At 39.3% G+C, this 60,948-nt stretch overlaps 6 protein-coding genes across 6 annotated transcripts; 1 reads left to right on the top strand and 5 right to left on the bottom strand.

Annotated features, from left to right (window-relative positions):
• Nucleotides 1-868: 868 nt before the first annotated feature.
• LOC140038613 (putative F-box/FBD/LRR-repeat protein At5g44950) lies at nucleotides 869-2,979 on the bottom strand. Its single transcript, XM_072083991.1, has one exon. It carries the CDS (start codon nucleotides 2,701-2,703, stop codon nucleotides 982-984), a length of 1,722 nt encoding a protein of 573 aa, XP_071940092.1. The 5' UTR covers nucleotides 2,704-2,979; the 3' UTR covers nucleotides 869-981.
• A 9,796-nt stretch (nucleotides 2,980-12,775) lies between these two features.
• On the bottom strand, nucleotides 12,776-14,096 carry LOC140038791 (uncharacterized). The gene is made up of 4 exons (XM_072084065.1): nucleotides 13,951-14,096; nucleotides 13,761-13,863; nucleotides 13,235-13,648; nucleotides 12,776-13,174 (listed from the first exon to the last, which is right to left on the bottom strand). The coding sequence occupies exons 1-4, from the start codon at nucleotides 14,094-14,096 to the stop codon at nucleotides 12,776-12,778; spliced, it is 1,062 nt and encodes a 353-aa protein (XP_071940166.1).
• A 2,135-nt stretch (nucleotides 14,097-16,231) lies between these two features.
• Nucleotides 16,232-17,923, bottom strand: LOC140038790 (F-box protein At4g22280-like). Its single transcript, XM_072084064.1, has one exon. It carries the CDS (start codon nucleotides 17,921-17,923, stop codon nucleotides 16,232-16,234), a length of 1,692 nt encoding a protein of 563 aa, XP_071940165.1.
• Nucleotides 17,924-21,755: 3,832 nt separating this feature from the next.
• On the bottom strand, nucleotides 21,756-23,398 carry LOC140038928 (cytochrome b561 and DOMON domain-containing protein At2g04850-like). Its single transcript, XM_072084580.1, has one exon. The coding sequence runs from the start codon at nucleotides 23,355-23,357 to the stop codon at nucleotides 22,143-22,145; it is 1,215 nt and encodes a 404-aa protein (XP_071940681.1). The 5' UTR covers nucleotides 23,358-23,398; the 3' UTR covers nucleotides 21,756-22,142.
• A 25,575-nt stretch (nucleotides 23,399-48,973) lies between these two features.
• Nucleotides 48,974-51,141, top strand: LOC113737962 (F-box/kelch-repeat protein KIB1-like). Its single transcript, XM_027265094.1, has 3 exons — nucleotides 48,974-49,997; nucleotides 50,846-50,979; nucleotides 51,094-51,141. Exons 1-3 carry the CDS (start codon nucleotides 48,974-48,976, stop codon nucleotides 51,139-51,141), a joined length of 1,206 nt encoding a protein of 401 aa, XP_027120895.1.
• Nucleotides 51,142-51,997: 856 nt separating this feature from the next.
• On the bottom strand, nucleotides 51,998-52,457 carry LOC113737046 (small acidic protein 1). The gene has a single exon (XM_027264298.2). It carries the CDS (start codon nucleotides 52,390-52,392, stop codon nucleotides 52,192-52,194), a length of 201 nt encoding a protein of 66 aa, XP_027120099.1. The 5' UTR covers nucleotides 52,393-52,457; the 3' UTR covers nucleotides 51,998-52,191.
• Between the last annotated feature and the right edge of the window lie 8,491 nt (nucleotides 52,458-60,948).

The raw sequence follows: 60,948 nt of genomic DNA, 5'->3' as shown, positions 1-60,948 counted from the left end.
ATGTTTCCTGAACCAAAAGAGACGAGGTCTAATTATCAAGTGTTACTAACTCGTAAAAAAAAGAAAACATACTAATTTTTTTTAGTCCAAACCAGGATGGACTAAAATTCAAGTACGTAGGATGGAAATTCCACCTGAATCAGGTTCAGGAGGATTTTCTAGCCCTTAGAATGATTTGAGACAAGTACAAGATCAACCCACAGAAAAAGACAATTTGTACAAGGTTTGACAATATGTAATCTGAACTGACGGAAGAGAAAAAGTGCTGCAGCTTTGATTGTTTGCCCTCTACCTGGTTATGCTAATAAATATTCACACAGGATTTGGGCAAAGGCTTATAACTACAACTGCCCAAAACTATAATACATCCGTTCTACTTATGATCTTCTAAAATCAGATAAGCTTTTCCAAGAATCAAGCAACAACAAATTTTATGAACCATACTCATTTGTTCTTCAAGGTATGCTGCTACTGAAAGATTCTCATCAGGAGGTCCACTTGCGAAAAATCTAAAATATGCTTATTTTACAATCTGCAGACATTCGAATTTAACGTTATAACTGAGCCAGGTGATGATTGGAAGACATTCTGCATTTTGGCCGATGGTCTGAAGAAAGGACCTGATTCACAATGACCCTCCTAGTCTGCGTTATAATATCTGCTGTTTAAGTTTTGATTTTAAAGTTCAGACTATACAAAAATTTCTTGTCAATCATCAATGAAGCATACCAAACAACTGATGCCGGTTAGTACCTCAGGATGTGTTTATAGAACAGAGAAAGCTAAGAAATGATGCATTACAGCAAGACTATCATTTCTTCCCTTATTTGTGGTGTCTCAATCAAGCAAAAGAAAATAAAAGCAGAAATAACAAAATCCAACATGTTCAATTCAATCACAATAATGACCATATAGTACATATGATGAGTCGACTAACCGAAACAGAACTACCTGAATGAATAATATTACCAAAAGAACCCGCTACACTATTTTGTTATTGCCAAGTTCCAATGATCGAGTTCTTTTGCGCTTCCTATTCATGCCAAATGGTTGCCATTCCAATTCAAAGACAAGATAATAACTGCGTTTTTCAGTTTCTATTACCTTCAGGAAAGTTTCCCAGTCTGAAAGTTGAGGCTGCTGAACTTTTTTGCCCTTTTGAAACATCTCAAGCTTTACATCCTTAAGATCCTTCTGCCAAAACTTTGGCTTCTGCCAACTGCTATGCTTCTGATTTTTTCTGAACATTAGCATCTGAAAGAGTACCTTCGCCCGGTTAGTGCAATTTACATTGAAGTGCAAATCATGGTAGCAATATTGAACCATGGTTTTAGGACGACAAGTCCAAAAGATACCATCCAGTATCGAATGTGCAACATTTAGAGAATCTGTCGCGTTGAAGCTGATAGACAATTCTTGAACTTGAGGCAGGGGATGTATGGCACTGTTCCTCGTCTCAGCCTCAATGAAGCCCTCAAAACTTGGGGGAAAGATGAGTTTGAGTGAAATTTCAGATCGATTGAGCTCTTTCAACAACTCCTTCAACTTGGAGAAAAAGGAAGTCTCCAAAATGTTCCTATCATGCCACGATAATTCAATGTCAGAAACCCAAGGACCAGAGGGAGCTGTAAAACAAAACAAGGGAATGAAGTTTCCTTTATACTCGAATCGAACGATGCTTGGTACATCAATGCAGGCCTCTTTGAATCCCCTGTCCACTGCGAATCCTAAATTTATGATTTTAATCGAGTGGCTTGAAATCTTGATGGTTTGCAAATGGTAGCAGTCCTGGATCGCCAACTCTTCAAGGTGTGGGAAATTTCCCGCAATGCCTAAGAAAAACTCATCCTTAATGCCAATGTCATTCAAGGACAACCTCTTCAGATTATTACATGTATACATACGAATAGGAGGCAATGGCCGTAAATAGCTTCTGACAATACTATTCCAACAATAAAAGTCTTTAAGACCAGGTGCTTCAATTTCAACACAACCAATATTCCTCAAGACAATACGACATTCTTTAAGTTCTTGAAGCTTGCTCAACTTAACATTCGCAAGGCCTACACAAAGTGAAATTTCTAAGACTTCGATCAACGGGCAGCTTGACAGTATTTTTTCAAGCATCATTTCATCTAACCTAACATCTACAAGACACAATTTTCGGAGGCTATGACACCTTATCATCTTAATTACTTCGGGCTCCAACTCAGATTGGCCACTAAGACATAATTCCACGAGTGATGTCGCTTCAAAAATTGCCTTAGGCAAAATAGGGTAACAATAATAATAATCGTTTATACAAATGTTGAGACTTTTGACACCAGTTTCTGCAGCAATTTGGAGCCATGCATTGACGTGATCAGGGGCAAGAGAGGGAAACTTGAAAGCATTAATCTCTAGCTTCAAAGAATCAATGCCATACTCATTCTCATGGTACCTCTGCAAGGCGGTGTTGATGCAATTAATGAAATCAGTACGTCGTTTCTTGAGATCTTGCGTATTAGCATGACGCAACATAGGACTGACTTCGTCATAATCGAAGTGCAAATTGGGGCGGGTGCGCCATGAGCTCGACCATGCCTTAGATAATACACTTGTTCTTGCTGCTTCTTTGGGTTGGAGGAAAGAAACAATGTGATGCCTGATGGGTTCCGGCAGTTTGGATGTGCTATCATCTCCCACAACTCCAGTGTCCTCCATGGAGACAAAACCCTCGATGCTTGGATTTTGAAAGCTCAAAAGTTGATAATACCCACGCCTTTACAATCTTGAAATTTCTTCAATTTGGTGCCCTATTAATTTTTTTTTTCGAGGAAGGGTTAATTTTTTTTTTTTTTTGGGTGTGATTAAGTAGAGTTGTAAACGAGTTGAGTTAAGCCGAACTTTTGGGTCATTAAGTTATCAAGCCGCAGCTCGGTTCTTTAATATATGAGCCTAAAATTGTGTTTGTGCTCAACTTATCAAAGCTATCTCGAATTGGAATTTGAGTTCATCTTGACTCGTATGACATAAACGAGCTAAACTTGAATGAGCTTGAGTTAAAATAAAATAAAATAAAATAAAATGTGTTTGAATATCTTATATAACTTTACAATTTAAGAAATCCAACCAATTTAATTTCTATTTTGAACGGGAAAACTTTCACCAAATATAAGAATATTACCAATATTTAAGCAAAACAAAATCCTAAACAATCAAGACAAAATAAATCTACATAATTACTAAGAAAAATTAACAATATTAGCTTGAATAAATGTACAAACGCGTTTAGATGAGTTTAAATGAGCTATTTGCAAGTCGAGCCATGTTCGACTTTTTTAGAAACAAGCCTCATTTAATGTTTGAGCTAGATTCGTTTAATTAAATAAACGAATTGAACTCGAGCCTATACAATTTGAGTTCAGCTAAGTTCATGGCCTGCTCATTCATTTAAAAGCTCTATAGTTGACTCTATAGTTGATGCAGTTCATTGTAATTAATATCTAAATGTTGTAATCTTAGATAACTGGTTGATTGGCAAGTTTGACCAGTAGGATTTAGTGTCCTTTTACGTGTTTTTTCTAATATTCTTTGTAATTCTATAAATAGACGTTCTCTATATTACTTGTAAATATACACTTGATACACACTATTAGTTATCCTTTGTCATTACGACTTAGTAGAGGTCTCATGGGCTAAGAATATTTTTTTTTTGAAAATTAACTTCAAATAGGAAAGGTGATTAAACCCAAGCAATCATCAAGTACACTAACCAGTGTGTAAAATAACATCGACATTTCATTTCCATCAACTAGCAATGCCTCCAATGCTTTGCACTGATTATATTATCTCAAAATATATTACGATATTAAATATTACAAGTTTTTGTGAAATTCTAATTGTGATCTCGTATGTGTGTTTCTATATAAATAAATATATATATATATATATATATATATATATATATCGTAATTCTTAGAATTTCAACTACTAAGTCAAGGCTTGCTCGGCTAATGGCCATATGTTTATCATTTTCTTTAACCAATTATTTTCCAAAACTTATTTGAATTTGAAGTTATGAATGTAAATTCATCAATTTATTCAGGTTTTCAGTTTGTCATTTTTTATCAAAGTTATTTTATACTCTAATGTCACTACACTTAAATCATTATATTACGATCTTCTTTACATCCAAAAACCAATTGTTAAGCAAGATAAAGGTTGAATATAAATGTCAAAGCATGAAAAAAAAAAAGCAAAAGAATGTATAAACATAAAGGGATTAATATGTAACACCAATTTATGGATAGTCATTAGTGTTAAGGAATTGAATTACTGATTTTTGTTATCCCTGACCACTTTTTTTTTTTTTGGGTAAATGTCATTTCAGACGTCTAAGTACCTTCCTAGCAGACTTCTTTACCAACGATCTCATAAGTTTCCTGAATAAATTCTTAATGTTTATGACCAAGGAAAGATCAGGCGAGAAAAAATCAGTTTCCAAGGAGCGCAATCAATATGAGTAATCCCTACTAAAACCCAGGAGGACTCAAACGGCAACTCTCTGTCAAGCAAGAAAACTCAAACGGCAACTCTCTGTCAAGTGTCAGCAATGGATGATTTCTTTCAGATTGGAAATTGGTCTTGATAACTTTGTCAATTTTCATTATGAATGCAAAGCGACATTCAGGTGTGTGGGCTGGCTGTTTCTTCAGGTTGGCTTCTGACGAGGTGAATTCTGGATGACTGGACTTAATCGAAGGGATTCACCTATCAAATTTGCACAAAGAGCACGGGGCTTTGTCCCCCGGTCCTACTCTGACGATCAAGTCAGTTCGGGTACTCAATTGCAAAACTAAAAAGCAACGGTTTTAGTATCTCTAGTACTTATACGAGTGAGAGTGAGAGTGAGTGTGTCTGTACCTTTTCCACGGATAGAAGGGTATTTATAAAAGACAATATAGTGGGAAAAATGATAGGCTCCAGTTCCCATAGGCCTTAGGCTGAAAGTCTGTCAGCCTAAGGCCTGATGGAAGGGACATAACATTGGCCATGTCACTATAACGTCATTCCGTCATGCACAAGTCAGCTTTCCTAGTGGTACATCAGATGTCAGATAAGAGGACAAGCTGAGGTGAAATCACCTCGGAAGAGACTGAGGCCGACCCCGGGAGGCGAGGCAATGAGCCGAGGTGGCACGGGACTCGTGGAGGTCACCTCGCCCAATCGCGAAACTTAGAAGGGCCGAGGTGGACGCCCTCAGCTTCCATTCTCAATTGTATTTTACCACTGAAGAGGTGAATTCTGACAGGTTGGAGTGAATCGAGAGTTGGAAGTGCTACAGCTGAAAAGGTCACAGCGGTCTTGGTCACCTGCTTAGGTTACAAGAGGGGTTGGATCCCCCGGTATAACTCCGAAACTTAAGTTAGTTCGGTACTAGAGAAGTAATGTAGTAGAGAAAATCAGTATGGATTGCTTTACCAGAAATTGGTCATCCCCTTTCTTAGTAGAAGTGTTGAGTATTTATAGAGGATGGACAGGAAAGAGAGATTGCTGGCACGGGTCCCTAAAGATTTGGCATGGGCAGTGCATCAAGTTGATTTGATGGGTTCCTGCGAAAAGGTGCGTCGGAACAGTTGTCAGAGTCAGGCGGCGCATATGTCAGAGCAGCTTTGTCAGGTGTCAGAAGTGTCAGATGTCATATCTCACCTCTCCGGCGGTCAGACATTTAGACGTCACTTCGGCTTCATGACAGAAGGTCTTAGCCGAGGTGGTAACGGGGCCGAAGTCACGACCCGAGGGGGATTGCCAAGGCGGTGGTTCCAGAAGTGCCACAGGGTGGGGTCCCGGTCTATTCGAGCCGGAACGACCATCCTCACTAAGCCCCCCAAGCTTCGGGAAGGGCGGGGTCGTTGCCTCCCGAGATCGTTACTTCCCGAGGCTGACAAGCGTGTAGGACACGGAACAAAAGAACGTCATGACCGCGTGGATGGGACTGGGAGAGAAGTGAAAGGATGACTGTCAGTTTTAATGGCAGGTTCATGAATAGACCCGACTTTAGCGGGCAGGCAAACAGTCTTCTCATTAATGAGGAGAGAGAACGTGCCTTCGAGAATTCCAAAGGTATCGCCTCTTCATCTTTCCCCTGTTGGCCTATAAATAGGAGTCCCTTTTTACCGTTTCACACTTTACCAGAAATCCAAAATCACCCCAGAGCTTCGCTTCTATTTCTCTTCACTTTGGCAATCTCTTAAACCGCATCTTCTGAGTAAATCAACTTCTTTCTTTTTATTAATGGCTAGGACAGCTCGTACCCACAAAGAGACAGTAAGGCCCGACTTCATCAAAACAGAGAGGCCCGACCCTTTCGAGGAGAGAACCGCTTCTGAGGCCGGGGAAGGGGGGCCGAAGCGTCTCATCAGGTCGGGACACCCCAAGGACAAAGTGAGGAAACCGAAGTCGAAGCAGAGGTCCTCTACAACGATGACCTCGGCAACGAAGTTCCCAGGGATGAGGGGGTGCAAGAACCAGCCACCCCTCCGAACTTGGCGGCGATTGACTATGGCCAGGTCCCTATGTTCAGCAGCATAATGAGTCGCGCCCTAATTGCCGAGCTGATCCGTCAATACCCCTGGAGAAGGGATTACAACATATATCCCCCTCGGCCGGACCAGTCAGCTGAGCTCCCTCCCCGGGGTAGAGTGGCCATATACCTCGACCAGTTGGAGGTCGGGCTCAGAGTGCCGACCACGAGATTTCTCTGGGACTGCCTGAGATATTGGGGAGTGAGAATCACTCAGCTCACCCCTAATGCAATCCGAGTCCTGGTCGGCTTCCAGATGTTGTGCCGACATCAGGAGATAACTCCCACAGTCAACCTCTTCCGTCGCTGCTACTCACTCAAGAACAGTGGGAGCGAGAAGGGATGGTTCTATTTCGGGAACAAGGTTTCGAAGTTGGTGGTAGACGCCCCCTCTTCTATAAAGGAGTGGAAGAGGAACTTCATATTTGTCCCGGCAGATGACTTCCCCAGAGGATTTTGGTGGAGGCCTCCCACCTCGGTCAAGGAAAACTCTCCGGGCCACCTGGAAGAAGAAAACTTCTAGAAACTGACGAGATCGGGGCTCAGGATCAACTGTTGGGATTTTCCCGAGGCAGTCCTCGTCGACGAGGGAATTAGCCAAGTTTTCATCAGCTCGGATCACCCGCCTTTCTTTTCTCATAGGCTTGAAAAATATTGTATTTCTCTCTTTCCTTCTTTGCCTATTCTTGCTTGATTCTAAATAACTCTTCTTCATACTTTGCAGTGGTGAGGGTTTCTGACCTGATAACCTCGAAAAATGCTCCCAAGGTGGCGAAGAGACCACCCAAGAAGCGCAAGAATACCGCCGGGCCCTCCACTAGGCCGGCTAAAAAAATCACCGAGGCAACGGGCGACCGCGAGCCTCCCGTGGTGATTGTAGGCGAAGGCTCGCGCACCTCAGCCACTCCAGGGGGCTCCGGAGCCTCTGCCATTCCGGTAGGGGTCCCCTTTCGTGGAGTTACGATAGCCACTCCACCTCGGGGTCAAGGCGTGACCATTTTTCCAGATAACCCCATCACGGGTTCTTCACTGTTCAACCTCCATCACGTGCCTTCCCAAGAAGTCGGGGAGGACAAGAGGCACTCCGGGGCACATTGGTGTCCGGAGTGGGAGATCAACGTCAACGACCGCTGCAAAAACCCTCTGGTTGCGCACGAGCTCATGGTGCACTTAGTGTTGCCGCGGGACAATATGTACGCCCAGAAGCTCACTCCCGCCGAGCTAATGCAAAGCGCCTCGGTCTCCTGGGCTTCCACCACGGCTTTCTTTGCGGAGATGCTCCAGCGTTATGGGCATTTTATGCAGACCTATGAACCACCCGCCGAGCTCCAAAAGAAGATTACCGATCTGGAAGAAAAGCTGAGGACGGCCAAGCTGGAAAGAGACGAAGCTGAGGCGGCAAGGAAGCAGGCCGAAGTCACGAAAAACTCCCTGATAACAGCCCTCGGCGAGGAAAAAGAAAGAAGGGTCCAAGAAGAACAGTCGGCCAAAGAAGCAATAGAGAAGGCCAGGGTCACGGCCTTGGAGGCCTTCCGAAAGTTGGAGTCTTTCACCCATGACCTCGGCGAGCTCAGGCGACCGAGCTTCATGTTCGGCTATACGTCGGCTGTTAATGACGCGGCGTCCTTTCTTTCCTCTGAGCAGTTGGAGTCCCTTCAAAGCGCTCCACACTATAACGAAGATGCCAAAGAACTGAGCGACCGCATGGCTGAGGATATCCAAGCTGGAAGAGATCTAGCCAAGGTCCGGGCCGAGTTCAACAAATGGCTTCAGAAGTTCGAGTTAGATGGTGATGGCCTTGAAGGGGACCAGACCGGCGGAGGAGCTGACGGACAGCAAGACGCCGAGGCGGGGGGAGAGACCATGGGAGGTCAGGACCCCGGGATAGAAAATGCTTAGAAGCATTCCTTTTTTGTAATCGACCGATGTCATCTATTTTTTGACTACAATACAACTGACCGTATTTTTGAATTCCTTTTAATTGAGCTCGGTTTTCTTCTCTTTACTGCTGCTTTGTCCCCTTATTTTTCACTTGTACTAAAATGAGAATAAGTGAGAAATAACTCTAGAACTTAAAATTAAAAGCACGTATCCCTCAAGGGTAATACAATTTGAGATTTTCAGCATGCCAAATTCGAGGCACACGAGAGCCATCTCGGTACGCTAATTTACAATATCCATTTTGGCTGGATTCGACCACACGGTACGGTCCTTCCCATTTGGGGTTCAGTTTACCCTGAGTTTCAGCTCGGCTGACCGAGTTCTTCCGGAGCACAAGGTCTCCCGAATTGAACCGCAAGTGTCTGACTCGAGTATTATAGTAGCCAACTAGGATATTTTTATAAAGAACGACTTTGGCTGCTGCCATCTCACGCTTCTCTTCGGCGAGGTCGAGGTCAACTCGCCGTTCTTCTTCATTAACCTCAGCAGCATATGCTGCCATCCATGGGTTGGGAGTGATGAACTTGGTTGGGACGACCGTTTCGGACCCATAAGTTAGAGAAAACGGGGTCTCTTGGGTTGCTGACCTCGGGGTGATTCGGTAGGACCACAACACGCTGGGGAGTTCTTCCATCCAGGATGACCCAACTCGATGTAGCCTGGTCTTGAGGCCATGAAGGAGAGTGCAGTTGAAGTTTTCGACCTGTCCATTGGCCTGGGGGTGTCCAACCGAAGTGAAATGCTGTTTGATTCCAAGGTTTTCGCACCACGCCTTGAAAGGATTATCAGCGAACTGCCAGCCGTTATCCGAGATGACCACCCGGGGTAGGCCGAAGCGACAAACCACGCTCTTCCAGAAAAATTTTTGAACGGCTGTCCCAGTGATGCTTCTCAGGGGCTCGGTTTCGACCCATTTGGTGAAATAATCTACCGCCACCACCACGTAGGCATAATTGCTTGGGGTTCTGGAGAATGGGCCGATTATGTCAGTACCCCATTGTTCGAATGGCCATGGCGAGGTGATGGGGATCATGAGATTGGTCGGCTGGTGGTACTCAGGAGCGTGGTGCTGGCAAGAAGGATAACTAAGTACCATGATCTGGGCATCTACCCTCATGGTGAGCCAGAAATACCCAAGCAACAGAGCCTTTTTTACGAGCATCCTGTAGCCGACGTGAGCCCCGCAAAGTCCCTCATGTATGTCCTGGAGGATCCGTTCGCTTTCTTCTGGTGTGATACACCGTAGCCACGGGCCGAGGTAGGACCTCTTGTACAAGAGATTTTGTCGAAGGGCATACCGAGCTGCTTTACGCTGAAGCTTTCTCGATTCAGCTCGGTCATCAGGGAACTCCCCCCGACTGAGAAATCGAATTAAGGGACCCATCCAGGTGTCCCCGGGGTAAACGGGGCACACGACTTCTTCTAAATATCCCGGCTCGGCTAAAACTTTCACGAGAACCGTCTTGTTCAAGTCAGAGAACGAGGTGGAAGCGAGTCGGGAAAGGGCGTCAGCTCGCTTGTTCTGCGACCGCGGTATCCTTTGGATTTCAAAAGACTCGAAATGTGCCACTAACTGGTGGACCTTGGAGAGGTAGCGATGCATAACCTCTTCTCTAGCCTCGTACTCGCCAAGTATTTGGCACACGACAAGTTGGGAGTCGCTGTAGACCAAGATGTGAACCGCCCCAAGCCTACGAGCTAGCCGTAGGCCGACGATGACCGCCTCATATTCGGCTTCGTTGTTAGAAGCAGCGAAATCAAATCTTAAGGCATATGAACACACGTCTCCCTGGGGGTCTTCGAAAAGCAAGCCCGCTCCACTACCCTCACTGTTAGACGAGCCATCCATATTCAGAATCCACCGCTGAGAGTCAGCGGTGTCCGGGGTAGACTTATTCACCTCATCGAAAGTGAGTTCAGCCAAAAAATCTGCCAAGGCTTGAGCTTTGATAGCCGTCCGAGGTTCGTAAGACAGGTCGTATTCCCCCAACTCAATGACCCATTTAGTCAGGCGTCCAGAAGCCTCCGAGCGTGATAAGACTTGTCTGAGGGGCTGGTCAGTTCGAAGGCAGATGTGATGAGCTAAGAAGTAGGGCTTAAGCCTACGGGCTGCATCGATTAAGGCCAGCACGAGTTTCTCCGCCTGTGTATACCTGATCTCCGTATCTCGGAGGACTCGGCTGACGTAATAAATTGGAATTTGTACACCTTTTTCCCTTATCAGTACGGCGCTCACAGCTTCAACCGCGGCGGATAGGTATAGGAACAACCTGTCCCCTGGACGAGGTGAGGTGAGCGTCGGGAAGCGGTGAAGGTACTCCTTCAGCTGCTCAAACGCCTGCTGACATTCTTTAGTCCAGGAGAAGTTGTCTGCCTTCTTCAGAACCTTGAAAAAAGGCAACGCCTTGGAAGCTGATTGCGATAAGAACCGGTTCAGGGCTGCCAACCGCCCTGTGAGTCTCTGCACGTCGCGGATACACCGAGGTGGAGACATTCCTGGATCGCTCTCACCTTATCCGGATTCGCTTCTATGCCTCGCTTTGAGACGAGGTAACCCAAAAATTTTCCCGAAATGACCCCAAAGACACATTTCTTGGGGTTTAGCATCATTCGCGTCTCCCGGAGGACCTCAAAGACTTCTCTCAGGTCTGAGAGGAAAGTGGAGGTCGTCTGGCACTTGAGAAGGATGTCATCCACGTATGCTTCGACATTTCGGCCTATCTGGGACTTGAAAGCTTGGTTGACCAAGCGTTGATATGTGGCCCCAGCGTTCTTTAGTCCAAAAGGCATGGTGGTGTAGCAATAAACGCCTTGATCTGTATAGAAGGCCGTCTTCTCCTGGTTCTCGGGACTCATTCTGATCTGGTGGTACCCCTTGAAGACATCAAGAAAATAGAGGACCTCATAACCCATTGCCGAGTCCACTAAGGTGTCGATCTTGGGCAATGGGTAGCAGTCTTTGAGGCAGGCCTTATTAAGGTCGGTGAAGTCGACGCACATTCTCCTAACTCCCGTGTCCTTCTTAACCATGACCGGGTTGGATAACCAGGTCGAATACTGGACCTTCCGGATTATCTTTGCGGGCAGGAGCTTGTCCACTTCTTCACCTACAGTTCGGCTGCGCTCAGAGCCGAAGTGCCTCCTTTTTTGTTTGATCGGGCGTGCCTGAGGATCAACGTTCAACTCATGTATCATGAGGTGATGTGGGACTCCTTGGACCTCGTCTGCAGCCCAGGCGAATACGTCTCGGTATTCTCTGAGAAGATCCACCATGTCTTTCTTAATTGGGTCAGGCAGATAGATGCCGATGCGGACCGTCTGATCTGGATTCGTGGGATCCAGGGAGATCTCCTCCACCTCATCTCCGGTCTCCAGCCTCGGGGGCTTCTCAGCTTGCTGAGGATCAATGCAATCAATTGAGATGATGTTGGACCTCTTTTCTGACCTCGTGCCGAAGGCCGATATGGAGGCCGCTTGCAAAGTGGCGAGGTAACACTCTCGGCCAGCGCATACATCGCTGCTCACCTAGGCAACACCAGCGGGAGTGGAAAACTTAAAACTCAAATGGTATGTGGAATATACCGCTCGCAGAGCATTAAGCGAGGTCAGCCCAGGAGCAGGTTGTACGGGGAGTCAGCTTTAACCACCACGAAGTTGACTGGATTGGTTCGACAATGGGGGTGATGCTCCACGGTCACTGTCAGAGTCACCATCTTTTCGGGATGCACAACGTGTCCCCCGAACCCTACCAAGGGGGTTCTTACTGGGGTCATGCGTTCCCTGGCCAGTTTAAGACTATCAAACGTGCGGAGGTACATGACGTCCACCGAAACTTTTCGGGTCAATGTAGACCTTCTTCACAATGTAATTGTTGGTGAGCACTTCAATCACCAAAGTCTCATGGCTACTAGAGGCAGTTGGGACAGGATCACTGGGTCCGTAAGAGATCACCTCGAATAGGCGAGAGTTTGACTCGGCCTGATCCGGATTGGCTTGCCTGTAGGTCCTCTTCCGGGAGTTCTGACTATCCCCTCCCGTCGGACCTCCGACGATGGTGTTGATGACCCCAACTATATTTGGCCCATATCCCAACCCATGACCTGAAGATCCGTCTCGGGGAGGCCTTCTTGTCTCCCTAGGATCCTCAGGGGGCCTACAGCTACTTCTTGATACCCGCATCTCGTCTCGGCATTGGTCACTCCGGCCTTCGCGTCGGGGTTCATTACGTTGGTGACCGCCACCTCGGCGGATGAACTGCTTCAGGTGCCATTACTTGATAAGGTTCTCGATCTCCCTCTTAAGGTCGTTGCAGTCCTCGGTCTCGTGCCCGATGTCTCGGTGATACAGGCAGTAGAGGTTAGAGTTCCTCTTGTCTCTGTTACCGAACATCTTCGGAGGTGCTTTCCCGAGGTTATTCTGTTCCATCACGGACAACACCTGGAACCGAGTTGTGTTCAAAGGGGTCAACTCGGACTCGGGGATGGATGCTTTCCCCTTGGAGATCCGGTCGAACACGCTGCGGCGATCTCGCTTAGGGCTTTGGAAGTTCCCCGTCCCTATTTCACTTCGGCCAGCCTCTTTTCCCCTTCGGGGATCGGTTCTTGAGTGGGCGGTTTGGACCTCTTTCTTCATGCGGTTGAGGTTTTCGGCCTGTATGCCCTTCTCGACCTTCAATCACAGTTCATGGAGGGTGCGGGGATACTTCTTGTGGATCCCCGTATTGAATACCCCGGCAACGAGCCCATGGGTAAAAGCAGCAATGGTAACCTGCTCATTGGGGTTAGGTATCTGCACATTTTCCTCATGGAACCTCTGGACGTATGACCGAAGTGATTCTCCCGAGTTCTGTTGCATATTCAACAGGTAAGCCGAGATCCTAGTCGTGGGTCGGGAGGATACAAACCGGTGAAGAAATCTCTCCACTAATTCCTCCAGGGTTAAAATGCTCCTAGGTTCTAATCCCCAGAACCATTTTCGAGCTGTCCCCTGGAGGAACACTGGAAATGCCCGGCATATGACGGGGTCAGGGATGCAATATAGGCGGAAGGCCGAGATGAAGGCATGGAGGTGATCCTCGGCCGTCATAAGATTGTATTGAGGGGAGTTTGAAATTAAGGGGAAGCCTCTCCTCGTTAATATCATCTGTAAAAGGTGCCCTCATTTAGTCCACCCCAGATCTTCCCAAGGGCCGAGGTTCCTCCTCAGGTCGTCGCCCCAAGAATCCTCGGGAAAACGCCTTAGTCAAGAAGGCTACCTTAGAGGTGGCCTTGGAAAACGCCCGCTTTGAAGCACTCCGGCTTAAGCGTCTCCCATCAGATTCCTCTTCGGATGAACTTTCAGGAGATCCATTCGACTTCCTTTTAGAGCATTCAGCCTTCTGCTTACCCTGTCTCTTAAGATACCTCCCTAACTCCTCAAAGATGTTTGGGTTCTAAGTCACAAACTCGGCCATACGGGTGATGGCTTCTTCGTTCGCGGGCTGGGCCCTTGGGGACTCTTGCCCTTCGGAGATATCTTCCTGTTGAGCTACATTGCTTTGTTCAGCCCCAATAGTGAGAGCTTTCCTGCTCTTGGAACGCGTAGGCTTCATATTATGATATCTTCACGTTCCCACAGACGGCGCCAATTGAAGAGGTGAATTCTGACCGGTTGGAGTGAATCGAGAGCTGGAAGTGCTACAGCTGAAAAGGTCACAGCGGTCTTGGTCACCTGCTTAGGTTACAAGAGGGGCTGGATCCCCCGGTATAATTCCGAAACTTAAGTTAGTTCGGTACTAGAGAAGTAATGTAGTAGAGAAAATCAGTATGGATTGCTTTACCAGAAATTGGTCATCCCCTTTCTTAGTAGAAGTGTTGAGTATTTATAGAGGATGGACAGGAAAGAGGGATTGCTGGCACGGGTCCCTAAAGATTTGGCATGGGCAGTGCATCAAGTTGATTTGATGGGCTCCTGCGAAAAGGCGCGCCGGAACAGTTGTCAGAGTCAGACGGCGTATGTGTCAGAGAAGCTTTGTCAGGTGTCAGAGGTGTCAGATGTCATATCCCACCTCTCCGGCAGTCAGACATTTAGACGTCACTTCGGCTTCATGACAGAAGGTCTTAGCCGAGGTGGTAAGGGGGGCCGAAGTCACGACTCGAGGGGGATTGCCGAGGCAGTGGTTCCAGAAGTACCACATGATGGGGTCCCGGTCTATCCGAGCCGGAACGACCATCCTCAACTACGTAAATGATGTATTAACAACAACACTTCGATTTCTCCACTCAAATTTCCTGTAAAATGTGCTCCAGTGACCTATTGAACCAAGCTATTTCAAGAGTCGCACTTCATTTGAATACATGAATACTTTCTCTAGATGTAGGGATAATTTCAGAAACCTCCATTGACGTTTCTGACTATTTCATTAGCCTCCATTCAGATTTTGAAAATTATACTGACTTCCCTTCAGGTTAATTATCTTGTAATATTAAGGGCCAATTAGAAATTAAAAAGTGATATTAGGAGAAAAAAGATAACATAATTCCATCATTGCCTCTCATCTATTACATTATTTAGTTAATTTAATACCAACACACTCATTAAAGAAAAATACTAAGATTTGTTGTATATTATTATGGATCAAACCACATATAGCATCAAAAAAATGGTATATCATTCCCTATTTCTTCACTTAATGCAAGATCTACATTACTCTTTTCAATTATATACCTATTATCAAACATGACCAACAACAAATAATCAAAAAATTTGCAATTAGAACATTATAGAGAGCGAACTTTAACATCATAAAAATCTTTGTCAGCATATTAAGATTATTTGCTGAGATTTTTATAATATTAAAGTTCGCTCTTTGTAATGTTTTGATAGCAGTTTTTTTTTGTATTATTTTTTATCGATCATATTTGACAATAGATTTGTAATTGAAAGGAGTAATTTAGATCTTACATTAAGTGAAATATATAGAATGGTACACTATTTTTCAATACTATATGTGATGTAAACCCGGTGATAAATAGCAAACTCCAGTGTTGCTTTAATGTGTTAATTGGCATTAGATTAACTAAATAATATAATAAATGAGGGGCAATGGTAGAATCATACTATTTTCTCTCTCCTAATATTACTTTTTAATTACTTATTGGACGTAAATGTTACAAGACAATAAATTTCAAGGGTGATTAGTGTAATTTTTAAAATCTAAAGGGCGACCATGAAATAGTCAGAAACCTCTTATCCCCTGGATGTAATGCCCTCTCTAGTTGGGAACATCACAAATCTACTTTACTATGACCTCCTAATTTGCATTGTACATGGGCTGCTGTTCAGTTTCGAATTTGCCAAACAGGCAGAGTTTGAACTACATAAAATTTCTGACAAATCAATCAATGAAGTATACGAAACAACTGATACGAGTTAGATTCTTAGGATCTGTGTTCATAGGATGGAGAACGTCAAGAAATAATGCATTATAAACAGCCAGAATACCTTTACTTTCCTTCTTCGTGACCATCAGTCCAGAAAAAAGAATAGAACTACAAATAAAGTCCAGCATTTTCAATCCAACCACAATACTGATGATTAACATGGACAAAATGCCATAACATATAATCAGTTGACTAAATCATCATACTTCCAAGTTTTAAACAACAGAAATATCAGTGCCTAAGAGCTGAATCTCTAAGCTATTATGTTATTCAAGCCAAGTTCTCATAATCAAGTTCTTTTGCACTACCTAATCATGAAATATTCCCATTCTAACTCAAAGACAACATACAAACTGCGTCCTTCAGCTGTTATTACCTTCGAAAAAGCTTCCCAGTCTGAAAGTCGAGGCAGCTGAACTCTTTGCCCCTCCTTAAACATCCCTAGTTTCACATCCTTCAGATCCTCCTGCCAAAATTTAGTTTGCTGAAAATTGCCATACAGATGATTTCTTCTGAGCATAAGCATCTGAAAGAATACGTTCAGCAGGTCACTAGGATCTTTGTCTGAGTCCAGATCTTGGCAGCTATGTTGAACAATGGTTTTAGGACGACACATCCAGAAGATACCGTCAAGTACTGAATATGCAACATCTAGACAATTTGCCTTGTCGAAGCTTATAGACAATGTTTGAACTTGAGGCAGGGGATATATGGCTTTGTTTCTTATCTGATCCTCAACAAAGCCCTCGACATTTTTGGGAAAGATGATTCTGAGTGAAATTTCAGATAGATTGAGCTTCATCAATAGTTCCTTCAGTTCGGAGAAACAAGAAGTCTCCAAAATGTTCCTGTTCTGCCATGACAATTCAATGTAAGACACCCAAGGACCAGAGGGAGGAGTAAAAGAAAGTAGGGGAATGAAATTTCCCCTGTACTCAAAGCGAACAATGCTTGGAACATCAATTTGGGCCTCTTTCAATCCTCCTTCCTTCCGAAACTCCAAATTTATGAGTTTAATAGACTGGCTCGCAATCCTCACAGTTTGCAAACCATAGCAGTATCGGATTTTCAACTCTTCAAGGTGCTGAAAATCTTCTGCAATGCCTGAGAAAAACTCATCAGTGATGCCAATGTTATCCAAGGACAACTTCCTTAGATTTTTACATCTGGACACCTGAAGACATGGCAATGGCTGTTCTTCCTCTTCACTAAGTAGATAGCTAGCTGGCATAGCTGGCACACAAGTCCCGTAAGAGAAGTCTTCAAGATTTGGTGCTTCAACTTCAACATTACCGATTTTCCATAAGACAATACTACATTGCTTTAGTTTTTGAAGCTTGGTCACCTCAATATTCTCAATGCCTAAACATTGAATAATTTCCAAGAATTCAATTGAAGGGCAGCTCGACATTATTCTCTGCAGCATCACTTCGTCTAAGCCCACCTTGTTAAGACACAATTTTCTGAGATCATGGCACCTTACTATCTTAATCATTTTGTGCTTCATATAGATTTTTTCACTAAGATATAACTCCACGAGTGATGTTGCTTCAAAAATTGTCCGAGCCAACTTAGGATGATAAGAGTCACATTTTAAAGAAATCTCGAGGCCTTTCACACCGTTTTCTGCTGCAATCCCGAGCCATGTTTTAACATGATCAGGCTTCAGCGAGGGAAAATCTTCATTATAAACCATAAGCTTCAAAGAATCAATACCGTACTTATTCTCACGGTACCTCATCAAGGTGGTGTTGATGCAATTTATGAAACTATCACGTCTTCTTTCAAGAGCTTGCCTATCATCAGAACCCGATTCATCTTCATCATACTCGAAGTGCAAATTGGGGCGTGTGCGCCAAGTGGTCAGCCATCCCTTGGACAGCAAACTTAGTTTTGCTGATTCTTTGGGTTTCAGGAAAGAAAGAATGTGATGCCTAATTGGTTCTGGCAGTTCGAAACTGCCGTCATCATGTCGTAGACGTCTAGTATGCGCCATGAGAAAAAACCTAAAGTTTAGGGACTGATGTGCGTCAAGCTCCATGACTATACATATATATATATATATACCTAATACCTAATAGCCCTAATAGCATCTGCGTATTTCCCTAATAGCCCTAATAGCATCTTATTATTCAAGAAATACAGAAGTAAGACCCAATATATGTATAGCTTGCAGGTTGCTATCTCTATTAGGATTGGATCAAATAACATCTTACTATTTAAGCCCATCTCCATTAGGATTAGATCAAATATCATCTTACTATTTAAGAAATACGGAAGTAGCAACCCAATATATGTCTAACTTGTATTCCTATCTTCATTTAGCATCGTACTAAGTTTTTTTTTTTTTTGGGAAAATAATAACAGAAATTATAATTGTCCTCACCAATTTGACTAAAATTTTGCACAGAATTGCTGACGAATTACAAGATCAAAAGTCGGTAATCAAAATTTGCCAGGATTTTTCAATTGCTATTAGACTCCAAAAATCTGGAGAAAGTTTAGGATTTCTAGGTCCTTATAATGATATGGGACAAAATATATGATGAAATAGCAGAATTACAGCAATTGCATGGGATAGTTTGAGATGCCCCCTGAGATCTATTACAATCACAAGAAGCTAACCAAATATTTTTTGGGCAAATTACACTTTACCCCTTGTGATTTAGTATTTTTGTACATAATCCCCCTATGGTTTCAAAAATTATACATAACCCCCTCACAATTTGAATTAAAGTGTCAAAATGACGGAATTTATAATCCATAACAGAGTCACCTAAATGTCAAAAATACCTCTTATGTAAAGTTGAAAATTATTTATTAACCACAGGGAATTATGTGTATATTTTGAAAATCATAAGGGGATTATATGATAAAACATTAAATCATAAGGGGGTTATATGGTAAAACATAAAATCATACGGGGTTAATGCATCATGTATATTATGTTTATATATTTTGATCACTTCAGCCATTTTAATTTTTAAACAACGGTAATTTCGATATTTTTAACAGTTTTGTTACGAATAATCATTTCCGTCAGTTTGCACTTTAATCTAAATCATGAGGGAGTTACGTATAGCTTTTGAAACCATAGCAAGGTTATGTACAAAAAATACTAAACTATAGGGGGGTAAAATGTAATTTTCCCATTTTTTTTTGTTAAAGAGTTGACGTGGGAAAGTTAAAAAAAAAAAAAAAAAAAAGGTGCTATTGCTCATTCAATTCTTCATCTTCACAACCATCCATCTCAACCTCATGTCCACGTTCACGTCCACGGCCTAATTCCCAATTTTAACCCGCACTGTCCAACTGTATCTTTTTTTTCCTTAATGATAATATTTTTATAACCTGATATATTCTATTATTTCTATAATCTGATCTATTTATTTTATAAGGAAGGAGAGTCAAAAGAAGTTGTATAAGGACTAGTAGATATATAGTCCCCCTAGATTAAAAGTAAGATTCAAACTCCCAATATATAGCCCAAGTCCCTTTTGGTGGCCATTGAGCAAGCTCAATGGTTCACTGGTCCAACTGTATTTGATCGGTGTAATTTGAAATCAGAAAAAGGTAATTTAGTTTGATTTTAAAAGTAGTGGTTGGTAAGTAGACAAAATAACGTGTAGTACTGTCCTTTTAGATTTCAAGTTTGTTTATTTTTGATAATGATAAAAAATAAGCACTTTGATATTCCCCACTCAGTCCAGATAAAGAATATTTGCAGCCTGTTTTTTAGTTTAATCACAAGAGGGATTAGAAGACATTCTTGCAAATCATCAAAGAAGTTTATAAAACAAGTGAAGCAGTTATTTCCAATTTGCCTCTCTGCTTAATACCGCGCCAAGTCTTTCAAGAAACGGTTGACAGTTTTTAAAAAGAGAAACAGAGCTCAACAGAAGAAATTAATGAGCGATCAAGATTCTGATTTCTCCCCAGAATTCTCCCATCACCAAGAAATCACTGCAATCGAAGCCATAGTTCTCAATCTCCTAGCCATGCTCCACCTCAACTGCACCACTACCCTCAACCCCGGCAACCACCATTCCACCACCACGGCAGCCCAATTTTCTGCTCCTCCTCCATGGACCCCTGCAACAAATGCCGCTCAACCAAGAGACAATCCCCTTCATCTTTATCTTCCCTCCAAGAACCCTCTTCAAAACGGGCCACTCTTTTACCTCCATCTTACGCCACCACTAATTTTCCCGGAGACCACCGCATTCTTGGCTTCAGTAAACTCCCAGTTCCGGCCAATGCATTATCATCATCGTCGGCCCCTGCTCTTGGCCGGACTATTTCTGATCCAATCAACTCTCCTGGAGCAAGCAGCCTCTCTGATCAAGCTCCAAAATCATTGGGCAATTTCCTGAATAACCAGTTGCCGGAGAGTTATGCGGTCAATTCTGTAGCTACTTCGCCATCTCAGTCTGTCTCTACCGTTCAGTATCTGATCCCACTCCAGCTTCTTACCCGGTGGTGACAACCACCACCGCACCACGGCCTCCAGCGGCAAGGAAAGCCATGCAGTCACCAGCTTCTTGCCATGGTGGGATGAAGTCATAAAGGAAGGTGAAGAAGACAGTGGCTCCGAAGATATTGATACTCTTCCAAAGGTATCAAAAACGATCATATTTCCTTTGAATTCCCCCCCCCCCCCCCTTCTTTCTTGAAACTTTTGTAGTACTTTGATTTAACTTTTACTTGTGAATTTGTATTTCGGGCTTGTTTCTAGTCATTGCAGATAGATTTGTGAAACGAAGGGTTTATAAATTTTTTTTTCAATATCTCTGGACTTTCCTTGTCTTTCTTGATTTCATTGTAACATGATGTTTTGGTACTTACTTGGATTTATCGGCCTTTTTTGGTGTTATTTTCTCTGTTGTGGTTCTTTCTGGAAAAGTCTTTGCTTAGGAGTTAATTCAAATTTAGTTCACCACTTGAGCAGTTTAAGTGCCCCTTCTGAATCTTTAACTTGATCACACAGGATGAGTCTGAAGTGAGTGAAGCGATAACTGAAAGTGAAGAAAGACCTTTCGAGGAAGCAGTGTGGGTGGGAAGAAATGGGGAGTGGCGAAGGCTATCAGAGTCTTCTTAGCGGAAGCAATTGCTATTACAAATTGACTGCTTTCTGAGCTGGTGATTTACTACTTTCTGAGCATGACTACTACTACACCGTTTCTATATCAAGCCTGGTGAATCTCAGTCCACAATGTCTAAATCAAGATTTACTTTTTCTGCATGTAATCTTTTCCACGCAACTGTACATAAAAGAGAGAAAAAAAATTCTTTTGTCGAGAGGGAGACAAGATGAGGGTTCTGGACGGTATAGTACATTCTATGCAGAGTTAAGTAAAATTTCTTGCATTGATCAGCTGCACTGATGGTTTTAGGGCTATTGCTTAAGATGATGAACCAAAACACTGGTTCAATCGTATTTTACCAACAGGGAAATGAAAAAAACCTTTGGCTTTCCCCAACTCTGCTCTGCACTAGATAATCTTTTATTGATCCTGCAGATCGGGCTCTGACATTCATATTTTCTCAATTTGAAAATCTCTCAATTAGGAAAAGTTACAGAAAGTTAGGTACTTTGGAAATCACTAAATATAGCTCCTGAACATACTGAGAAGTATATACCGAAGCCTGACAAATTGTTGGAGTAGTTTTGCTTACCAAAACATTTAATCTCCTCAACAAATCTCAGTTCAATTTGGACAAGTTAGGCAGGGAATCCTGGCTTTTGCCTTAAACCTCATCCTATCAACATGCATTTTATTTGACTTTCATACCTGAGAGAGAGCTTTGGCTATAGATAATGACACAGATTTCACAAATAATATCATGTCCTACATAAGCTTATGCTAGAATGCTACTAATACAGAGAGACATGGAAAGACAAAGTAATACTTTGTTTTGGTATTTTACCATCAAAAAACCAATTTTCTCATATTGCACAACAAATCTACAAAACTTTTGCAACTTTTTGATTTCAGGGAAAAAAAAAAAAAAAAGGAAGAAGACTTACAAATATAAGATCAACAAATGTTATAGTCTTTGTTGACCACAACGTTGACTGGTACCATGTGCATGGAGACTTGTACAATTTCGAAGAGTATTAACTTCTAATGCACATGGTACAATCTCTCAAAGCCACGACATGGATAAGACGATGGTCCATATAAAAAATGTCCTCCCAAAAGTAGTGATTCAATTTAACCTCGGCTTGAACCACTTGCTTTGTCAGAACATCCGCTGATGAATCCTTCTCTTCTCAATTTTTCTTCTTTGGCCTTTCTACAAAAAATGACCCAAGAATTCACTTCCAACGCTATACAAACGCCAATCAACGTAGAGAGGCCTAAACAATAGGCCAACTTAGCATAAGATCGACCTAAACCCATGACATCAAATCCTTGAAAAACATTAACCACCCCTATAACCACACAGGCATATCCTACAAAATGGTGATAGGATTTCCAATACTTCCTAAACTTATTTGTAGTTTTAGGCCTAAACAACAGAGCAAGAGTCTGAAGCCATCCCAAGCAAAATATCGCGAACCCAAGTTTTCGATGAAGCCCAAAAACTCTCCCTGGAGACAGTTCCCCAAGCCTAATACCAATGGCAAATCCAACAGTTCCTATGAAAATTGCAAAAAGTTGTATCCCTGCATGAGCATAAAACCATGCAGGCCCCAATGCTTGAATGTGTCGAAAATATCGTGCTGTGATGGCACCAATCGGTAGCAGAAGTCCCCAGGAGATGGCATTTATGACCCCATGAATGATTTTAAGTGTGTAAATGTTGTTGTTGTTTCCTTTGGCTGCAATGCCGGATAAAACATCAATGGTGGCTGTGGATGAAAGGTCATTAGCAGTCGTCGGATGGATGGTTGGAGAGTAACCTTGGACGTACAATCCTCGGTTCCAAACATTATGTATTTTGGTTTTGTTTGGTACAAGTTTTAATGTTGCATATATTTGAATGGTTGCACCATTATGTACAGTGGCCATGCGGCCACCGTACAGGGTGGCCGAAGAAGAGAGGAGATGAACATCCAAAGGCCGCGAAAGGAGTGGATCTTTTTGTAGTTTCACAGTGGGGTCTATAATGTAGGGTAGAAGGACCAACTGGCCGGAGTTTGGGTCCGGAAAGGCGACAAGGGCACGTGTTCCGGTCATCTCGGCCGAAGTAGGGTTCATACCCCATCCTACCCAACCTGAAGGGGATATAAAAGTTCCAAAAAAGACAAGATCAAGAGTGGCATTGTGTGCATGAAATGTCCAAGCTATAGAGGCATCTTGGCTAGGTAATGCCATACATTTCTCGAAGGTTTTGGTGTTAGTAACTGTTGTGCAATGAGAAGAAAACACCAAATGTAGTGGGAGGGAAGAAAATATTAGGAATCCTAAGAGGAAATGATTCATGGCTTTGGAGAAATGGATTTACAACATATGAGAAGAAAAGTTGGAAGGAAGAAAGGTTTGTTGGCCATATATGTTGTGTGTGGATAATGATGTTTCTTCAGATTATAGCAAACATTGATGTGTTATGGAAAGTGGTCAGTTGAATGAATGATGAGGGAACCACCCAACTTTGTGCTTAGATTAGAAGTAAGGTAAGCATAGGTAGTTGGCACAATGTAGGGGACCTTGTAGTTTTTCAAATGTGCATTTTAAATTCTAAAGTGAGAAAAAGAAATTCTTTTCCAAAGGAAAATGATAGTGGGCTAGTAAAAAGGTGGAGCGTATATCTTAAGTTTTCCTCCTGTGTCACTTTCTTTTTTCTCATACCATTTGATGGCTGATTTCTCTTCATTTGTCTTTTTTTCCAATCTTTATTATCCTTTAGAATCTTTTGAGGTTGTTGGTTTCTTGATGTTCATGATTCTCTGAAATTGAAATGAAAATTGCATATGGGTTTCAGTTACTATCACCTAAAAAGTGAGAACTGGAGTTTAATTCACGAGATAGAATGAACCTGCTGCATAACTTTAATTTTTTTTATTTTACATAAATTTAATATCGGATTCAAGAAACATTCTTTGGAATTCTTGTTTATCTTTTGGCAGCATTTTGTTTCACCCAACAAGTGCAATTCTCGTTTGTTTTTCGTTTTGATGACCAGATTCTTAGAAACATGATCTATAAGTTGAAATAAAGAAACATTTAGAAGAAAATTTACACAACCATTTTGAATAATTGATAAAATTTCATTTTTTCCCCTGCTCTTTATTCCTTCACAATATTTCGCAATCTCAAGTTAATTTTTTTTTGATTTTTTATTTAAGCAGACAAGGGATGAGATTTAAGAAATGAAAAGGAGAAGTTGTAATTGAACCAAGACCTCTACAAGCTTTGATTTTCAGTATTGATTCATCGTATACAGCTGTTCTGTATCCAGCTTGGAAACAAAAAAGTACTTAAGTTCAATTTGCATTTTACAAGCTCCTAAACAATGAAATCGTTGCCAAACCATTATCTACATAAACTTAGATGCAGCCTCCTCTTTTTCACATCAACTTTGGAGTTTAATGATAAAACGAAGCTAGCTAACAAGTGGAAAATATTACTCATTTTGCTGCCTTAGGTACCGTCTTTGCTACTTCCTTATATTCCATATGCTGTTTGACACAAAAAAAAAATGCATTTCTTTTCTTTTTCTTTTTTGGGATTGCACAAAATGCATGCATGCTTCGTCTGTTATTCAGGTCGCATTTCTATTGTTTATCCAAGAAAAAAGGCCCCTTTTTCATATGCCTTTTGCAAAATAGTTGGAGAATGAACTCGTGCTTTTTCTAGAGAACGTTAAAAGGCATGACAATTATGAGTCGAAAACCACGCCTTCCATTTGAAATTCAAAATTTTTTTTTCTTTCAGTAGAAAAGCATGGTTTTCTTATTCTTTTTACTAGAAAATTTCCCCCCTTCGTCATAAATTAACAAGCAGCTGGAATAATATTGCCTCAACAAACTAGGCCTTGCATGTCCTTGCTTTCATTGTAATGGCGATAAGTATATTCCTAAACTTATTAGATTTTGATGTTATCTCATGAATATGGTTTATTTACATAATCTAAAATGTGGCAGGTTTGGCTGAACTCTTTGTGGCTTTTTTCTTGAATACTAGAACAGAAAACCTCTAAATTATACTCCAATGTTACTTTCACTGGGAAAAAAAAAAAGAAAAAGAAAAAAAGAGGGGAAAAAAGGAAAAAAAAAGAAAAAGAAAAAGAAAACTACTTGTTTGTCTATGCATCACTAAATCCTCTCGTCAACATTTCTAAGCGGTACTAGGAGTTTTTGAGAGGAAAGATTTCAATTTGCCACCTATATTAAAAACCACGTATTTGCCTAGATATTGAAGACGTGAAGCCAATTACCCACGCCTTCCATTTCAACAAGAAAAGTTCATAATTGAATTCAATTATGGCCGTGCGTGATGAAGTAGTAACAAATAAACTTCGGGTGTTTCTTATTAATAAAGATTTTCCTTTTCTAGCAGCCGTAACCCTTCCTGATAATGGTTAATGTAAATTAGTAATTATGACATAGCATCTATGGGTTAACTCTCTAACCGTCCCATTTTAACTTTTCCTTTGTAAGTTTTTTTTTTTTTTGCCTTCGTAAGGTTTGAAGTCCCCTCTAACCAAAGAAATTTTTATACAATTAATTCCATTTTTTTTTCTTACTATGCATCACATGAAGGTAGGTTAACAATTATATAGGGCACATTGTCGTTTGTCGTCGATTTTTTTTTTTTTTTTTCGACACAGAGGGTGTTCGGGTCAATCCTTACGGGGCCCGACTAATCCCCTGCGGCCCGGACCCGGCGCCCCAACCCGACCCGAACACGTTAAGTGCGCGGAGGAATCCAGCGTAGCGGAAACTCGAACTTGTGACCTCAAGGGTCACTGGTGAGAGGCGCTGCTGCTGGACCATTCATGCGGGGGCGTTTGTCGTCGATTTTACAAAACCTTATTGTGAAAATTGGTTGTGAATAAAATTTGATGAAATATTTCTACAATAACATATATATACACTAATTGATCTAGATACATACCATATGTGCATAATTTAGAATTCAAATTCAAAATTTATTAATGTATCATGGATCTAAATTGGAAATCTATTCGTGTAAACTAACATATATCTGTTTTTTTTTTTTTTTTCTTTCACACCTTTTACCTTGCACTTGATCTTTGATTTTCTCCTAAAAACTAGATGACCACATTAGGTGGTATATTTTTGAAAATATAAGATTAACTAGAGGAAGTAAATAAATACAAGGGATGGTGGATAAGATTATATAAGGAAAGTATATAAATACAAAAGATAATAATAATTATTAGTATGTATATATATATGGTAGGTTAGATGAATATTAAATGTGTTAATGAGTGCCCTAAGGGTATCCATTAAAACTATGTGTAATTTAGTCGCTAATCGGAAGAAATCAAACGTCTTTGTTTGTTTAAATTTCTCAAAATAATTCTTGAATTTGTAGGGATTTTAGAGGTTGGTTGAAATAAGGATTGAACCTTTCCTTTTCTTATTTTCCTTATGAAGTTTTGGAGTCTCACATGAACATTAAAAAAAAAAAAGAGAGAAATAATTGAGCCCTTATGAAGTTATGATTCTTAGATTTGACGGTCAAGTTTTGCTCATAACTAACGCAAGCATGAACTTAATGAACAGAAAATAATATATCAAACAATGTAATTGCAAAAGTTATCATCGTCTTCCCTTAAAAGGAAAAAGAAAAAAAAAAGACGTTAAATTGACTCTAACAGTTCCTCATGATTTTATTCATCTTCTTATTCAGTCCTTCAACATTAAGGTGCCCTTAAGTCTCTGGGATTATCAATTTTGATTTGAATGACCCCTTAAATGGAAATTCAAGTAGGATAACTTAGATTTCTAATTTGCCTACGAAAGATTTGACTTAATGTTAGTTTGGTCCCTCCAAGATTAAAGATATGGTATGACCTTTTGAAAAAAAAAAAAAGATTAAAGATATGGCTATACATTTCCTCACTAATTGTTCTAGGGTTTTTCTAATGAATACCCATAGGGGACTCGTCATCGCACTTAATAATCCCTTAATCTGCCATGTACGAGTACTATATTGATGGTGATTGTTTGGAAGGTCTAAACAACGAATTAGATACTTCTTTAGTACTTTGTCGGATAAAGAGAGATGACTCCAAAAGCTCTAAAGGAGGAAAACTAGTATTAAGATCAAGATATGGCATTGTCGAATCCAATGATCAGGGGTTGACTAAATCAGCAAAGAGAAAATCGGACATTGATCAATTTGGAAGCACTAAGAATTTGAGAACTAACCCTACTCATTCTCCTTACGTCCAGGAATTGATGATATCAGACTCCAGTGCAAACGATTGCTCTGGTTGGAGTACTAGTATGGTATTAAGTACCAGTACTCCACCTGCAGCATCAAACATGAACAACGAGGAGCCAGATATTGCCGGCAGCAGTGGAGCTGTTGTTGATGCAGCCCTTGGAGATATTGTGTATGACCCTTCTAATTTCAATGTTTTACCAGTTGAAGACGATCCTAATGGTTGGATCACCATGGAGGAGCTGGATCCTAATTGGATACCAAGTGTTGGGTTTTCTTGGGGATCTGGTACCAGATGCCTAATTGGATCCTAATTGGATCACCATGGAGGACGTGGAGGAGTGGCGGTTGTCACCACCGGATAAGAAGCTGAAACGGGATCAGAGTTTGAGGGGTGAAGAGGCTGAGAATGCCATGTATCCACAGAATTGGCTGCAGAACTCTCGGGCAACAGATGATTCAAGAAATTAGTGTTTTCCAAATCATTCATGTTTCTAGTATCCAAACTTATGTTTCAACTCCTTAGATTATTATTGTTCTTGCCCTTAATCCCAACTCTTATGGTATACTAAGCAATACAGGTTTTACTATAAATATGGAAGAATAAAGTCTTTTACATATTCTCACCTAATGCATTTGTGAGTGAAAATTATGTAACTTTCGTTTCAGATATTTTGTATAATTTTTTAATTAATGTATTTTGGTTAGATTTTTTTCTTAACCATTTTCATTCTCTAACAATCCCGTATGGATTGTTATTTTCTAGAGTTTTGTAGAAAAATATATTATGTATAACGATTTGATGTATGTAAAATAAAAAGGTAATTGGGAATATATTAATGGAATAGTAAAAATTTGTTTTTAGAAAACTCCAATCCAAATATGTCCTTAGATCATGAAGTTAACAAAAACAATTTTCTTTGAAAGTCTAAGTTAGTTCAAAATAAAAAGTCTCCCTGTTATAAATATTCCTTTAATATCTATTTAAGTTTTGGGCCATCACAAGACATTGTTCAATTTCGATGGACATAGCACCCTATACAACAATTTCCTTCCAATTCAAGATTTTGTTCCTCAAAAAACAAATTAAAAAAGCTAAATTTGTGCTGAAAAAATTTATGTCACTATACTGTACTACCTACAATTACAAACCGCATTTACTTGTTTGCTTGAGGTGAAATAATTGCAAGAAAGATCACAACAAAACATAAATTGGCACCTAATGGATCTCAGCTAAAGAGAATCTTTCAACTTTTCCAATTCCAAAACAATTTCCTTCCAATTCAAGATTTTATTCCTAAAAAAAATTAGAAACTTTTTCTTGTAAAACTTTATATCAACATTACATGGAAAACCACATTTACTGTTTTTTTTAGGTGCCACATTTACCATTTGCTTGAAGTAAAACAATTTCGGAAACATCACAATGGATCATCCGTTAGTGCCTAATAGACCTTAACTAAAGAGAATATTTTTAACTTTTCCATGATGCAAACCTTTCCGAATTTCTTTGGGAGAAAAAGAAGAAAATAGAAAAATGGAATGGGGACAATTTCCACTTAGTTGGGGTTTGTAATAGGATTATAACATTGAGGTTTAAAGTGGCGTTTTGGTGAAAGACATAACCTAATGAAACCACTATTCAATTAGTCTCAATCTGAATAACATTCCAATTCCAATTCCAAGTAGCACTGCCCTTACTTGATTACAATTCCAAATTTAGTAGTATTTCCAAAGCAATCTCCTTTTCTTAACAAATTGACATAAAGGTAATTTGATTTCGAATCTAACTATAATTCCAAATTTACTCTAAAATAAACAAATCCCTCAATAATATTAGAATGGCATTATAATTTGCAACCATAGAACAATTACAATTAATCTTAGGCAACGATACTATTGAAAAGTGAAAACTAAGTCACCAAATCATATTGATGCTTTTAATGTAGTACAGATATAGATAAAATATAGTATAGATAAGAGAAAATTGAAACAAAAACAAGAAAACCAAAATCAGAGTTTATTTTATTGAGTTCAGAGGGCATCCCAAATCCCACTAGGGCCAATCTCATCTTTTGCCTTATTGTCTTGTTTAAGGTCTAGCCTTCCAAATTAATTGGACCAAGATCCGAATTAATTAAACACCCTTGATAATAACAATTTGGTGGATAACATTTAGGCAAATTATTAGAATTCAATTGAATCTTGAAAATCTCAGAGTTTCGTACATCACTAGTTGCAAAAGTTAAAGGCAATGTCTGAAGACAAGGCCAATGCTTTTCCGGGAAAGGAAAAAAAAAGAAAAAAAGAATGCCAATGTAATAATCTCTATAGATTTGCATTGACCAAAAATAAAAAAAATAAAAATTTAGGAACGTCAACCCTTCATACGATGATACTCTCGTTTATCCCGAACAAACAAACATAAGGGTAAAAAAATCTCTGCTGAATTTATTCTATGAAGGTTGGACAACCTCACTGTGTATACGGCTGTATATCTTAGTCCAAAAACCTACCATGCTGATGATGGTGGCTTTATATGGACAATGAAAACTAACAAGTTATCACGACAAATTTACAGGTTGAAATTGAAACAAATCATCCATAGTTGATGAAGAATCCCCGTTTGAGTTTACTTGCTTTACATTCTTCAGATCAAACGGGTTTGAGTAGTTGTTAACACTTGTACTTGACTCCTCCTGGACTAATTTCAAGCCAGAAGACTCAATCCCATCTCCACGATACTGGATATAACCTCTTCTGAAATTCTCAGTCTCCTCAGGTTGTTTGCCTTCCCCAGAAACTGATTTTCTCTTGCCTAATGTTGCCTTAGGAACTGAATTTCCCATCATTGGTTCGACTATTACCTCGTCATCTTCATTAAATTGCACCATGGCAAACCTGGAATTCTTCCAAGATAGAAGTCTTCCTCCCTTGGAGCTTTTCGAGTCATCCCTCTTTATCTTACAAAGTACATAATTGTTTTCTAAATTTATCCCTTGCAAACTTGCACCAGCAAGCTCATACTCGTGCATCGTCCAATGGCCGACAGTCTCCTCCTTGGATCGATAGGTGAACGTCCTCTTGTTGCCAATCAGCTGATAACCCCATCCCCAGTTCTTCATGATAGGCTCTGGTGCCGAATTGTTATGCCAATTGCCACAACCCGCGATTCTCTTCTTATTCTTGTCGCTGGACTTTCCAACATTCAACAGCTTTGTGAAAACATAGAGTACCTTCTGATGAACAAACACCTTACCAAAAGCATCCACCACTGGTGTCTGCCATGGAGCATCCTCGCCAAACAGAATCCAAGGCGTTGCTGTCTCGTTCTCCCCATAGATATCTCTTTCTATCGTGAATTTGTCTGATGGTAATGGCTGTTCCGTTACCTTGTTTTTTAGATAGTGCGTGATCAACTCTTCATCTGTGGGGCAGAAACGTACTCCAAAAGGCAAATTGTCCATGTTGGATTTCGTTGCTATTCCTTCTCTGAAAGAACGCTCAATTCCCAAATTCTGTTTGCTTGGCGCCAATGAGTAACTGATTGGCTTTTCGTGATGGTGAGGAAATTCTGATGTTATTTAAACGGGAAATTCTGATGGTATTTAAATTGCATTTTTGTTATTGATTTATTGTTTCCTATTCTTTCTATGATTCCCTAAGTTGGCTGGTCCCAAAAGGAAACTGGACTCCAAGTCCAAGTCAGATTTGGATTTGATATTCGCAATAGGGAACAGGGAGACTTATAAATACCACAACTTCAAAGACAGGGAAAACCACTGGCTTCATGATCTTTCCCTCTGATTTGTTCTGATATTTTCTCCGGAATTATGTATTATTTGTGGGAACCGAGCAGAGAAGATTCTGGACTTTAAAAGAAGGGGATTAAGATTTTTCATAAAATTTGAGTGCAGTCCCTGAAGGAAGCCAGTAATTTACTTTGGAGACCAAAAGTTCTAAAAATTGTTGTAGCACCACATGAGTAATTCTTTTTCCTTTCATTCTCTCGGGTAAATTGGACTACTCTCCGACTCCTCCTCAATTTCAAATGGTTATCACTTTATGCCAAATTCCAATTCTAAGAGTTTTGACCTAATTTAAATTAAAAGGAGACAAATTGGTGATTTTTTTAAGCATTACTTTATTGCTTTTATTATTTTCCTATCAACATACAAAAATTGAAAGCATAAAATGCTCTACATTCAACAAAACTCGGTGGCAAATTGTGTTATGTTTAGTGAAAAAGCTTTTGTAACATAAGGCCAAGCTAATATTAATTAATTTGGTTTTATGGACCAAAAATAGGAGCTCAAGATTTTTTATTTGATAACTATTAACAACCATGCTTCAAGGCTTATTTAGTTGCACATTAGAATTTGTAGAAGAAGAGGAGCTAATAAGGGAAGACAGTTAAGAAATTCTTAGGCTTGGAAAAAAAGATTTCAAAAATTATCATTAAACATTTGAAATAATGTAGAAGATTACAAAACAAATACTATGCTATCGAATAAGAATTGGATCTCATGATTATAAGAATGTAATATTGCTAACCAAATCAATTTGGACGGTTAATTTTTACATTAATTAGTTATGAGTTGCAAATTTTCTAAAGTAACTATCTCTTCATCTTTGACCTCAATGATCAGATGTTAGTTTCTAAAAAATATTAAATCAAGAAAGTGCATAATTATAAATGGTAACGATAAATATGAATAAGCACACTTAGACTAAAAAAAATTGTGCGCTTGAAAAATAAAAAATACAAAAGAAAATATTCATATCGCTTAATAAGACACAAATGATAAAATTACAGTGAAAATTTTTCACATACACCCGTCTAATCCATGTGCAGCCTGGAGTTTAGCATAACTGTAACAAAGTCCACTCCTTACAAGTCCAAGAGGTTCAGTTTATTTATCCCAAATCTAAAGTTACAATTGCAAGGGTAAATATAAAGAAGATGACAGGAAATAAATGCATAAATATAAGTTGTGTTGGGGACAAAAGCTAATATTCATAACGATCCCTTTTCCCAAAGCTTGAGGATGGTAACGACTAACGACTAACGACTAATGAAGACCACTAACACTTGTGGTCTTCTCCTCCAACCGTGTCATTCTCCCTCTCCTCCACTTCTCATACTGCACCACCACCACTACCACCGTCAACAACCACCAGGGAGTTGGCAGCCACCCCTTCAGCTCACGTCCACTGCAACCACTACTGTTAGGGTTAGCCCAGAAATAAACAAACTAAAGTTAGAACAAAATAGGCGGTATAACCGACCATATAAGAATTAGGCGGTAGACACCAGCCATATAATATTTAGGCGGTAAAATCGACCATATAAAAGGATTGTGGCAATCCAATAAAGACAAATAACAAAGCAAAATAAAAGACACAGAAATTTACGTGGTTCGATCAAATTGACCTACGTTCACGGGCGGAGGAGGAGCGAAGAACATATACAAAAATCGTAGGAAAGTGGTTCCTAAACCAAAAGACACCTAATACTAAAATACAAGAGAACCCAAAATATTTCTACTACAAAAGGCTTAATGACCCAAAGGCCCAAATAACCTACTAATGCTCTCTTAGTTTGGTGCACTTGAAACCTTCAATAACATCTTCTATTTATAGGAAACTAAGGGGAGGCTTTCTTTGTCTTCTGTCGATGTGGGACGAAACATCGGTCAATAAATCTCCACCTTGATGAGTCCCCAACATCGAGAGATTATAAACTTGCTCCACCTTCTCCATATAAGTCCCAACGGGCCATATCACAAACAATGAACACCAACCAAGTCCAAGCACTGCTTGAACTCGTAAACTGGAAGAGGTTTTGTAAACATGTCAGCAGGATTCTCCTTGGTATTGATCTTTCGAACAAGGACTTTCCCTGTAGCAATGATATCCCGGATAAAGTAATATTTTATATCAATATGCTTTGTTCTCTCATGATACATCTGGCCTTTAGTCAAGTGTATAGCACTTTGACTATCACAGTGAATAACCGTAACACCCTGATATAGATTAAACTCGCCAAATAATTCCTTCAACCATAAGGCTTCTTTGATTGCCTCGGTCACTGCCATGTATTCTGCCTCAGTAGTAGATAGAGCCACAACGGGTTGTAAAGTAGCTTTTCAACGGACTGCACAACCACCAATGCAGAATACGTAGCCTAAAAGTGATTTTCTTCTGTCAAGATCCCCGGCGTAATCTGAATCTACAAAACCAACCAGAGTGATTTTATTTTTGCCAAACTCCAAACAAGCATTTGAAATCCCTTGGAAGTATCAGAGAATCCACTTCACAATCTGCCAATGTTCTTTACCTGGACAAAACATATAACTACTAACAATACTGATACTTGTGAAATATCTGGATGACTACAAACCATTACATACATAATACTGCCGACTGCACTGGAATAAGGAATCCGTGCCATATAATCTTCTTATTCATCTGACTGTGGTGACTGAGCAGCAGATAACCGAAAATGGTTAGCAAGAGGAGTACTTACAGGTTTTGCATCTTTCATGTCAAAACGCTCCAAGACTTTTTTTCAGGTAATTTTCTTGGATCAAATACAACTTCCCTGCTCCTCGATCTCGCTTAATATCCATGCCAAAAATTTTCTTATCTGCTCCCAAATTTTTCATACCAAATTCACTTCTTAGCTGTAATTTCAATTTGTGAATTATCGACAAATTCTTGGTAGCAATGAGTATGTCATCAATATACAGCAATAAATAGATAAAAGAATCATCATCTAACTTTCGGAAGTAAACACAACTATCATACATACTTCTCAAATAACCATGACTCAACATAAAGGAATCAAACCTTTTATACCATTGTCTTGAAAACTGCTTCAATCCATATAAGGATTTTTTCAACAAACAAATATGGTCTTCCTTACCTTCAATCTCAAAATCCTAGAGTTGTTTCATATAAATTTATTTTTCAAGTTCGCCATGTAATCTAACTCCAAATTATACATGGCAACTAAAACAAGTAAAACATGAATAGAGCTATGTTTAACAACGGGTGAAAACACATCATTAAAATCAACACTTTGTACCTGACTATAGTCCTTTGCAACCAATCGTGTTTTATTCCTTGCATTTTCAACCTCTGGAATATCTTCTTTCTTCTTGAAGATTCATTTGTATCTAACAATTTTTTTATCTGACGGCGACTTTACAAGAACCCAAGTTTCATTCTGATGAAAAGATTCAATTTCTTCATTCATCGCAATCAACCACTTTGCAGAATCATCACAAGAAACTACTTCTGAATAACTAGAAAGGTCACCAACTGTGTCAGTTTCTTCAAAAATAGACAAAGCATATGCAGCTAAATTTACATATTTTTGTGGTGGTCGAATGTCTCTCCTTAGTCTATCTCTGGCTATGAAATACTACTCTTCTTTTGAACTATCTTTAATAGTAGATTCAGATGTATCTACTGGCACTTGCTGAATAGAAGAGTTTGAAGGATCACAACTACCGATTTCAAACTCCACCTGCTTCTGTGTACTATCATCTGTATCACAAGAACTAGAAGACTCCTTCTTAGAAGATAACATAGACAATTCATCAAAAGTAACATCTTTACTGATCACAAATTTTGGAGATTTGGGATCAGGACACCATAATCTGTATCCTTTCACCCCAAAAGCATACCCAAGAAAAATAAACTTTTTAACTCTAGACTCCAATTTTTCATCATTCACATGCATGTATGCTGGACATCCAAAAACTTTCAAATTGGAGTAATCAGTAGGAGTACCTGATCAAACTTCCTCAGGAGTTTTGAAATTAAGAGATGCAGAAGGAGAACAGTTGACAATATAACAGGCCATATTGATCGCCTCTGTCCAAAAGTCGTTTGTCAATCCTGCATTAGAGATCATACATCTCGCTCTCTCCAAAAGCGTTCTGTTCATATGTTCGGTCACACCATTTTGTTGAGGCGTTATTCTGACAGTGCAATGGCAAACAATTTCTTCATTTTTACAGAATCTATCAAATTCACCTCAACAAAATTTTATGCCATTATCTGTTCTCAACCGCTTAATATATTTTCCTGTTTGCTTCTCAATCAAAACTTTTCATTGCTTGAAAGTTAGGAAAACATCATTTTTATACTTAAGAAAATATACCCAAACTTTCCTTGAATAATCATCAATGAAAGTCAACATGTATCTGACACCTCTAAAGGAGCACGAGAAGGCCCCCAGAGATCTGAATGAATGTAGTCTAAAGTTCTTTGTTCTGTGAACTGCCGGCAACTGGAAGCTAACTCTTTTCTGCTTTCCAAAAATGCAATATTCACAGAATCCCATCTTTCCAATACTTTGACTACCAAGAAGATCTCGTTTGCATAAAATAGATAAGCCTTTCTCGCTCATATGCCCCAATCTCATGTGTCATAATTTGGTGAAATCGGAATCGGACAAAGTTGATGTAGAAACAGCAGCAGCACCTATAACAATAGATCCCTGCAAAATATATAAAGTACCAGATCTGTGTGTTTTCATAACAACAAAAATATCTCGACTGATTTTGAGAACTCCACCTCCAACTGAATACCTGCACCTAATAGACTTAAAAGTGCCCAAAGAGATGAAATTTTTCTTCAAATCTGGAATATGTCTAATATTTGTGAGCATCCTCACAATACCATCATACACTTTAATCAGGATTGTGCCTTTGCCAACAACTTTACAAACAGCGTTGCTACCCATTAGGACAACTCCATCTTCAGTTGATTCATATGTTGAAAATCAATTCCTATTGGGACACATATGATATGAACAATTTGAATCTAAAATCCACTCATTGTTAGACCTAAAATTATTTTCTGTTGCACAGAAAATAGTTCCACCATTCTCATCAACTGTAATACTAGCATCGGTGGTCTCACTCTTTTTCTCCTTTTACTTTTCTTTAATTTTCAATTTAAAGCAATCAGAAATAACATGGCCCTTCTTTTTACAATAGCTGCACACCACATTTTTATGTCTGAATTTGGATCTACTTCTATTTTCTATATTTCTCATTTCAGATCTATCTCGAACAAACAAGCCATCGACTTGACTCCCACTAATTTTCCTTGTAATATCCATATCTATCTGCTCTTTAGATTTTAATACAGATTTAATTTTCAGATACGAATTGTTTCCTTTCCAAAAATTATAGTATCACGGAAATACTTAAAGGACTGGAGAAAGGAACACAAAGGTAATAGGACTTGATCTTCATCATTAATTTTCAAATCTAGATTTTCCAAATCTATTATAATGGAATCAAATTTACCAAGATGGGAGAGTATAGATGTACTTTCAGACCTCCGAAACATGTACAAACTCTACTTCAGATATAGGCAATTCTCGACTGTTTTCTTCATATACAAGACTTTCAATTTATCCCACATAACCTTGGCTGAATTCTTCATTGCTACCTCACGCAATACCTCATCGGAGAGATTTAAGATTATGTTGGATCTGGTCTTCTTGTCCATATCGGTGAAATCTGCATCCTTTATATCTTCTGGCTTTTTCTCAATTCTCTGAATTGCTAAATCAACTCCGTCTTGAACAAGAATGGCTTTCATCTTGAGCTGTCACATTCCGAAGTTGACATTCCTGTTGAATTTCTCGACAACCGTTTTTGTTATCGTTTTGTTGCCACAAAATCTGTAACCTGAAATTTGTCTCAAAAAACTAGCCAAACAAATATGCAAGTCTCTTGAGTGGGTCCCACAGGGTGAGCGGGCCCCATAGGTTGAATGGGTCCTACCAGATGAACGGGCCCCACAGGATGAATGGGCCCCACAGGATGAACCTATCTTACAAAATATATCAATCAACTCTGATACCAGTTTGTTAGAACTGACTCAGAAATAAACAAACTAAAGTTAGAACAAAATAGGCGGTATAACCGACCATATAAAACTTAGGCGATAGACACCTGCCATATAATACTTAGGCGGTAAAATCGACCATATAAAAGGGTTGTGGTAACCCAATAAAGACAAATAACAAAGTAAAATAAAAGACACAGAAATTTACGTGTTTCGGTCAAATTGACCTATGTCCACAGGCGGAGGAGAAGCAAATCTTTCACTATGAAAAAAATATACAAAAGCCGTAAGAAAGTGGTTCCTAGGCCAAAAGACACCTAACACTAAAACACAAGAGAGTCCAAAGTATTTCTACTACAAAAGATTTAATGACCCAAAGACCCAAATAGCCTACTAATGCTCTCTTGGTTTGGTGCACTTGAAACCTTCAATAACCTCTTTTATTTATAGGAAACTAAGGGGAGGCTTTCTTTGTCTTCTGTCGATGTGGGACGAAGCATCGGTCAACAACTACTATACTGTACAACCATAACCTTCTTCTCCAACCAGTGCTCCAAATTTGTAGGTGTCGCAGGTGTTACTCCAATGCAGAGTCTTACAGAACCCGGAACTTCAATCATAGTTTTGATGAAAAAGAAGATGATGATAATGATGATGATGACACTGGAAATGATGACATTGTGGAACAAGGCTAGGGGTTCTTGAAGATTATATTGACAGTATCTGGATTATTAAGGTATTCCTTTCTTTGTTTTTCTGTACTTTTCTTATAAGAGAATGGTTATTCTTGTGTTGAAATTGAAGTTTTCAGTTCCATATTAAGTTAATTATGTTTTTAAGCATGGACTTAGAGGAATTGTTTATGCTAATGGTTTTCTTGGATGTATGAAAGTTTTAACTGGCACTGTTTTTGAAGTGTTTCTCTTGTAAATGGTTCCTTTAATATCTGCTAAGCAAGTACTTAATCTGAATTTCCTTGAGTTTGATGTAGTGGTACAGAAAAATGAGTACTTAAGAATTTAGCGAATCAGATGTTAATTGCAGTTGATGATGTAATTATGCTTGATCCTACAATAAGTGCTAAAAAAATTGCAAAAGAAAAGGTAATGATTGGGGAAGGGAAGAAACTAAAACTAACTCGATTTCTCCTGATCAACGTGTTTCATAATTTCCTGCATCTTTTACCAAACAAATTTACTGTGACAAAGAACCAAATATGTCGGGAATCCAATTCTAATTCATTGCAAATGAGAAGTCTGCAATAACATAGAATTCCAAATAAATTGCTGATTTTGGCTGTTCTGTTGCATATAGTACTTTTGTGCACTGTAGTATATGTATTACTTTATACCTTCCCCTGCATTCTTCACATAGCTACAGACCAAATAGACATCTAACTTTTTCCAACTCATGTTTCCTTTAATAGTGGCTAGATTACATTCAGTGATTACTAAATTCTGGACTTAGATGAAGAGACAACAACTGGAGTAGAGACCATGTATGCATAAGAATGTTGTCAGATCAAGCCTCAAGGTCTTTGCTAGAAAAGAACTATCGACCTTTATCATCCGATTTTTATTTCGTACAAAGCTATGCAACATAAAATTTTTCATAGAGGTCAAACCGACTTTACAATGGAGAACAATTGGTGAAACTTTAGAAAGGAATTAAACTACATCAAGTGTAACTACAATTTTGTAAACTCTACAACCATATTATTCTGAAATTTTAACATTGAATTGTTAAATGTCTTAAGAGTTTATGACGCGTGCTAAATTTTAAACTAAATATAGGTCAAACAGTGTCTAAATGGAATGCTAGAAAAATAGAATGTTAATAGAATGTAAGGACTTGCAGGTATCAAATCCAACACATTGAAGGTGATCAATGGTAAAATTTTGCATTCCCCACATGTAACATGTAATTAAGTAGAGTAAGTTCGATTCTACCCATGAGTTGTTAAGCAATATAGCACTTCAAATGTACTCTTTTGAGGTTTTATCCAATTAATGCTTCAAATGAAGCTACACTTTGCATTATCCAAATAAAGGCATTTCCACAGCTTTTGGTTTCAAGTTGGAATAAAACTGTCTAAGTTGTGTTTTTAAAAAATCTCTTGTTGGCCAGTGCAGGTCTTCAGATCGTTTGGTTGGGCACTTCCCTTCATCCTTGTTTCAATACTGCTAGCAACTGGTCTGAAAGCATTTCTTATGGCTTTAGCCCTTCCTCTTGGGCAGTCTACTTTTTCATTTGCAATCCAAAAGATGCGGGGTGGGAAAGACAAGAGACCAAAGCGCAAGACCAAGACTAAGAGTAGATCATATCCCCGTTCTTCAAGAACTGTCAAGCGGGTAAAGAAAAAAGAGCAACGAATCCAAGGAAGAAAAAAGCAAAGATGGGGTATCAATCATGGGTTCCTGGACGTGACGATTCAACTGATCAAGTTGAAAAGAATGCACCAACATTTGGCGGATGGGATGAGCTAGACGGTTTGAGTGAGTTTGATATAGGATCTTGTTGAATTGTCAAGCATTGCGGCTTGACTTGTGTGGCAAACATTTCCATCCCACATCGATGGCAGCCAAGGAAAGCCTTCTGTTGTTTTCCTATAAATAGGGAAGCGTATGAAGGTTTAAGGTGCACCACTCAAGAGAGTTATCTGGGCTATTAGCTTCTTGAGTCATCTAGCCCATTCAGTCAAATATTTTAGGCTCTCTTGTTTTGAGTTTAGGAATATTTTCTAAACTCTTTTGTAAGTGCCTATTGGCCTAGAAACCACTTTCCTACGGTCTTTTGTATTTCTTCTTCATAGTAGAAATATTGCTCCTCCCTCGCCCGTGGACGTAGGTCAATTTGACCGAACCACGTAAATCTTCTGTGTCTCTTATTTGCTTTGTTATCCGTCTTTATATGGTCGGTTTTACCGCCTAATTATTATATGGCTGGTATCTACCGCCTATCTATTATATGGTCGGTTATACCGCCTAATTTGTGCTAACTTGAGTTTGTTTATTTCCTGACCCGGTCCTAACAAACTGGTATCAGAGCTGGTTATTATATTTTGCAAGACAAGTTCATCTGGTGGGGCCCGTTCATCTGGTGGGGTCCGTCCATCCTGTGGGGCCCACTCATCCTGTGGGGTCCGTTTATCCGTGGGGCCCGCTCACCTTGTGGGGTCCGTTCATCCCCGTGGGGCCCGCTTATCTCGTGGGGTCCGCTCATCCTGTGGTGTCCGCTCACGAGACTTGCATATTTGTTTGGCCACTTTTTTGAGACAAACTTCACGTTACACATTTTGTGGCAACAATGACGATAACAAAGACGGTTGTCGAGAAATTCGACAGGAATGTCAACTTCGGAATGTGGCAGCTCAAGATGGAGGCCATTCTTGTTCAAGACGGAGTTGATCTAGCGATTCACGGAATCGAGAACAAACCAGAAGATGTAAAGGATGCGAATTTCGTTGATATGGATAAGAAGGCCAGATCCAGTATAATCTTAAATCTCTCCGATGAGGTATTGCGTGAGGTAGCAACGGAGACTTCAGCCAAGCTATGTGGGATAAATTGAAAGCCTTGTATATGAAGAAGACAGTCGAAAATCGGCTATATTTGAAGCAGAGTTTGTACATGCTTCGGATGTCTGAAGGTACATCTATACTCTCCCATCTTGATAAATTTGATTCCATTATTATGGATTTGGGGAATATAGATTCGAAAATTGATGATCAAGATCAAGCCCTATTACTTTTGTGTTCCCTTCCCCAGTTTTTTAAGCATTTCCGCGATACTATGATTTATGGAAAGGAAACAATTTCGTATCGGAAAATTAAATCTGCATTAAAATCTAAAGAGCAGATAGATAGGGACATTACTGGGGAAACTAGTGGGAGTCAAGCCGATGGCTTGTTTGTTCGGGGTAGATCTGAAAAGAGAAACACAGAAAATAGAAATAGATCCAAGTCCAGACATAAAAATGTGGTGTGCAATTATTGTAAAAAGAAGGGCCATGTTATTTCTGATTGCTTTAAATTGAAAAATAAAGAAAAGCAAAAGGGAAAATTTGTTGAGAAAAATACTGAATCCGCTGAAGCTAGTATAGCAGCTGATGAGAATGATGGAACTATTTTCTGTGCAACGGAAAATAATTTTAGCTCTAACAATGAGTGGATTTTAGATTCGGGTTGTTCGTATCATATGTGTCCCAATAGGGACTGGTTTTCAGCATATGAATCAGCTGAAGGTGGAGTTGTCTTAATGGGCAACAACGCTGTTTGTAAAGTTGTTGGCAAAGGCACAATCCGGATTAAAATATACGATGGTATTGTGAGGACGCTCACAGATGTTAGACATGTTCCAGATTTGAAGAAAAATCTCATCTCTTTAGGCACTCTTGAGTCTATTGGGTGCAGGTATTCAGGTGGAGATGGAGTTCTCAAAATCAGTCGAGGAGCCCTTGTTGTTATGAAGGCACACAGATCTGGTACTTTATATATTTTGCAGGGATCTACTGTTACAGGTGCTGCTGCTGTTTCTACATCAACTTTGTCTGATTCTGATTTTACCAAATTATGGCACATGAGATTGGGGCACATGAGCGAGAAAGGCTTATCTATTTTATGCAAACGAGGTCTTCTTGGTAGTCAAAGTATTGGAAAGATGGGACTCTGTGAACATTGCATTTTTGGAAAGCAGAAGAGAGTTAGCTTCCAGTTGCCGGCAGTTCACAGGACAAAAGGAACTTTGGACTACATTCATTCAGACCTCTGGGGGCCTTCTCGTGCTCCTTCTAAAGGAAGTGCCAGGTACATGTTGACTTTCATTGATGATTATTCAAGGAAAGTTTGGGTATATTTTCTTAAGCATAAAAATGATGTTTTCCTAACTTTCAAGCAATGGAAAGTTTTGATTGAGAAGCAAACAGGAAAACACATTAAGCGGTTGAGAACAGATAATGTCATGGAATTTTGTGAAGGTGAATTCAATGAATTCTGCAAGAATGAAGGAATTGTTCGGCATCACACCGTCAGGATGACGCCTCAACAAAATGGTGTGGCTGAACGTATGAACAGAACTCTTTTGGAGAGAGCAAGATGTATGATCTCCAATGCAGGGTTGACAAACGACTTTTGGGCAGAGGCGATCAATATGGCCTGTTATATTGTCAACCGTTCTCCTTCTGCATCTCTTGATTTCAAAACTCCTGAGGAAGTTTGGTCAGGTACTCCTGCAGATTACTCCAATTTAAAAGTTTTTGGGTGTCTAGCATACATGCACGTGAATGATGGAAAATTGGAGTTTAGGGCTAAAAGGTGCATTTTTCTTGGGTATGCTTTTGGGGTGAAAGGATACAGATTATGGTGTCCTGATCCCAAATCCCCAAAATTTGTAATCAGTAGAGATGTTACTTTTGATGAATTGTCTATGTTATCTTCCAAGAAGGAGTCTTCTAGTCCTTGTACTACTGATAGTACACAGAAGCAGGTGGAGCTTGATATTGGCAGTTCTGGTCCTTCTCAGACCAAATCTTCTATTCAACAAATGCCAGTAGATGCACCTGAGTCTACTGTGGAAGATAGTTCAGAAGAAGAGGAATATTCCATAGCCAGAGATGGACAAAGGAGAGACATTCGACCACCACAAAGATATGCAAATTTAGTTGCATATGCTTTATCTGTTGCAGAAGAAACTGATGCAGTTGGTGAGCCTTCCACCTATTCAGAAGCAGTTTCTTGTGATGATTCTGTAAAGTGGTTGATTGCGATGAATGAAGAAATTGAATCTCTTCATCGTAATGAAACTTGGGTTCTTGTAAAGCCGTCGTCAGCTAAGAAAATTGTTGGTTGCAAGTGGGTTTTCAAGAAAAAGGAAGGTATTCCAGGGGTTGAAGATGCAAGGTATAAAGCACGATTAGTTGCAAAGGGCTATAGTCAGGTACAAGGTGTTGATTTTAATGATGTGTTTTCACCTGTTGTTAAACATAGCTCTATTCGTATTTTGCTTACTTTAGTTGCTATGTATGATTTGGAGTTAGAGCAGCTTGATGTTAAGACAGCTTTCTTACATGGCGAACTTGAAGAACAAATTTATATGAAGCAACCCCAGGGTTTTGAAATTGAAGGTAAGGAAGACCATGTTTGCTTATTGAAGAAATCCTTATATGGATTGAAGCAGTCTCCAAGACAATGGTATAAAAGGTTTGATTCCTTTATGTTGGGTCATGATTATTTGAGAAGCATGTATGATAGTTGTGTTTACTTCCGGAAGTTAAATAATGGTTCTTTCATTTATTTGCTGCTTTATGTTGATGACATGCTCATTGCTGCCAAGAATTTGTCAGAAATTCACACTTTGAAACTGCAGTTAAATAGTGAATTTGAAATGAAAGATTTGGGAGCAGCTAAGAAAATTCTTGGCATGGATATCAAAAGAGATCGAGGAGTAGGGAAGTTATTTTTGACCCAGAAAAATTAACTTGAGAAAGTTTTGGAGCGTTTTGGCATGAAAGATGCTAAACCAGTATCTACTCCTCTTGCTAGCCATTTTCGGCTATCTGCTGCTCAATCACCAAAATCAGATGAAGAGGAAGATTATATGGCACGGGTTCCTTATTCCAGTGCAGTCGGCATTATTATGTATGCAATGGTTTGTACTCGTCCAGATATTGCACAAGCAGTCAGTGTTGTTAGCAGATATATGTCTTGCCCTGGTAAAACACATTGGCAAGCTGTGAAGTGGATTCTCAGATACTTGCGAGATACTTCAAATGCATGTTTGGAGTTTGGAAGAAATAATAACACTTTGGTTGGTTTTGTAGACTCAGACTACGCTGGGGATCTTGACAGGAGAAGATCACTTTCAGGCTATGTATTTTGCATTGGCGGTTGTGCTGTTAGTTGGAAAGCCACTCTACAACCTGTCGTAGATTTGTCTACTACAGAAGCAGAATATATGGCTGTGACCGAGGCAATCAAAGAAGCCTTGTGGTTGAAGAGTTTATTTAGCGAGTTAAGTCTATATCAAGGTGTTACTGATATTCACTATGATAGTCAAAGTGCCATACACTTGACTAAAGATCAGATGTATCATGAGAGGACGAAACATATTGATGTGAAGTATCACTTCATTCGGGATATCATTGCTGAGGGAAAAGTCCTTATTCAGAAAATCAATACTAAGGACAATCCAGCCGATATGTTTACGAAACCTCTTCCAGTTTACAAGTTCAAGCAGTGCTTGGATTTGGTTGGTGTTCATTGTTGGTGATTTAAGCCCATTGGGGCTTATGTGGAGAAGGTGGAGCAGTTTTACTATTGTCGATGGTGGGATTCCAAATTTTGCCAAGGTGGAGATTTGTTGAATTGTCAAGCATTGCGGCTTGACTTGTGTGGCAAACATTTCCATCCCACATCGATGGCAGCCAAGGAAAGCCTTCCGTTGTTTTCCTATAAATAGGGAAGCGTATGAAGGTTTAAGGTGCACCACTCAAGAGAGTTATCTGGGCTATTAGCTTCTTGAGTCATCTAGCCCATTCAGTCAAATATTTTAGGCTCTCTTGTTTTGAGTTTAGGAATATTTTCTAAACTCTTTTGTAAGTGCCTATTGGCCTAGAAACCACTTTCCTACGGTCTTTTGTATTTCTTCTTCATAGTAGAAATATTGCTCCTCCCTCGCCCGTGGACGTAGGTCAATTTGACCGAACCACGTAAATCTTCTGTGTCTCTTATTTGCTTTGTTATCCGTCTTTATATGGTCGGTTTTACCGTCTAATTATTATATGGCTGGTATCTACTGCCTATCTATTATATGGTCGGTTATACCGCCTAATTTGTGCTAACTTGAGTTTGTTTATTTCCTGGCCCGGTCCTAACAGATCTTCAAGTAGTTCAGGTCAAAGTGTAGGCAAATCAAAGAATTCACCTCCAGAGAACGGTAGGTTGAGTATGAGAACTGAGAAAAGTGATACACCTTTGTTGTTGAGATTGCTCATCGCGGTTTTCCCATTTTTGGCTAAGATGCTGTAGTTATAGGGAAAAAAAATTCTTGAATCTGCAGCACTATTTGGTGTCATTTCCCGCATATTTCACTTTGGTCAGTGAAACCTAAAAGGCTGGGAAAGACAAGTTACAAGCAATTTTACAATACATACATGTAGGTACGGTTTTGACTTATGAATCTACAATGAAACCCTGGGTTTGTAGGATGACTTCAAGGCTATGTTTTGGTATCGTTGATTAAAAACTATACCAGAATTGAACCAACGCCAGTCGATGCAGTAGTTGGTGCGTTTTACTGGCACTCAACTGGGGAAGGAATGTCAGCTATGGGGACGCTGGAACCGAAGTCTATACCTCAAATCAACATTGCATTATAGGGCTTTTCTAGTCTCAGCATTTTCTGGTAAATGTCATCTCTCAAGTAGCATTTGGACTTGAAACTCTCAAGATTCTTATATGATGCAGAATGCCCCAAAGATTGGAAGTGGAGTTCCGGTTCTCAAGATTCCAACTTGACTCCACCTTTTCTCTAGTTCAGCCCAACCCCACCCCAGGGCAACAGCCCTGTCGAGTTCCACCTCTGAATCAATCCAAAACAACAGAAATGCAAGACTAATAATCCAGGATATATCTTAAATTAGTATGCAACTGCACTAATCTGTTTTTTTTTTTTGTTCACTTTCTGTTTTGTCATGGAACTTCTCATACGCCAGATTTAATAGCTCCCGTGCCACTGGTGTAGGAGAATTTGGGGTAGGTATCTTATTCCTCCAACCAGTTTAACGTTACAACCATGCTTGAGGGGTTTATGATACGAAAGAATAAGGCCATCAAGCTGATTTTAATATGTCAATGATTACAAAAATTTCTGCCGAAAATCCCAATTGGATTATAAAAATAGTTGCAGCTCTAACATCTGAATGAAACTTTTAACTTTAATATTCCTTTAATATCTATTTAACTTTTTGGGCCATCACAAGACAATGTTCAATTCGATGGACATACCACCCTATACAACAATTTCCTTCCAATTCAAGATTTTGTTCCTCAAAAATAAATTAAAAAAGCTAAATTTGTGCTGAAAAAATTTATGTCACTATACTGTACTACCTACAAACCGCATTTAATTGTTTGTTTGAAGTGAAATAATTGCAAGAAAGATCACAACAAAACATAAATTGGCACCTAATGGATCTCAGCTAAAGAGAATCTTTCAACTTTTCCAATTCCAAAACAATTTCCTTCCAATTCAAGATTTTATTCCTAAAAAAAATTAGAAACTTTTCTCTTGTAAAACTTTATATCAACATTACATGGAAAACCACATTTACTGTTTTTTTAGGTACCACATTTACCATTTGCTTGAAGTAAAACAATTTCGGAAACATCACAATGGATCATCCGTTAGTGCCTAATAGACCTTAACTAAAGAGAATATTTTTAACTTTTCCATGATGCAAACCTTTCCGAATTTATTTGGGAGAAAAAGAAGAAAATAGAAAAATGGAATAGGGACAATTTCCACTTAGTTGGGGTTTGTAATAGGATTATAACATTGAGGTTTAAAGTGGCGTTTTGGTGAAAGACATAACCTAATGAAACCACTATTCAATTAGTCTCAATCTGAATAACATTCCAATTCCAATTCCAAGTAGCACTGCCCTTACTTGATTACAATTCCAAATTTAGTAGTATTTCCAAAGCAATCTCCTTTTCTTAACAAATTGACATAAAGGTAATTTGATTTCGAATCTAACTATAATTCCAAATTTACTCTAAAATAAACAAATCCCTCAATAATATTAGAATGGCATTATAATTTGCAACCATAGAACAATTACAATTAATCTTAGGCAACGATACTATTGAAAAGTGAAAACTAAGTCACCAAATCATATTGATGCTTTTAATGTAGTACAGATATAGATAAAATATAGTATAGATAAGAGAAAATTGAAACAAAAACAAGAAAACCAAAATCAGAGTTTATTTTATTGAGTTCAGAGGGCATCCCAAATCCCACTAGGGCCAATCTCATCTTTTGCCTTATTGTCTTGTTTAAGGTCTAGCCTTCCAAATTAATTGGACCAAGATCCGAATTAATTAAACACCCTTGATAATAACAATTTGGTGGATAACATTTAGGCAAATTATTAGAATTCAATTGAATCTTGAAAATCTCAGAGTTTCGTACATCACTAGTTGCAAAAGTTAAAGGCAATGTCTGAAGACAAGGCCAATGCTTTTCCGGGAAAGGAAAAAAAAAGAAAAAAAGAATGCCAATGTAATAATCTCTATAGATTTGCATTGACCAAAAATAAAAAAAATAAAAATTTAGGAACGTCAACCCTTCATACGATGATACTCTCGTTTATCCCGAACAAACAAACATAAGGGTAAAAAAATCTCTGCTGAATTTATTCTATGAAGGTTGGACAACCTCACTGTGTATACGGCTGTATATCTTAGTCCAAAAACCTACCATGCTGATGATGGTGGCTTTATATGGACAATGAAAACTAACAAGTTATCACGACAAATTTACAGGTTGAAATTGAAACAAATCATCCATAGTTGATGAAGAATCCCCGTTTGAGTTTACTTGCTTTACATTCTTCAGATCAAACGGGTTTGAGTAGTTGTTAACACTTGTACTTGACTCCTCCTGGACTAATTTCAAGCCAGAAGACTCAATCCCATCTCCACGATACTGGATATAACCTCTTCTGAAATTCTCAGTCTCCTCAGGTTGTTTGCCTTCCCCAGAAACTGATTTTCTCTTGCCTAATGTTGCCTTAGGAACTGAATTTCCCATCATTGGTTCGACTATTACCTCGTCATCTTCATTAAATTGCACCATGGCAAACCTGGAATTCTTCCAAGATAGAAGTCTTCCTCCCTTGGAGCTTTTCGAGTCATCCCTCTTTATCTTACAAAGTACATAATTGTTTTCTAAATTTATCCCTTGCAAACTTGCACCAGCAAGCTCATACTCGTGCATCGTCCAATGGCCGACAGTCTCCTCCTTGGATCGATAGGTGAACGTCCTCTTGTTGCCAATCAGCTGATAACCCCATCCCCAGTTCTTCATGATAGGCTCTGGTGCCGAATTGTTATGCCAATTGCCACAACCCGCGATTCTCTTCTTATTCTTGTCGCTGGACTTTCCAACATTCAACAGCTTTGTGAAAACATAGAGTACCTTCTGATGAACAAACACCTTACCAAAAGCATCCACCACTGGTGTCTGCCATGGAGCATCCTCGCCAAACAGAATCCAAGGCGTTGCTGTCTCGTTCTCCCCATAGATATCTCTTTCTATCGTGAATTTGTCTGATGGTAATGGCTGTTCCGTTACCTTGTTTTTTAGATAGTGCGTGATCAACTCTTCATCTGTGGGGCAGAAACGTACTCCAAAAGGCAAATTGTCCATGTTGGATTTCGTTGCTATTCCTTCTCTGAAAGAACGCTCAATTCCCAAATTCTGTTTGCTTGGCGCCAATGAGTAACTGATTGCTTTTCGTGATGGTGAGGAAATTCTGATGTTATTTAAACGGGAAATTCTGATGGTATTTAAATTGCATTTTTGTTATTGATTTATTGTTTCCTATTCTTTCTATGATTCCCTAAGTTGGCTGGATCCAAAAAGGAAACTGGACTCCAAGTCCAAGTCAAATTTGGATTTGATATTCGCAATAGGGAACAGGGAGACTTATAAATACCACAACTTCAAAGACAGGGAAGACCACAGCTTCAAATACTTGAATCCTTCTACTTCATATCTTATTTTTTCTAAGAATCAAGAATCAATATGGCGAATAATAAGAAACCCGTTTCTTCATCAACAGGTCCACTTCTGATCGTTCCTCTCGATAAAATAACTAGTCAGCCTAATTGCAGACTTGGCTTATTCAGTCTGAAAGACAAGACAGCCTATGATCTCAACCTTGTTTTTGAAGAATCTGAAGATGTTATTGCTTCAGAATACGAGGATAATCGGATTGTCGGCTCCTCTCATGGATGGGTGATGATATTAAGCAAGAATTCTGAGTTTACTCTGATGAATGTACTCTCAAGGAGTATTATTCAACTTCCGCAGGCAAAAGTAAAGCCTAGTTCCCATACATCTTCAGAACAGTTACGACGAACCCTGATTGATAAAGCAATTTTATCCGTTGATCCATCTCACAATGACAACTACAAGGTCATAATCATTTATGGTTTGAACAAGAAACTTGCTTTTCACTGTTGTGGAGACAAAACATGGACAACCTTTGGTGACTCTCAATATTACTATGATCTTGTATGGTTTAGCAATATGCTCTATACGTTGAGAGGAGGGATAACAATCGAGGGATGGGATTTTGCTGATTCTTGTACACCTACGAGAAAGGTATGTGTACAGTGCAGCTATACACCAACCTTGTCTTTTCCTTCTGATCGTTGTACTACTCAATGGTACTTAGTGCCATTGTTGGGGGAGATGTTGTTCATTGTTAGGTTCGTTGGGGAGTTCGTGAATCATGAAGGTGAGCTGCTTTGTGAAGGAGATCTTCTAGGTGAAGAAGATATCCATCCTTTGACTTGTCCATATAGGACGTTTTACTTCCAAGTTTACAAGGTAGATGTGATTGAAAAGAAAGTGGAAGAGGTCCGATCTTTGAAGGATCAAGTGATTTTTCTTGGCGGAAATCATAGCTTTTCAGTTTCTGCTAGAGATTACCAAGAGCTCAAGGGAAACTCAATTTATTTCACAGATGATTATTGGGACCGGATGTTTGAAGATTACTTGTATGGAGGTCATGATATTGGCGTCTTTAGCTTAGAAGATAAGAGTATTAGTCCAATTTATGAGTGTGATTTTGTGCAAAGATTTTACCCAACACCCTTTTGGATCATGCCCAATAATTGTAACTGGAGTTAGTGATTCTCAGGAAACTCATGATGTACCGGTCAGACTATAAGTTCAACTTTAGTTAATTTGCAGATACTTTGAACCAATACCCTTCAAGCCTAAAGATAGATTATATGTTTCTTTGGCCGCTTTAATTTTCGTTAAGTTTTTAGCTTGTCTCGACACTTTGGCATCAAGCAGACTAGAGAACTCAAACGCGTACACTGAAAAACATCTGCATAAATCTTGGAAGATTGGATTCTAGCTTCTGATTGCTTTATGCTTGTTCCAAGAAACAAGGATAAAACATCATCACAGCCTCCCAGTCACCACTTAATAGTGTGCAGTCATAATGACAAGTGCAATTGCTCCCTCCATAACATGCCACAGAGGAGGCCAAGACCAAGGCCAGTCATGCTAGACTTGTTCTTCTTACCATAATGCAATCAATCAAAAGCACAATTAGAGAACTAATTCAGGTAAAAGGGGTTTATCAACAAACAGGACATCAATACTTGGACGAAGTGTTAGAAAGTACCACAACAAAGAAATATGCATTTTCTCAGAAATCCATTCAGATCATACACTCATTCAATGCATCTCATTATGAGTTCCCCTCTGCTCGATCAAAAAAGATAAAACAATGATATTCTGTAATACCAATGCATTAACGCATTCCCCTCTGCTCGATCATAACATAGGCAATTAGGGTTTAGAAATCAAAAATTCAAAATTAGCATATTCTGTAACTGTAATTAGTGTATTTTGCAAAAAAATTTTAATTTACAGGTTATATTGTACACACTAGTGATTTACAGGTTATATTGTACAGACTAGTAATAGCACCCTTTTGGGTTCTCTACCAAATTAGCTTAGCTGAATTAGCGTTCCCACATCGGTATAACTGTCATCAATATCCTGAGGTACATTAGGATGTAATAACAGATATACTGATTAAATTTAGCTATTTATTTGGCTGTTACCATTTTCCATAGTTTTTAGCTTATCTTGATAGTTTTCCATGTTCTGTTATGCAGACTAAAGAACTCAAAACATATCCACTGAAACATCTGCAAAAATCTTGAACTATGGATTCTAGCTTTTGATAGCTTGATGCTTGCTTCCAAAGCAACAATAACCAAAATCATCACAGCCTCCCCAATCCCCAGTTTAAGAGTATGTAGTTTCATCCATTTAAGTGCAATTTGCTCCCTCCAAAACATGCCACAGGGGAGGCCGAGGAAAATCATGCTGGACTATGGCTCACCAGATTGCAAACAAGCATAAGCACTATTAGAGAACTACTCCAGGTGAAAGGTTTCTATGAGAAATCATAAAGGTACTAAGCCCAAAAAAAAAAAAAAAAAATAAATTGCATGCAAACAGTGCATAAAGTAATAGGCATTTTCTCAGAAATCCAATTAGATTAAGATTCCCCTCTACTTGATCAAAAAAGATTCAACAACGATTATATCTAACACTGATGCATTGATGGGTTAACAAAATGAAGAAAAATATCAATACATCGTCCTTAATCAAACAAGATGAAGTAAGAAAGCAACCTCTCAAACAGATTCATGCTCCATTCCTGTTCCAACTATGAAATTCTGTACCACACGTAAAATTCTTCAAAATAAACCTCTCAATCAAGCCACATTCTCAAAAAATGAGGAAGGAAACTTAAGAGCTGATGGTTGAATTCGTTCCTGCCAATTCATAAAAACCTAGTTGCTGAAACTTCCATAGAAATAAAAACCCACAAAACTACTGCTTTGGAGAAAGCATACATTCCTGCAAATGAAGTCTTAACAGGCAGTAAATTTGTCCAGAAAATGCACATGCCAATCCCACAGCTTAAACTAGAAATTAGCAAAAAGAAATAATTAATACCCGCAGAATTCAAATAAACAACCAGAAAAAAAATACGAGAACAAAAACAAATTGAAAAACTTCAGCAGCGGATAATTCAATTATCTTTATAAAATTCCATAATCCAACATCCACAAAACCACCATTCCATCAACAGCCTCATAACTAATCACATAACATACGTAATTAGAGTTTAGAAACCGAAAATTCAAAACCCTGGGGGTGGGCGATTAAGGACTGGTAATAACTAGCAATTGATTATTATTTTAGTTGATGTCGGAGTCGTCGAAGTCGTCCTGGAAAGAATTGAAGAAATCAGCATCGGCGAGACGGTGGTGTTCCAAGGCGGCGATAGGCCCTTCTCCGCCGCCGAAGATCTCTAGGGCTTCAGCATCGTCCACGTCCATAGCGACGGTTGTTCCTTGCTCCTCCAGGTCCGCAAAGAAATCGATCGGCATTGGCTTCATAATCTTTCCCTCTGATTTTTTCTGATTTTTTTTTCCTGAATTATTTATTATTGTGGGAACCGAGAAGAGAAGATTCTGGACTTTAAAAGAAGGGGATGAAGATTTTCATAAAATTTGAGTGCGGTCCCTGACGGAAGCGTGTAATTTACTTTGGAGACCGCAAGTTCTAACAATTGTAGTAGCACCACATGAGTAATTCTCTTTCCTTTCATTCTCTTGGATAAGTTGGACTCCTCTTCCACACCTCCTCAATTTCAAATGGTTATCACTTTATGCCACATTCCAATTCTAAGGGATTTAACCTAATTTAAATTAAAAGGAGACAAATTGGTGATTTTTTTTAAGCTTTACTTTATTGTTTTTATTATTTTCCTATCAACATACAAAAACTAAAAGTATAAAATGCTCTACAATCAACATAATTCGATAGCAAATTGTGTTATGTTTAGTAAAAAAGCTTATGTAACATAAGGCCAAGCTAATATTAATTAATTTGGTGTTTTCAACCAAAAATATGAGCTCAAGATTTTTTAGTTGATAACTATTAACAGCCATGCTTCAAGTCTTATTTGGTTGCACACTAGAATGTGCAGAAGAAGAGGAGCTAATAAGGGAAGAAAGTTAGGAAATTCTTAGGATTGGAAAAAAAGATTTCAGAAATTATCATTAACCATTTGAAATAATGTATAAGATTACAAAAAAAAATACTATACTATCGAATAAGAATGGGATCACATGATTATGAGAACGTAAAATTGCTAACCAAATCAATTTGGACAGTTAATTTTGACATTAATTAGTTATGAGTTGCAAAATTTCTAAAGTAACTATCTCTTCATCTTTGACCTCAATGATGAGATGTTAGTTTCTAAATAAATTTAAATCAAGAAAGTGCAGAATTATAAATGGTAACAATAAATATGAACAAGCACACTTAGATTAACAAAAAGTGTGTGCTTGGAAAATAAAAAATACAAAAAAGAGTATTCATATCGCTTATTAAGATACAAATAACAAAATTACAGTAAAAATTTTTCACGTACACCTGTCTAATCCATGCGGAGCCTCGAGTTTAGTATAACTATAACAAAGTCCCCTCCTCACAAATCCATGAGGTTTGGTTTATTTATCCCAAATCTAAAGTTGCATTGACAAGGGTAAATATAAAGAAGATGACAGGAAAGAAATGCGTAAATATAAGTTGTGTTGGGGACAAAAGCTAATATCACAACGATCCCTTTTCCCAATGCTTGAGGATGGTAACGACTAACGACTAATGAAGACCACTAACACTTGTGGTCTTCTCCTCCAACCGTGTCATTCTCCCTCTCCTCCACTTCTCATACTCCACCACCACCACTACCACCGTCAACAACCACCAGGGAGTTGGCAGCCACGCCTCCAGCTCACGTCCACCGCAACCACTACTATACCGTACAACCATAATCTTCTTCTCCAGCCAGTGCTCCAAATTTGCAGGTGTCGCAGGTGGGACTCCAATGCAGAGTCTTTCAGAACCCGGAACTTCAATCATAATTTTGATGAAGAAGAAGATGATGATAATTATGATGATGACACTGGAAATGATGACATTGTGGAACAAGGGCTGGGGGTTCTTGAAGACTATATTGACAGTATTTGGATTATTAAGGTATTCCTTTCTTTGTTTTTCTGTGCTTTTCTTATAAGAGAATGATTATTCTTGTGTTGAAATGGAAGTTTTCAGTTCCATATTAAGTTAATTATGTTTTTAGGCATGGACTTAGAGGAATTGTTCATGCTAATGGTTTTGTTGGATGTATGAAAGTTTTAACTGGCACTATTTTTGAAGTGTTTCTCTTGTAAATGGTTCCTTTAATATCTGCTAAGTAAGTACTTAAGCTCAACTTCCTTGAGTTTGATGTAGTGGTACAGAAAAATGAGTACTTAAGAATTTAGCTAATCAGATGTTAATTGCAGTTGATAATGTAATTATGCTTGATCCTACAATAAGTGCTAAAAGAAATTGCAAAAGAAAAGGTAAAGATTGAGGAAGGGCAGAAACTAAAACTAACTCGATTTCTCCTGATCAAAGTGTTTCCTAATTTCCTGCATCTTTTACCAAACAAATTTACTGTGACAAAGAACCAAATCTGTTGGGAATCCAATTCTAATTCATTGCAAATGAGAAGTCTGCAATAACATAGAATTCCAAATAAATTGCTGATTTTGGCTGTTCTGCTGCATATTGTACTTTTGTGCACTGTAGTACATGTATTACTTTATACCTTCCCCTGCATTCTTCACATAGCTACATGACAATTTTCTGCAGACCAAATAGACATCTAACTTTTTCCAACTCATGTTTCCTTTAATAGTGGCTAGATAACATTCAGTCATTACTAAATTCTGGACTTAGATGAAGAGACAACAACTGGAGTAGAGACCACTTCCACTTCGCCATGTATGCATAAGAATGTTGTCAGATCAAGCCTCAAAGGTCTTTGCTAGAAAAGAACTATCGGCCTTTAATCATCCGATTTTTATTTGGTAAAAAGCTATGTAACATAAAATTTTTCATAGAGGTCAAACCAACTTTACATTGGGGAACAATTGGTGAAACTTTAGAATATACCCATGATATTTAGAAAAGGAATTGAATTACATCAAGTGTAACTACTATTTTGTAAACTCTACAAGCATATTATTCTGAAATTTTACCATTGAATTATTAAATGCCTTGAGAGTTTATGATGCATGCTAAATTTTAAACTAAATATGGGTCAAACAGTATCTAATTGGAATGCTAGAAAAATAGAATGTTAATAGAATGGAAGGACTTGCAGGTATCAAATCCAACACACTGAAGGTGATCAATGGTGAAATTTTGCATTCCTCACATGTAACATGTAATTAAGTAGAGTAAGTTCGATTCTACCTATGAGTTGTTAAGCAATATAGCACTTCAAATGTACTCTTTTGAGGTTTTATCCAATTAATGCTTCAAATTAAGCTACACTTTGCATTATCCAAATAAAGACTTTTCCACAGCTTTTGGTTTCAAGTTGGAATAAAACTGGTCTAAGTTGTGTTTTAAAAAATCTCTTGTTGGCCAGTGCAGGTCTTCAGATCGTTTGGTTGGGCACTTCCCTTCATCCTTGCTTCAATACTGCTAGCAACTGGTCTGAAAGCATTTCTTATGGCTTTAGCGCTTCCTCTTGGGCAGTCTACTTTTTCGTTTGCAATCCAAAAGATGCTGGGTGGGAAAGACAAGAGACCAAAGCGCAAGACCAAGACTAAGAGTAGATCATATCCCCGATCTTCAAGAACTGTCGAGCGGGGTAAAGAAAAAAGAGCAACGAATCCAGGGAAGAAAAAAGCAAAGATGGGGTGTCAATCATGGGTTCCTGGACATGATGATTCAACTGATCAAGTTGAAAAGAATGCACCAACATTTGGCGGATGGGGTGAGCTAGACGGTTTGAGTGAGTTTGATATAGGATCTTCAAGTAGTTCAGGTCAAAGTGTAGGCAAATCAAAGAATTCACCTCCAGAGAACGGTAGGTTGAGTATGAGAACTAAGAAAAGTGATACACCTTTGTTGTTGAGATTGCTCATCGCGGTTTTCCCATTTTTGGTTAAGATGCTGTAGTTATAGGGAAAAAAAAATCTTGAATCTGCAGCACTATTTGGTGTCATTTCCCGCATATTTCACTTTGGTCAGTGAAACCTAAAAGGCTGGAAAAGACAAGTTACAAGCAATTTTACAATACATACATGTAGGTACGGTTATGAATCTACAATGAAACCTTGGGTTTGTAGGATGACTTCAAGGCTATGTTTTGGTATCGTTGATTAAAAACTATACCAGAATTGAACCAACGCCAGTCGATGCAGTAGTTGGTGCGTTTTACTGGCACTCAACTGGGGAAAGAATGTCAGCTATGGGGACGCTGGAACCGAAGTCTATACCTCAAATCAACATTGCATTATAGGGCTTTTCTAGTCTCAGCATTTTCTGATAAATGTCATCTCTCAAGTAGCCTTTGGGGAGGTAACTAGGTAACGGAACTCTTCTTTGTAGGAGCTTCTCTCTCTAGAACAGAGAGCTTTCCCTCCTCAAGGTAGGAGTTTTTTAAAAATTCAAAACGGCACCAATCTCCATACTGCGCCAAAGTTCCCGCTTCACCAATTCTCACACCATCTTCGATCCAATTGAGAGGCACCATAGTAAAGAGGAATCACAGATTAATTCAGCACTTGACGTTAATCTATCCCTGAATACGAAGACAGTGTCGGAAGCCTGGCGAGGAAACTTTTAAGTGGCATTAAAGGAGAATCACTTACAGGGCAACTCCAAAACTCACTCGGCTGGACAGCAAGCTTGGGCATTTATGGCTTGATAGCTTTAATAATATATCTACCTTGTTTCTTTAGGATTGTTATGATAGTTTTCTTTTAGACTTTTTCTCTGGTACTGGGTTTCTCAGCACACTCTTTAGTTACCGTTTCTTTTCTCTTTCCTTCTATCTTTATCTCTAGTTAATCTGAAAATCTAAGGCTTTTACGTTGTAGTCCACAGGTTGGATTTCATTTTCAGACATTACTGGAAGTTGGTGTGGGGACACCTAAAAGAACTCAACAATGGCGGACGATCTCACTTTTGCTTTCAAAAGATTTGACCTGAACCCAGAGGAAGAGGAAGGAGTCGATCTGAGCTTTGAGGATATCCAACAAAGCGTAGAGGAATGCCAATTAAGTCTGATGGGAAAAGTTATTGGGGAAAAGGTTACAAATTTCACTGGGATTAAGAACTTCACAGCTCATGTGTGGGGCTATCCAAGAAATTTAAAGGTCACTGAACTCAAAGCCAATCTTTTTCAGTTCCATTTCGAATCTGAACTAGAAATGGAAAAAGCTCTTTATGGCAGTCCTTGGGTCATAGACAACCAACTACTGGTTATCAAGAAATGGGAGGCTGGGATAGAGAGGAAAATGGAGGTGTTTAATAGTGCATACCTGTGGGTCCAAATCTGGAATTTGCCGATCCACTGGATGAGTAAGGCTGTGGGTTTTAAGATCGGAGACATCTTCAAATCTGTAAGGGAAGTCATTATCCCTTCCAGTGGAGGAAAGGCAGGAAGACACATGAAGATTTTGGCTGAAATGGACATAGCAAAACCATTGGCAAGAGGAACAAGGGTCAAGTTGAATGGAGTACAGCAATGGGTTGAATTTAAGTATGAAAAGTGTCCGGACTTTTGCTACAGGTGTGGAATTATTGGTCATGGTGATAAGAAATGTAACAATGAAGGACTAAATCAGTACAACTTAAGAGAAGACCAATTTGGAGCGTGGATGAAAGCTGGAAATATCATGGCTTCACCTCTGAGGACCAGGACAATGGAGACGAGGGAGGAAATACAGGGGAGTGGAACACAACGGTTCCGAGGGAATAAGGAGACAAGAGGAAAGGAAAGAAACAATGATTTTGAGGAAAATTGCAAGGATGGGAATCTTGTTGCTGTTATACCAATATTAGGTAGAGGAAAACCAGAGCTTGATAATACCTGTGGAGTACGAAAGGCAGATACAAAGGTTCAGGATAAGGAAGGGAAGGAGGAGTATAAAGAGGGCCAGATGGACACCAAAACGGAAAGTGAAAAACAGGAAGGTTTAGGGGATAAACTTAAAATAGCTCCAGAACCACAGGGGCAACATGAAGGGAAAGGCTTGGAAAGAAATGAGGAGAAAGTCTGGGAGGTAACAGCACTTCAAGAGAGAAGAGAGGAAAATGTAGGAGATCAGGAAATGATGGAGAACGTAGGAAATAAGGAAAACATGGAGAGACAGGAGCACGGAAGCAAGGGGGGATATGAACCAAAACAAAGAAAGTTCACAAGAAGGACAAGAGTACAATTGGGCAGTATAAATAACATATCTGTGGTTAAATCGCATGGGGGAAAAAGGAAAACCAGTGAGTGGAATGAAGATGTTGAAATGCTAGAGTCTGGCCAGGATCAAGAAAAGAACAAGATTATGAAGATAGAACTGCACACCTGTGACCAGACGGGGAAATTGGAGGCTATTCCCTTATTGCCTCCACAGTCTAAATGAAGGTGGCGGTGTGGAACTGCCGAGGTGCAGGAGGCCCCTTGGCAGTTCCCCAGCTGAAGGAGATAATCAATCTCCACTCTCCTAATTTAATTTTTCTCTGTGAAACCAAAAACCAAAAAAAAGGTCATGGAAAAGGTTAGGAAAAGAATAAACTATGAGAAGTGCTTTGTTGTTGATGCTTTGGGCAAGGCCGGGGGTCTAACGTTAATGTGGAATAGTGAGTTGGATGTGGTGTATGTCAATAGTGGGGGTTTTTACATTGAAGCTAAGATTGAGGAAAAGGACAAACAGTTCAGTTGGTGGTTCATTGGTGTGTATGCAAGCACTGATGACAGAATAAGGAGGGAACAGTGGAGAATTATCAACCAAGAAAAAGGAAAGTGGGGAGAGCAATGGATGATGGCTGGTGATTTAAATGATATTCTGTCAAATGAGGAGAAATGGGGTGGGAGAAGTAGACCTGAGAGCAGTTTCAAAGATTTTAGAGAGTTTATAGATAGCAATGCACTGATAGACCTTGGGTTTGAAGGTGTGCCATGGACTTGGTCTAATCAATGGGAGGGAGGTGGGCTGGTCAAGCAAAGACTTGATCGATGCCTAGCAAACCAAGGATGGATCCAACATTTCAAGAATGCAAGATGTACACATTTGCATAAGGAAGCATCTGATCACTGTATTGTTCTAATGGATACTGAACCTGTTGAGAAGAATTACAAGAGGAGATTTTACTTTGACCAGAGATGGACCTTTGAGGAGGAAACTAATACTGTGATTTCGACTGCTTGGAAGGAACAACAACAAGGATCCAGGTTTTTTAAAGTGACAAGAAAGATCAAAGCATGCAGATTGGCATTGATGGAATGGAGTAGGAAGAAAAGGAACAACTCAGGAGAGGTAATACAAAGGCTGAAAAAACAAATTGAGGAAGCCAAGCAGATGGAAGTTGGTCAAAGAAGGGACACTATAGATGAACTGAAATGCAAGTTGGGCAAAGCATATAGGGATGAGGAAATCTACTGGGCTCAAAAGGCAAGAAACAAATGGTTAAAGCATGGAGATAAAAACACTGCCTTTTTTCACGCCTCTGTGGGGATACGAAGGAGACAGAATAGGATTTCATCCTTGCAAAAAGAGAATGGAAGCTGGTGTGAAACAAAGGAAGAACTGGTGGATGAGATTGGTAATCATTACAGCAACATCTTCAATACATCACAACCGGTTAACATTGAAGAGGTTCTCGATGGTGTCCCCCATACAATTTCTCAGCAGATGAATGAAAATTTGATCAAACCTGTGGAGGAAAAGGAAGTCAAAGCTGCTGTATTTTCTATGCATCCAAATAAAGCGCCAGGTCCTGATGGTATGTCACCTCTTTTTTTCCAGAAATATTGGCATATCATAAATTTGGATGTAGTAAGTGCTATTAAGAGTTTTTTTCACAGTGGGTATATGCTGAAGGCAGTCAATGAAACCCTGATTACTCTGATCCCAAAAGTGTCTGCTCCTACTAATATTAATCACTACAGGCCAATCAGTCTTTGCAATGTCCTTTTTAAAATTGTTTCCAAAATCCTGGCAAATAGGCTGAAAAAGATCCTGTCTAAGTGCATTTCTGAATCTCAATCTGCCTTTGTGCCAGGCAGACAGATCCTAGATAATGTTTTCCTAGCTCACGAGGTTATGCATTTCCTAAAACATAAAAGAACAGGTAGAATAGGCTTTATGGCTATCAAGCTTGACATGTCTAAAGCTTATGACAGAGTGGAATGGCAATTTTTGGGAAGAATAATGCTAAAAATGGGATTCTGCCCCATTTGGGTTAGATGGATTATGAATTGCCTCTCTACTGTCTCCTATTCTTTTAATCTTAATGGAGAAAAAGTAGGATATGTCCAACCTAAGCGGGGCTTAAGACAGGGAGACCCATTATCCCCCTACCTTTTTTTATTTGTGGCGGAGGCACTCTCAAACTTGATAAACAAAGCTGCAGCAAGTAAAATGTGGACAGGAATCCAAGTGGGAAGAAAGTGCCCCCCCATTACACATCTCTTTTTTGCAGATGATGCCTTGCTCTGCTGCAAAGCCACAAACCAGGAAGCTTGGAAGGTTCAAGAGCTACTGAACAAATATGCAAGAGCGTCTGGACAGCTAATCAACTTGGACAAGTCTGCTATCTACTACAGTAGGAACACTGATTTGGATACCCGACAGGAAGTATGCAGTATACTTGGAAATCTAAGAGAAGCATTCAGTGGGAAGTATCTTGGTCTTCCTATGGTGATAGGGAGGTCAAAGAATCAGGTTTTTGGGGAAGTAAAAGCAAGTGTAACACAGAGAATACAAAGCTGGAAAAGAAATCTACTGAGTCTTGCTGGAAAGGAAGTATTGCTGAAATCAGTGATAATGGCACTCCCAAATTACACAATGTCATGCTTTAGAATTCCAAAAGGAATGTGTAGA

The sequence above is a fragment of the Coffea arabica genome, chromosome 3e (genome assembly GCF_036785885.1).
Source record: "Coffea arabica cultivar ET-39 chromosome 3e, Coffea Arabica ET-39 HiFi, whole genome shotgun sequence".
Lineage (NCBI taxonomy): Eukaryota > Viridiplantae > Streptophyta > Magnoliopsida > Gentianales > Rubiaceae > Coffea > Coffea arabica.
The sequence above is the reverse complement of the archived record's forward strand: the minus strand, read 5'-3'. Positions and strand labels throughout refer to the sequence as shown.

Coding starts and splice junctions, on each gene's coding strand:
- LOC140038613 (XM_072083991.1), bottom strand. CDS start 2,703: ATGGAGGACACTGGAGTTGTGGGAGATGATAGCACATCCAAACTGCCG.
- LOC140038791 (XM_072084065.1), bottom strand. CDS start 14,096: ATGAAGCCTACGCGTTCCAAGAGCAGGAAAGCTCTCACTATTGGGGCT. Junction 13,649..13,760: donor TTTCCAAGGCCACCTCTAAG/GTAGCCTTCTTG, acceptor CACCTTTTACAG/ATGATATTAACGAGGAGAGG. Junction 13,175..13,234: donor CCCATGGGCTCGTTGCCGGG/GTATTCAATACG, acceptor CTGTGATTGAAG/GTCGAGAAGGGCATACAGGC.
- LOC140038790 (XM_072084064.1), bottom strand. CDS start 17,923: ATGGCGCATACTAGACGTCTACGACATGATGACGGCAGTTTCGAACTG.
- LOC140038928 (XM_072084580.1), bottom strand. CDS start 23,357: ATGAATCATTTCCTCTTAGGATTCCTAATATTTTCTTCCCTCCCACTA.
- LOC113737962 (XM_027265094.1), top strand. CDS start 48,974: ATGGCGAATAATAAGAAACCCGTTTCTTCATCAACAGGTCCACTTCTG. Junction 49,998..50,845: donor CTTTAGCTTAGAAGATAAGA/GTATTAGTCCAA, acceptor TTTAATTTACAG/GTTATATTGTACACACTAGT. Junction 50,980..51,093: donor ACTGTCATCAATATCCTGAG/GTACATTAGGAT, acceptor TCTGTTATGCAG/ACTAAAGAACTCAAAACATA.
- LOC113737046 (XM_027264298.2), bottom strand. CDS start 52,392: ATGAAGCCAATGCCGATCGATTTCTTTGCGGACCTGGAGGAGCAAGGA.